The sequence below is a fragment of the Camellia sinensis genome, chromosome 13, assembly GCF_055761805.1.
Source record: "Camellia sinensis isolate YWXY chromosome 13, ASM5576180v1, whole genome shotgun sequence".
NCBI lineage: Eukaryota > Viridiplantae > Streptophyta > Magnoliopsida > Ericales > Theaceae > Camellia > Camellia sinensis.
Window position 1 is genome coordinate 128,473,017 of NC_138973.1, and position 72,089 is coordinate 128,545,105.

General features: G+C 37.8%; 2 protein-coding genes across 2 annotated transcripts; both read left to right on the forward strand.

Moving 5' to 3' along the window:
• The first annotated feature begins 7,827 nt into the window (after positions 1–7,827).
• Positions 7,828–9,402, forward strand: LOC145806433 (umecyanin-like). Its single transcript, XM_082903367.1, has 2 exons — positions 7,828–8,165; positions 8,932–9,402. Exons 1-2 carry the CDS (start codon positions 7,976–7,978, stop codon positions 9,261–9,263), a joined length of 522 nt encoding a protein of 173 aa, XP_082759493.1. The 5' UTR covers positions 7,828–7,975; the 3' UTR covers positions 9,264–9,402.
• Positions 9,403–35,471: 26,069 nt separating this feature from the next.
• Positions 35,472–37,643, forward strand: LOC114300192 (uclacyanin 1). The gene is made up of 2 exons (XM_028245077.2): positions 35,472–36,058; positions 36,867–37,643. The coding sequence occupies exons 1-2, from the start codon at positions 35,866–35,868 to the stop codon at positions 37,385–37,387; spliced, it is 714 nt and encodes a 237-aa protein (XP_028100878.2). The 5' UTR covers positions 35,472–35,865; the 3' UTR covers positions 37,388–37,643.
• The last annotated feature ends 34,446 nt before the right edge of the window (positions 37,644–72,089 follow it).

Sequence of the window (72,089 nt, forward strand, 5' to 3'; positions counted from 1 at the left end):
GTGGCTGTTTTCGTATCGAAATGCCTTACTTGCCAGCAAGTGAAAGCCGAGCATCAGAGGCCAGCGGGTTTGTTGCAACCCTTGCCTATTGCCGAGTGGAAGTGGGAGCATGTCACTATGGACTTCGTTGTAGGTCTTCCGAGGACTCAACGGGGTAGTGATGCTATTTGGGTGGTTGTAGACCGGTTGACTAAGTCGGCGCACTTTATTCCTATGCGCGTGAGAGATTCGGTAGATCATCTTGCCGACTTGTATATTCGGGACGTAGTGAGATTGGACGGGGTCCCAGTGACGATTGTCTCAGATAGAGATCCTCGTTTTACTGCTAGGTTGTGGCAGAGTTTGCAGAGTGCACTGGGCACTAAGTTAACCTTTAGTACGGCTTATCATCCTCAGACTGACGGGCAGTCCGAGCGTACTATTCAGATCCTCGAGGATATGCTTCGGGGTTGTATCCTGGATTTCAGTGGGACGTGGGAGAGGCACTTGCCATTGGTAGAGTTTGCCTACAACAACAGTTTTCAGTCTAGCGTCGGTATGGCACCGTTTGAGGCCTTGTATGGCCGACCGTGTAGGTCTCCAGTGTGTTGGGCCGAGGTGGGTGATGCACCTTTGTTGGGTCCGGAGTTGGTTAGGGAGACGACGGAGAAAGTTGAGCTTATCCGTAGGAGGCTTGTTACAGCCCAGAGTCGACAAAAGAGTTATGCCGACCGTAGGAGGAGGCCTTTGGCGTTTGAGGTAGGTGATCATGTCTTTCTGAAGATATCACCTAGGCGAGGCCTGATGAGGTTTGGGAAGAGTGGGAAGTTATCCCCTCGGTTTATAGGTCCTTTTGAGATCCTTGAGAGGATAGGAGAGGTTGCTTATCGGTTAGCCTTACCGCCGCAGTTGTCCGGAGTGCATGATGTGTTTCATGTGAGTATGCTTCGGAAGTATGAGCCAGATCCATCACATGTGTTGGATTGGACTGATTTAGAGGTAGATGAGGATGCCTCGTATGAGGAGAGACCGGTTCGGGTCTTGGATAGGCGGGATCAGGTCCTGCGTGGCAAGACCATTCCTTTGGTGAGAGTCTTGTGGAAACATCACGGAGTGGAGGAAGCCACTTGGGAACGTGAATTGGAAGTCCGAGAGAAATATCCGGACTTGTTTGTTGTTATGTAATCTTATATTTAAATTTTACATTTTGTTGAACTTAAGAGCTTGGATATATGTCTTAAGTTGTGAAACATTGAAAATGTTTTGGTTATTGGAAGTATGTTTTGGAACTTGCCTCTTATGGAAGTTGAAAGTGACATTATATGCGTTAAATATATTGTTGAAATTAGAAGGATAGTGCATAATGTTGATGCATGTTGAAAATACATATGTTGTTTACATATTGTGATATGTCTCTTGTTAAAGGGATGGGATGACCGGTAATGGGTCGAATTGTTGAAGGTTAAAATGTAACATTGTTTAAAATGGAGGAAAACTTGTTTTTGAAAACTTGTGTTTAATTTCGGGGACGAAATTCTTTAAGGGGGGGAGGTTATAGCGATCCCAGGTTTACCCTTGTTGTATAGTGATCCGGACATGTGTCCGTGGATGTTGGTAGTTGTTTATTATCTTGTTTACATCCTTTCTTACTTTGTATTTGAGTTATAGGATGTGTTGAGCGGGTTTGTTACAGGTTGGTTGAGTTTAGAAACCAAAACTAGTTGCCCAGATTTTTGGCCTGTACGCTCGAGCGGAGGTGTTGGCGCTCGAGCGTAGATTACATCCATCCAGTATCTTGTTGTGCAGTGTTGTGAGCTCGAGCGTAGGGTTGGGAGCTCGAGCGGAGGCCTGGTTCTGCAAAAGTGCTGGGCGAGTGCATTCTGCGCTCGAGCGGGAGGTTGGCCGCTCGAGCGGAAGTCTGTGAGTGGCCGCTCGAGCGGGGTGTTTTACGCTCGAGCGGAAGACTGGGTTTAAATCCCGAAATTGTGACTTTTCAAATCACTTTTTCACTTTCTCTTCTCTCTCTTACTTTTCCAAAATCACCATTGTTGAGCCTCTCACTCTAGACTCTACCTTCTCTCTAGGTTTTGATCTAGTAGGAGTGATTTACTCACCTTTGGCCTTTACAAAAAGGTTGTTGATCGTCGAGGGCTTCTTTTTAATCTGAAAATCTCGGGTTTTGGAGCACGTTGGGTTTTGTCGTCTTCTCCTTTGGGACTCCGAAATTGAGGTAGGGATAACCTACTCCTCTCTATGGGTTTTGTCTTTAAATTTTGGTATTTTGAGATGTTGGGCTTGGTTTGGTAAATTTGTGAAAGTTTGGGGCTTTTGTGTAATTTTACAAAAGTTGGGGTTTTATTCATAATAAACCTAGATGCATGTTTGGCATAGAAAAATAGAATGATTGTTGAATCATTGATGAAAATGGGACCTAAGGGTTGAAATGGTAATTATGGAAAATGGCCTAATTACATTGTTTAATTAATTGGGATAATTAATTGGTGAGAAATGAGGAAATGAAATGTTGATTGAATATCCATTTGTGCATTTATTTTCTGTTTTAGAAATAACTGCTTTGGGCTATCGGTGGAGGATAGTCGAGATTGTTGTAGACAATGTATGTTGATTAGGCAAACTGAAACTAATCAATGGAATGTGTTATGGAACTTGACAGTTGCTAGAATACATTAATTGTTTGTATTGTGTGATTGTATATAGAACCAATGTGTTTATATACGTTATGTGTAGAGGAGGAGATAGGGGATGTACTCCGCGGTTTAGGGGAAGATAGGGGATGGACCTCTAAACCGGATAGGTATTTGGAGGAGATAGGGGATGTACTCCGTAGACAGAGCTCATATGCTTGTCTAGAGAAGTGAAGATAGAGCTCATATGCTTATCTTTGTGAAGTGAAGTGTGGATACAGCTTGTATGCTTATCTGTGGATATTGTTGATATACATATCTGTTGTAGAGTGTGGATACAGCTTGTATGCTTATCTGTGGATATTGTTGATATACATATCTGTTGAGAATGTGGATATAGCTTTTATACTTATCTGAATGTGAGATATAGTTTTTATACATATCTGTGGAAATGATGATAGAGCTAGCATGCTTATCTGTTGAAAAAGGGAAAATGAAAAGTAATTGGGACTTGTAAGTCGTTGACATAAATATGTAATTTATGTGATTGAATCAGTGTTGACCAACTATCAATTGCTAATGTTTTAGTCATTGTCCATGGTTGGTTTAGTGTATTTCAACTGGGCTGTGGCTCACCCTATATGGGAATATCATTTTCAGGTGCAGGAAGCATGCCACCTCCAAGGACATAGCTGGGAGGCTAGTGGCGGACATAGTTTTGTCGTTTTACTGTTGATGTATTACATGTAATTTCAAGCCAATGGCTTAATGTGTAAACGAGTTAGAACTCTTTGTTGTAACCAAGTGTTAACTTGGAAAGCTGTAAGCCCGTAGGGCATTTTGTTATGAGGTTAACATGTAATACTTATGTCTTGGAATTCTAATGAATGAAAGGAATGCAGTTAGTTTAAATGTAAATGCATGTCTTACCTGATGGGTTTATTGCTATTATTTTGGGGGCGTTACACTTTTCTTGGGTATGCGTTGCATAGTACAGCTTATAGATTTTTTGATATGGAAAATAATATTATTTTTGAATCAGGTGATGCTATTTTTCATGAAAATAAATTTCCTTTCAAATCTAGAAATAGTGGGGGTCAAATAATATCTGAAAATATTTTATCTATGCCTAGCTCTTCTAAGTTTTTCAAGAAAAAGAAAATTTTCAAATTCAACCAAGAAGAAGTAAACGAGCTAGAGTTGAAAAAGATTTTGGCCCTGACTATTATCTTTACAATGTGGAAGAAATTCCTCATACGGTACAAGAAGCTTTATTATCACCTGATGCTATTTTCTGGAGAGAGGCTGTAAATGATGAGATGGACTCACTACTTTCAAATAAAACATGGAAGTTAGTGGATTTACCTCCAGGTTGTAAAACTATTGGGTGTAAATGGGTCCTTCGTAAAAAACTTAAACCGGATGGAACTATAGATAAATATAAAGCGAGGCTTGTCGCTAAAGGTTTTAAGCAACAAGTTGATACTTTTTCTCCGGTTACTAGAGTAACATCCATTAGACTGTTGATTGCAGTGGCTGCAATTCATGATTTAAAAATTCATCAAATGGATGTAAAAACAGCATTTTTAAATGGAGATCTAGATGAGGAGATTTACATGGACCAACCTGAAGGCTTTGTGGAGCCTGGGCAAGAAAGCAAAGTGTGTAAGCTAACTAAATCCCTTTATGGTTTAAAACAAGCTCCTAAACAGTGGCATGAGAAATTTGATTCCTGCATGCTTGAGAATGGCTATAAGACTAATGAATGTGATAAGTGCATATATTATAAAACTTGTGAGAATGCACATGTGATTATTAGTCTATATGTGGATGATCTACTTATCTTTGGCTCTAATTTGCATATTATAAATGAGACTAAAAATATGCTTAATAGCCACTTTGATATGAAAGATCTTGGTGAAGCTAATTTTATTTTGGGAACTAAAGTTACCAAGACTGAGGATGGCATTTTTCTTGATCAGTCGCATTATGTTGAGAAAATGTTAAAGAAATATAATTTTCTAGACTGTAAACATGTTGCTACTCCTTTTGATGCAAGCATACACTTATCTGTTGTAACAAATGAAAAAGAAGTGATTAATCAAAAGGAATATGCTAGTATGATTGGTAGTTTGAGATATGCTACTGACTGTACTAGACCTGACATTGCATACGCTGTTGGAGTACTTAGCAGGTTTACTAGCAAACCAAGTCGAGATCATTGGCTAGCCATGGGAAGAATTATGAGATATTTATTTGGAACAAAAAATTATGGTTTGTTTTATAACAAGTATCCTGCGGTACTTGAGGGATATAGTGATGCCGATTGGAACACTTTGTCAGGTGATTCTCTCTCTACCTCGGGTTTTATTTTTACCTTGGGTGGTGGTGCTATATGTTGGAAGTCTAAAAAACAGACGATAATTGCTAATTCTACAATGGAAGCTGAGCTTATAGCGTTAGCTTCAGCATGTGAGGAAGCGAATTGGTTGAGAGATTTGTTACATGAAATTCCTTTTTGGGAAAAACCAATTCCTCCTGTGTTAATTCGTTGTGATAGCACTGCTGCTATTGGTAGAGTGAACAATCATTTTTATAATGGTAAATCCAGACCTATTAGAAGGAAACACAGTAATGTGAGATCCTTTTTTGAGTAATGGCATCATAACTGTGAATTATGTAAGATCTTGTGATAATATTGCGGATCCATTAACCAAGGCCTTGGCGAGAGATAGGGTCTGGAATACATCGAGGGGGATGTGTTTGAAGCCTATAAAATCAAAAACCATGTATGAGGATACCCAACCTAGGGACCAGAGATCCTGTAACTAGGTTCAATGGGAAGAACGAATCATATGGTGGTTGTAAAAATGCACTCTTTAATATTTTGTTATCCATCCCTATGATGTAAGTGCATTTGTCCTGTAATGTTGGAGGGTTGAGTTTTTATACTCTTAATGAAATTCTGTAGCTCTTGTTGAGTGGGGTGTGTAAATTACAGGAACATCCTTGACAGATTTCACCTATGTGAGCATGAAAGTGGGGCCGCTTTCTATGAGAACAAGGCTTATTCTCAAATATGCTCATGAAACTGGGATTAGCACAAGGCCGTAATGTGCTGGCTATTAAAGCTCATGTCAACACCTGGACTATTATGTGTGAGCAGTAATACTTTATTTCCCCTAAGCAGTCATAGTTCAAGTCTGAGACCACTACTGACTCTGGAGTAGAGGTTGCTGTTTCACTAATGAAGGTTCAATGCAGAGCACACCTTCATGATGCATACTAGTCTATCTTTGTTTGGTAATCTCTTTTATCCTTGTTGATATTAAAATGAGTGGGGGATTGTTGGACCATTTTAATATCTTATATTTATTTATTGGTTTATCTTTTTCATAATGGGGTTTTATTTCTTTGGTAACCTCTTGGTCATAAATGGAGGTTAAATAGAATTCATGAACCTGGTTAATGGTCATTATTTTGGTGTAACCATTTTCTTGTTTAATGGTCATTATTTTGGTGTAACCATTTTCTTGTTTAATGGTCATTATTTTTGGTGTAACTGTAAGGTCCTTATAGCCTATATATATAGTCTACTCTTTTCTATCTATAGATATAAGCTATTTTCTATACAAGAGAGATTACTAGCAAAGAAGGGTGTTTTATTAGTGGAGCTTTGGGTTCACCATCTTGTGCAGAGTTGGCCTGAACCATACGACAAGTGGTCGGGTTGTTGTATCCTAGAGGGGACAAGTCATAGTATTGTGACTGCTGCATCGGTATTTGGATTCTTCCTACCGCAGTGGGCTTGATCTCCTTAAAATTGTTGGAGAAAATACCAGAAACTAAACAATATTATTGATAAATGATGCAAAGAAAACGAGATATCCGTGCCTCAGCCTGATCTATTTGTATCTCATTTTCTTTGCATCATTTATCAATAATATTGTTTAGTTTCTGGTATTTTCTCCAACAATTAGTCATTTATCTCATTTACACATTACTAGATCAAAACAGTGAGTCTGTAAAATAAATTTCTATATCATTTAAAAAAAATTAAAGAATAATTACTGTGATTAAAAACATGGAAGAATTATTGTTCAATGGAACGGACAAGAATAATTTACACAAACATAAAGAAGTACAACTCAAAATTACCCTCTCACAATATTTGAGTTGCACTCCTCCACACCTTCTGATATTTTATTAATTTTTTGAATAAGTTACAAATACACTCATGAGATTTGTTTAAAATATAATTTGTCTTTTGTGATTTGAAAAATTACAAATACTTCTCTATCAGAATTTTTTATTTAACAGAATTAATTAAAAAAGTAAAATTTCTAACTATTTATCTATACAATAATAAAATTATCTGAATTATTGATTAAAATAAAATTTTAACATTCTTAAAAATTATTAATTAATTTGATAATTCATTAATAAAAGAACATATTTGTTATGAAATTAGAAATCTTAAAAGCATAATGTAATTTTTAAAATTACAAAAAGTAACTTATAATTTAAATAAACCTCAAGAAATGTGTTTGTAATTTACGGTTTTTTTTTTTTTTTTTTAATCTTGCACCCTAAATTGTAATTCCCCTAAAAACATTGCATGATGATCTGACCTAGTCAATGAAGCAATAGTTCTCTCTCTCTCTGACTTAGTCAACTGAAGCAATAGTTCTCTCTCCGTGTTGATTTTTCCATGTCCATCCACCAATAATGATAGAGATATTTATAAAATATAATTGGTAAAATTTTAAAATGATTTTAACCATTCATGTAACTGTTAAATATAATTTTTTAAAAAAATTTAAACACAAAAATAATTAATATATCAATGAAAATTATGAAAATCCTTCTTTGCGGGGTCCAAACATTTTCTGTCCACCCAACAACATTAAACAACCAGAGAAACTCTCAACTTTCTAGGTGGCATCCACCCATTGGAGAACCCCTCAACTACTTCCAAAGTCATTGGTCTTGCCGTGCCAAGTTGCCTTGCCTCTATTATCTATATGTATATTCAATGGGAAATGTTAGAGATTATGAAAATTTTGTCATGAAAATGGTCATGAAAATTTTGTGACTCTTAGATTACCTTGATTAGTGTGTGGTGTTTTATTGTAAATGTAATCCAAATATCATAAATTTTTCATGACTATTTTCACGAAAGACTTTTCATGATACCTAACATTGCTGATATGGGAATACACCCACAAGGTCTAGATAAAACTCTCAGCTTCCTTCTTTACAAACAAAAAAGACACAGGGACTGAGAGAGTAGTAGGGGTGACCATATTCAGAGAACACAAAAAACACTAACACTAGATAGAGAGAGAGAGATGGCCACCGCAAAGTTGAGTTTTACAAAACTTGTAGTGTTGGCTTTAGCAGCAGCAGTACTGGTAGAGTTCTCGGCTGCTGCAGCATACATCGTCGGAGACACCATGGGTTGGGTCAACCCTTCCAGCGACGCCACCGTTTATTCCAAATGGGCTTCCCAACATACCTTTGCCACCGGTGACATTTTAGGTAAACTTGGCTTTTATTCTCTCAATTATATAATTTGTTTTCAGAAAAAAGATTCGAAAAAATAGTTTCTTGGGCGTTTTGTCAAATAAATTTTATGTGTTTTTAGAAAAACAGGATTAATGTTTTAAGAAATAGGTTTGAATCCAATTACAAATAAGATAAAACACACCTATAATCAATTTGAATCAATTAATTTTGAATTTTGTCTTCCTTTTTTTTTTTAATTTAAATTAAATTGGTTCAATTACAATTGAGCATCTAAGTTGCTAACCGAAAAACTATAAAATTCACCATGTGTTGTTGTACTTTGGTTTCTAAAATTTCAATTTTACAAATTTCATCTCTCAACACTATAACACTATAAGATTATGTTTCATTTCCCTCATCAGTGTTTAGCAATCCAATTAACAAAATTGAAAACATGAAGAATCTTTTGAATCATATATTTGACTAAGATTTTTGAAAGGAAAGGAAAAATAAATAAAATTAAGGCTAATTTTTGTCACTTATCACTTTCGCTTTTCCTTTTCTGTTCACTGCACAAATATTCACTCAAATTTTTAATGCAAACACAGCCAAATGACCAAACTAACATAACGACAAAATTAAAAACAAAGGATCACACTGACATGAAACTGTGAATTTGATCGTTCTATTAATGTTTTAGACACTCCAATTTAACTCAAATTAAAAAAATTAATGTTTGATCCTCAATATTTATTGAACTTTTGATCAGGTTTTTTTTTTTTTTTAATTTTTTGGGCAGTGTTCAACTATGCAACTCAACAACATAATGTGGCTACAGTTACAAAGAATGCATATGATGCATGCAATTCGACCTCTCCCATCTCTATTGCAACCAATGGTCCAACAAACATCACTCTCAACACCACTGGCGAACACTACTTCTTCTGCACCATCGGTACCCACTGTGCCCAGGGACAGAAGCTAGCCATCAATGTCACTTCTTCCACCACCGCCCCACCTTCTCCTTCGTCAGTCTCTCCCCCCCCACCACCACCGTCCTCTGCCCCACCAAAGGCGGTTGCTGCTTTCGCTGTGGTCTTGATGTCCATTGCCATTGGTGTGATGTGTTAATGATTTTTTTGGTTGACACACGAAGAATTTATATGGCACGGCCATTCTTTTTAGTGTACTATTAATTATTGTATTGGTTGAATGATTTGTGTTATTATTCAGATTGAATAAAGATGGTTGTTTGATTTTCAGATGAAAATTTGATGGATTTATATCATCTATGTTTAGAGTAGTGTAATTTCATTATTTTCTGTAACCCATATTGTCTTTCTCAAATAAAAAGTTATAATTTAGGTGTATCCAAGCAAAAACACTAAAATGATCATTCATTGATATACTTTTCTTTATTTTTCAGTAAATTAAAAATAAATTATTATAATGAAAAAATCGTTCCATTCTATCTTATTTGAGTGAATCAAATACAAACATTTTTATCTCAAATGTCCTTTTATGTAAATGACACGAAAAGCGGATTGGAAAGGCCTAGTCGGCCCTATTTTTGGGTGCATCTCCGTCTATCTCAATGATTAGAACCTTTTATTTTGTTGAATTTGTCAAATATATTATTCATAGTGAAAATCTTGTTAATTTGCATCGGTAGTTACTTGATCGTATCACCTTTTTTTTTTTTTTTTAGACATAATTTAATCAAATAGTTAGTAATATCTGATGAACATCAATTTTTTTATGAATAATATACTTAGGGTCCTGTTGAAGTGTGCACCCCCTAAAGGGTTGCACACCATATACACCTTCATTATTGGCCATTGGATTACACAAATACATCCTAACCATTGAATTCTTTAATTTTGAAAAATTGGACCACCGGAGAGCAATCGATTGAGCATCTCTCTTCTTCTTCCACTGGGTATTCTCTCTCTCTACTTTCACTCTTCCGTTTCTCTCCCTCCCTCTCCCTCTGCTACTCCCTCCTTCAAGTGATCTCTTTCCCTGCTCCTCTCTCTCTTCTCTCTCTACTGCGCTCATTCGTCTGTCTTCCTCTAGTTCGACTGACTGCAGATTCTAAGTGGCTGTTCGGTTTAAAACTCTAATCGAACCCAGTGAGCCTCTGTTTGGTTTGTAAGAAAACGAAGGAATTTTTTTTTGAAGAGCAATCAACAAGATATGCCTCCCTCTGATTATTTCTGAAACCCTAAACCCTCTTTTAAAACTCTCTTCTTCCCCATTTTTTACTCTCTGTGTATATTTCTGAAATCCTCCCTCTTCTAAAACTATATTCTCTGATTTGTACCCTATTTTCTGTCTCTAGTGCTATCTAAATTTCTATTCCAGTCTCTCTTGGCTCACACTGATTCGAAATTTGCAGTGAAGCAAGGCTTGGTAATGATTTCGTTCTATTTTGCTGTTTATATATCTCTGTTGACATTCTTAATGAAATAATCCATTTTTATATTAATTAATATAGTATTTTGTAACCATATTGTTGGTTCCATGACTTGTTCTTGAGTTGTTGCAAAATATTTCATAAGAAATTTTGGCATTAAAATTATAGGTCTAATTTTGTTATCTGAATTGCTAAGATACATCATCAGACACAGGTGCAGACTCAGGTGCAGCAGCATTCACACACCCAGCAATGATAACTGATTCATCATCACAGCTGTAATGTTTGTTAAACAGTTAAAGTGGTTGTTAGCTGCATTGGTTAGTTAGTTAGCTAAGTTAGTTACTGAATTTGTTAAATCAGTTACTGAGTTAGTTAGATATTGTTCTCTATAAATATCTTGAGCAGTGTATATGAATTTGACTTTTGAATGGAATATAGAATAAATATCTTCTATTCTTTTCATGGTATCAGAGCTTTCCTAAACTCTTCTGAGTATTCTTCAAGAATCATTCATGGCTGATCCTGTTTCTTTACCTTCAAGTCTTCAGTCTCTTCTGTCCAATTTTGGTTCTCTCATCACTGTTAAACTTGATTCCACAAATTTTTTGATTTGGAGAAATCAACTCCATAATATTCTTCGAGCTACAGGTCTTCTTGGCTATGTCACAGGTGCAATCCCTTGTCCTCCATCTGAAATTCCTGATGCATCTGGCAAATTTGTTTCCAATCCTGCATATCTTCAATGGGAAGCTATTGATGCAAATCTGCTCACATGTTTAACTGCCACTTTATCTTCATCAGTCTATGCCTCTGTTCTTCATCTCCACAGTAGTTCTCAAGTTTGGCAAACCTTAGAGAAGAAATTTACATCTGTCTCTCGATCTCATATTCATCAACTGAAGAACCAGCTTCATACCATTCGAAAACAATCTTCTTCAATTGACTGCTATCTTTCACAGATCAAAGCCGTTTCAGATCAGTTAGCTTTGTCTGGTGCAAAGGTTGAGGATGAAGATCTCATTCTTCTTACCTTAAATGGCTTACCAGACGAATATGATGCCTTCAAAACGTCCATTCGTACCAGATCCAATGCTGTCTCTATGGAAGAATTGTGTTCCTTACTTGGCTCAGAAGAAATTCACATTGAAAGCAAGATCAAGCATGCTTCCAAACCTGATTTGCATGTTGCTTATTCAGCACCTAAAGGTTCTACTTCTGTTTTTGCTTCTGGTTCTGATTTTGAAGGACAACGTTCCATTCTTGGATCATATCCTCATCCTCCTTTTACTGGTAGATCTCAATACAGAGGAGGTCGAAGTGGTAGGTTTTTTTGTGGCAATAGATCTCATAATCGATTTTCTAACAATCGTTCCAGAGCATCAGCCTATTCTGGTTCTGCTTCCTCTATCTGCCAGATCTGTGGTAAATCTGGTCATCTTGCATTGGACTGTTGGTATCGGCTTGATCCACAATATCAACCTTCTGCATCTCCCAAGGCCTATGTTGCTGCAGTACCTGCTTCCTCTTCAGATTCTCCTGTTCCACCTTGGTACATTGATTCAGGAGCAACAACTCATCTTACACATGATTTGACCAATCTTCAACAGTATCAAACCTATCAAGGCTCAGATCAGGTTACAGTAGGCAATGGCTCAGTTTTACCTATTCAACATATTGGAAGTGGTATTCTTCCTACACCTCAATTTGCCTTTCATCTGTCCAATCTTTTGCATGTTCCTTCTATATCATCCAATCTGTTATCTGTTCATCAATTAACCAAGGATCATAACTGTTGTGTTATTTTTGATTCTGATTCTTTTGTCATTCAGGACAAACACACAAAACAGATTCTGCATAAAGGATCAAACATCAATGGCCTTTATCAGTTGTCTCCATCCTCTACTTTCTGTCCTAAGCAACCACAGGTTTTTCAGTCATCCACTACTACAGTCTCTCCAATCTCTGATTTGCTGTGGCATCAAAGATTGGGTCACCCTTCTATTTCCAAACTTCAACATCTGGCATCTCATCTTCCAAATAAAAAGAGTTTTAATAAAGTCCTAGATTGCACTGACTGCTATGTGTCAAAAAGTCATAGACTTCCTTTCAAATTGTCTTGCTCTTCTAGTGATAGTCCTTTTTCTCTTGTTCATGCTGATGTATGGGGGCCTTTTACTGTTCATAATGCTCCTTTTCGATTTTATGTTTTGTTTGTTGATGATTGTAGTAGATTCACTTGGATCTATCCCTTACATTTTAAAAGTGAAGTCTATGAAAAATTGCTTGAGTTTAAAGCCTATGTTGAAAATCAATTTCATACTTCTCTTAAAATTTTAAGAACTGATGGAGGGACTGAATTTGTAAACAAAAAGGTTGCTTCTCTTTTCTCTTCACATGGTATTCTTCATCAAACCAGTTGTCCTTATACACAAGCACAGAATGGTGTTGCTGAGAGAAAGCATCGCCATATTACTGAAACTGCTATCACTCTACTTCATCAATCTTCTCTACCTTTGACATTTTGGTTTGATGCTATTGCTACAGCAATATTTCTCATCAATAGGAAGCCTAGTTCTGTTCTGTCTCAAAAATCTCCATTTCAGATTTTGTTTAACACTCTTCCAGATTTTTCTTTCTTCAAAGTCTTTGGTTGCCAGTGTTTTCCTTGGTTAAAGCCTTATACTACTCACAAGCTTCAACCTAAGTCCTTATCTTGTGTCTTTTTAGGTTATCATCCCACTATCAAAGGCTATAGGTGTTTAGATCCTATTACTGGCAAAATCTTTGTTTCTAGGCATGTCATCTTCAATGAAACCTGCTTTCCTTTTGCTTCTTCTTCTCTTCCCTCTTCATCTTCAACTAGCTCTTTGTCTCAGATTCATAATGTCTTCTGGCCTTCTTCTTCTTCTCTTTCTTCTGAATCTTTTACTGCCCCTTCTGCATCTCCATCTCCTTCTTCTCCTCATGCTACATTTACCTCTCCTTCTCCTCATGCTAGTCCTATTAATTCTCCTTCTCCAGCAGCCTCATCACCTCTGAGTTCTTCTTCTCCTTCTCATGCTATTCCTATTCATTCTATTTCCATTGATCTTCCTCTACCTTCTGGTTTGCCTTCTACTCTAGTTCCTTCCTTGGTTTCCTCTAATGTTCATCCCATGCTCACTCGATCCAAAACAAAACCTCCTCTGTGTCTCACAACCATCTCACCTTCTTATCTTTACACTGAACCTCCTACTGTTCAAGCTGCTTTAGGTTCTCCTGTGTGGCTTACTGCTATGCAGGAAGAATTTCAAGCCTTGCAGCAACAAGGTACTTGGGATCTTGTGTCTCTACCTCCTCATAAAATAGCAATTGGTTGTAAATGGGTGTATAGAATCAAAAGAAATTCTGATGGTTCTGTGGCCAGATATAAAGCTAGATTGGTGGCAAAGGGATATCTTCAACAAGAGGGTGTTGATTTCCATGAAACTTTTAGCCCTGTGGCTAAACAGCCCACAATTCGTATTTTTCTTTGTTTGGCTCTTCATTTTAATTGGCCTATTCATCAATTAGACATATCTAATGCCTTTCTTCATGGAACATTAGATGAGGAAGTGTATATGTTACAACCTCCAGGTTTTATTCAGTCTTCTAATCACGTGTGCAAACTCAAGAAAGCCTTGTATGGACTTAAACAAGCTCCTCGAGCTTGGTATTCTACTTTCTCTAAATTCCTTATTTCTCAAGGCTTTGTTAATAGTCATTCAGATTCCTCTCTTTTTGTTCAACACACTTCCAGCAGTTTGCTTATTCTTGTTGTCTATGTTGATGACATTCTGGTCACTGGTAGTGATCCTGCTCTTCTTGCACAATTTATTCAGCATATGCATACAGTGTTCTCCATGAAGGAATTGGGGACTGTGTCCTATTTCTTGGGCATCTCCGTTAATACCTTATCTCAAGGGTACTTCTTATCTCAAACTAAGTATGCCACTGAGCTACTTCACAAAGCTGGTTTAACTGATTGTAAACCTTGTTCCACTCCTTTAGCTGTGAAGGCTTCTTATTCTCCTTCTTCTTCTTCAGATGAGCTTCCATTTTCTAATCCTTCTTTGTATAGGAGTATTGTTGGTGGTCTCCAGTACCTTACTATTACCAGACCTGATTTAGCCTTAGCTGTTAACCAAGCATGTCAGCATATGCATCTGCCCACAAATGCTGATTTTCAAGCTGTTAAACGTTTGTTGAGATATGTAAAAGGTACTCTTCATCATGGGCTACACTTTACTGCTGGTCCCTTATCTTTTCATGCTTTTTCTGATTCAAATTGGGCCGGTGATAGTGTTGATCGAAAGTCCACTTCAGGTTACTGTGTCTATTTGGGTTCTAATCTAATTTCATGGAGTGCTAAGAAACAACCTATTGTTTCTCGATCATCTACTGAGGCAGAGTACAGAGCATTAGCTAATGCCACTGCTGAATTAACCTGGCTGCAGCAATTGTTAAAAGATATGCATATTTTTCCCTCTTCTGTTCCTGAGCTCTGGTGTGACAACATTTCTGCAATGGCATTGGCTTCTAATCCTGTTTTCCATTCACGCTCTAAACATATAGAAATTGACTGCCATTTTATTCGGGATAAAGTTGTTGCCAAAGTGATTGCTTTGAAATATGTTCCTACAACTGATCAAGTGGCTGACAATTTCACCAAAATCATCTCTTGGTCTGCTAAAAAGCAGCCTACTGTGTCCCGCTCCAGCACCGAAGCCGAGTATCATTCTCTTGCTCATGCTACGGCTGAACTTAGTTGGTTACAAATGCTTCTTCATGATCTTTCTCTCCCTATTGTAACCACTCCCATTCTTTGGTGTGACAACTTATCTGCCATTGCCTTAGCCTCCAATCCTGTGTTTCACACAAGGTCCAAACATATCGAAGTCGATTGTCACTTTATTCGTGACAAAATTGCTTCCAAGAAGCTTCTTCTTTACTACATACCCTCTGCTGAGCAAATTGCAGATATCTTCACCAAACCACTGTCTGTTGCTCGGTTTCAATACCTTCAGTCCAAGCTGCTGGTCACTTCTCCTCCCATCCGCTTGCAGGGGGATGATAAGACTCTCTCTGCAACAGTCTCTCTGCAGCAGTCCCATAAGACTCTCTCTGCACCAGATAGCTCTGCAGCAAGCTCTTCTGCATCTCCCAAGGCCTATGCTGCTGCAGTACCTGCTTCCTCTTCAGATTCTCCTGTTCCACCTTGGTACATTGATTCAGGAGCAACAACTCATCTTACACATGATTTGACCAATCTTCAACAGTATCAAACCTATCAAGGCTCAGATCAGGTTACAGTAGGCAATGGCTCAGTTTTACCTATTCAACATATTGGAAGTGGTATTCTTCCTACACCTCAATTTGCCTTTCATCTGTCCAATCTTTTGCATGTTCCTTCTATATCATCCAATCTGTTATCTGTTCATCAATTAACCAAGGATCATAACTGTTGTGTTATTTTTGATTCTGATTCTTTTGTCATTCAGGACAAACACACAAAACAGATTCTGCATAAAGGATCAAACATCAATGGCCTTTATCAGTTGTCTCCATCCTCTACTTTCTGTCCTAAGCAACCACAGGTTTTTCAGTCATCCACTACTACAGTCTCTCCAATCTCTGATTTGCTGTGGCATCAAAGATTGGGTCACCCTTCTATTTCCAAACTTCAACATCTGGCATCTCATCTTCCAAATAAAAAGAGTTTTAATAAAGTCCTAGATTGCACTGACTGCTATGTGTCAAAAAGTCATAGACTTCCTTTCAAATTGTCTTGCTCTTCTAGTGATAGTCCTTTTTCTCTTGTTCATGCTGATGTATGGGGGCCTTTTACTGTTCATAATGCTCCTTTTCGATTTTATGTTTTGTTTGTTGATGATTGTAGTAGATTCACTTGGGTCTATCCCTTACATTTTAAAAGTGAAGTCTATGAAAAATTGCTTGAGTTTAAAGCCTATGTTGAAAATCAATTTCATACTTCTCTTAAAATTTTAAGAACTGATGGAGGGACTGAATTTGTAAACAAAAAGGTTGCTTCTCTTTTCTCTTCACATGGTATTCTTCATCAAACCAGTTGTCCTTATACACAAGCACAGAATGGTGTTGCTGAGAGAAAGCATCGCCATATTACTGAAACTGCTATCACTCTACTTCATTAATCTTCTCTACCTTTGACATTTTGGTTTGATGCTATTGCTACAGCAGTATTTCTCATCAATAGGATGCCTAGTTCTGTTCTGTCTCAAAAATCTCCATTTCAGATTTTGTTTAACACTCTTCCAGATTTTTCTTTCTTCAAAGTCTTTGGTTGCCAGTGTTTTCCTTGGTTAAAGCCTTATACTACTCGCAAGCTTCAACCTAAGTCCTTATCTTGTGTCTTTTTAGGTTATCATCAATAGGATGCCTAGTTCTGTTCTGTCTCAAAAAGCCTTATTGCTACAGCAGTATTTCTCTCTCTCTCTCTCTCTCTCATGTTTTGATTGCATTTTTTTAATTTGAAAAATGATTTACAAACATAATTGTTATACAGAATGTCACAAAAGCAATGTCAAAACAATATGCTTGAGAAATCATATCGTTCAATTTTAGGTATGAATTTTATATTCACATAGCATTAATCATTTAATTTTCCAACAGTGCCCTTTTTAAAACCTTATCAATGAAAATAGCTCTGCAATTCGTAATGTTAATAGTGTTTTGTTTATTTCTTGGTCTAAAACCAAAAATGACCCAAAAATTCAAAGACAATTTTTTTTTTTTTATAATGAAAATACAAAGACATTTGGGTTCATATAATATGGTCATTCCCCATTTGAAGCTTGCTTTCTATTGTAGGAATTGGAAGAGGTTATGGTCTCTTTTTTTAGCCCTAGTTAAAACTTAAAATCTATTTTGCAAAACATGGGGACTTTAACGTAATTGCGGATCCAGTGGCAATGATTGTGGAATATATATTTAAAAAAGAATAAATTATCTGTTTATATTCAATCTATAGAAATTTTGCAGCTCAAAGTAATCTTGGATTGGATTTATATGCAGTTTTTCAATATATGATGAAAGTAAATGTATTACTTCAAGAGCTAAATGATTATATTTGTGTGTTATAGTGTATTTGGTTTAGATTATATTTGCTCAAACCAAACCAAGCCTTAAGTTCCATCAGATTATATTTACTCAATGATTTTTAATTCATTTTGTCATTTTTTTTCTCTTGTTTATTTATTTTCTTTTGTGTATCAAATGCTAGTTTACTTATGAATTGCACACTATGTACACACATACATACATATATGCATATGTTCTAGACTATGTGTTTAATGAGTTGAATTATATGTTGTTGTTGTTTTTTTGTTTTTTTTTAATTAGTTTTTTAAGCAAGCAACAAAAGCCTTTATATGTTGTTGGCATGCTAATGTATGCCCCTGCAATGAAACTCAAGTTTTGGCTTGGTCGATACCTTTTGACAACCTTACTAATAGAAAAAAGGGCAAGATGCTCTTGGAATCTATCTTAGTAATAATAATAACCAAGGGCCTTTTATATGCCATGTCATTGTAAAGCTACAACTTAGAGTAGGCCTTACCTTCTATGAAATACAATTTCATGCACTTTTCACCCCTTTAATTTGACCTAAGTTTCACCTTGTTTTTAGTTTCAATTGTGACAATCAAAAGTTTACATAGTTTTGGTCTAGTTTCAACGTCAATCCTCTATCGAATATCTCCCATCAACTTTGACGGGGTGTAAGCATATGACTGGATAACACTTTCACCCCCAAGTTTCACTTTAGTGTTTAAGGAGTTGATTTATATTGTAAAGTAGCTCAAATTGTCAGAAGTCATGTTATTGGGTTTACTTGTCTATATTATGCTTTGTTCTCTTTTAAATTGTATTATTCTGGTCATGATTTCTTGAACTAGTAAATTGTTTGGTTGAGTTGTTATTTAATTGTAGCCTCGACTTGAAATTTTTGTTGAGCTGGTTTGTTTGAATAGGAAACAAAACAAAACAAACTGAAAACTAAAATGCTTTGCTTAAGAAAATTACTCCTTTTAATGTTATCTTGTAAACTTTTTTTAGAGCTTTATTTGGTATGGATCAGACAATTATTTGCTATGTTTGATGAGGCAGTTTGTAATGGTGGTTTGTAGGTTTGGTTCTATGTATCCATTGTTGAACTTTTTGAAGGCATACATAATGTTGTAATTATTGAACTTATCGTTACTTGGTATTTTATTTTATTTTATTTTTTGGTTTCTTTGAGATTCATACGTTTGTGGAATTGTAGGTAGTGGCTGATCAAGTCTGTCTCAGTCTCTTCCTTACTAGTGATGGTAGTTGGGTTACTGCTGCAAGGGCGTTGAGGTATTTTTCTCTAATTATTTTATAGTTCGTACCTCTTGATGACTTATTCATTCCTGGCACCTTAATGTTATACATTTCTACGCTATGCTACTTTTTTGGGTTTAAACTTCTTTCACAAAGTGTTCAAATGACCACTGAAATTTGAATTTCATTCAATATATGTGTTCTATCCTCCCAAAACTACTCTATTATTAGCCTAACAACTTTGCCTTTGTCGCGGAACTTGTTATTGTTTGTTTGGGCATTCTCTCAAGTATCATCACCAATCTCATCTAGGTAAATCACAGGTTTTGAATTCGATGCATCTGTCTATGTTTGGTATAAATTGACTGGTTCTGTTTAAGTGTGCAACCCTCTTAAGGTTGTACACCATATGCACCCTAAGTATTAACCCTTGGATTAGAAAAAAATGATCAGGACCATTGAATTGTTTAATTGGGGAAAATGGAAACCATGGCAACCGATTAACCCTTTCGTCTCTCTCTCTCTCTCTTCCCTCAGCAACTCTCTTTTTCTTCTCTCGCTTTTCTTCTATTCCTCTCTGTTGCTCTCATCATTTATGTAAGATTCACTGTGTAACCCTTGATTTCCAGCAACAATTACCAGCCTCTGTTGGGTTTCATTGTTGAATCTCTGCACTACCATTGATTTCCATCGACAAGATAATAAGGCATTCTCTCCAACCAGATATCAGGCATGGAGCTCTGTCTCTCTGTCTGTCTATCTCTCTCTCTCTATATATATTCGCCCTCTTCACTTCAGCGATTTTCCCTAAACCCTAAGCCCTCATCCTAACTGGTTTATTGAACACACAATTTTAATAGCATAGTTTTAATACTATCTATTACATGGTTTATTGAATTGTTCATGTTTTAAAACATTAGATGAAATGAATCAAAGATCTTGAGCAACCAACTTCCAGTTAAGTGTTTGCTGTAAATTATGCTTCCTTATTATTTCTAGCTTCGATTCACATTTTCACTGTTAAGTGTTAAGAACTTAAACTTGTGAAGTCTTGCAAATCATGGGCTTGATAGTTTTGATTTTTTTTTTTTTATTTATGTCAATTGTAAATAGTTTTAGGAACATCCTTCTATCTATGGTCTAATTCGACAAATTTATTGAACAATTTTGGAGGAGCTTACAACGATATTCAAACTAGAAGCCTCAACTACACTCAATCTTTCCATGGAGCAAACTAATTTAAACAATGAATTAAATCCCGATATGGCATACAGAAATTTAGGAAACTAATGTGTCTCTATTCCAATTATTTATTTTCCCTTGTAAGTATAAATTACCATTTTTTATTTTGTTACTCTCTCTCTCTCTCTCTATATATATATATATAAAGTAGCTCTCGACATGTTTGTGTTTGTGTTTGTGTACATGTGTCTTTTGCTTCTCTCATTTGTTGAGAACTGATTATGTAAGTTTATTTTCTTATTAAAGTAGACACATGTTTGTGCTTTATTTTGCTTGCTTTTGCCATGATCTTAACTTTTTCATAATGCAAAAATCATCCATATTGTGATAAGTTTGGAAGAAACAATAGAGGAATCTAGAAGTGAAACCGAAAAACAAGAGCAAACATGTGCCCCTATGCTAAATGTATTAGGGCACTAATTTTATATTTTAAAAAGAAAACTTCAAGTTAACATGGGAATTGGCGTTATTATTGCATTGTTTATGACGTGCATGATATGTGGGCTTAATTTGTGATTTGAGAGAGCTAACACTAGCTTCCAACTTTGTAAATTATTGATCTGAAGTTTTCTCATTTTCTATAGCTTGTATAGTGACATCTGTTTATGTTTCTCATTTTTCCATCTGTTACTATGTTTTTGTATGATATAGTGGTTTTGGTCCATGGTGCATTTAGGTTTTTGCTAACTATAATATTCCCCTTTTGCAGTCATAGGATTAGATGAAAACTATCTGTAAATTTGATATCAGTATTATACAACATTGCGATTTTGTATAAAAGTTGAATTAGTTCTAAACAATCAATTAAAATAATTTTGTGTTCAAAATGATAGCATATATATTCAAATAGGTTGTGAGTGATATTTTTGATTATGTTGCGAAAAATGTGATTCCAAACCGAATACAACTTCGTTTTACTAGTTTAGTCTGATTTAATTGTAAAATTTTTATGATTTGATTTCAAATTTCATGAATCCGTAGGTAGTTTGTTCGTTTGGTCATTTGTTTAGTCTTAAATAAACCAAATCGAACCATGTACACCTCTAATAGGACAACTTAAAATGTGACTCTACTTACCATTTGTCGTGAGTCTATTTACTAATAAATATAATAAATCTTATAAATTTAATATAGTTACACCGATCTCCCATTTAGTAAAGTTAAAACAAATGTAATTAATGCATATTGCATGTAAAGACAAGAATAAAAAAGGATAAAATAATATTTCAATATTAAAGAAATAATATCAATTTTTTTTATTCATACAAGTAACAAAATATTATTAATAAATGAATTAAATATTATATAAATTAAATTTTGAAAGAAATCTAATATAATTATGTCAAATTTTATGAAAGTCAATCTATTTTTTAAATCCTAAAAAAGATTAGTGTAACTTTTTTTTTCTTTTTTTCTTTTCTTCTGTATTTTAAAACAATTTGATGTAAAACTCATTGCATAAAAGGTGACCACCTGTTCTAAAAAAAAGTCAACACCTGCAAAACCGATGATTTTCGGGGACCAAACAGGGTTTGGAGTGGTATTTCACCTTTATTTATGGTACAAGAAAACCATTTTTCTGTAGTTGGATCTCAAAGAAAGAGACACATATTATCTGATGTATTATAGAAGGAGAGAGACATATTTGAAGCCTACACTGTAATTACATGCATGTCAGGTTAAACAATCTACTAGTCCTAAAGTTGCAGTGTTTCAGAGGTATTTTCTCTTGCCCACTGTTCTTCATGTTTCTGTTTGGTTGTAGAGAAAACATGGGTTTTGAATTTTTGAGTGCTTTAAGACACATATCAGTAACCAAATGATCAACATTTCCATTTTGGACAGTTGCTGTTTTGAGTCAGTGTGTTTGTATCTACATGTTTGTTGTATATCCATTTTCTGAAACCAAAAACAACAGAAAATATTTCAATAGAGTTTTACTCTCTTGTATTCTCCTCTGTTTTCTAACTTTTCTTGGAAACCAAAAGAAGGGAGGGTCAAGTGGATGCCAATGCCTGTTTGTTTGTTTTAGTTCCAAGTAGAGTTCAATTTATGTCAATGGAGTTGCTGCTTGAACATGGTGGTGACTAGTCTTTGATAAGTTGCCCCTGCATTCTTCAACCCAAAAGGCATAACCTTGTAGCAATAGGTTCCTCTTGGGGTGAGAAATGCAATTTTGTCTTGGTCCTTCGGATGCATGGCAATTTGATGGTAGCCTCTGTAGGCATCGAGGAAGCTCATACGCTGATGACGTGCTGTAGCATCTACCAGTTGCTCTATCCTGGGAAGAGGAAAACAATCATTGCGGCAGGCTTTGTTTAGGTCCATGAAATCAACGCAGACTCGCCATGTCCCATTTTTCTTCTTCACAACCATGGTATTAGAGAGCCAGGTGGGGTAGGTCACTTCCTTGATTGCCCCGGCGTCAAGCAACCAGTCAACCTCTTCAACAACTGCGGCAGTGTGCTCTGTGGCTGATCGCCAGCTTTTCTGAGTGATTGGCTTGCATTTAGGGTCAACATTTTAACGGTGTTGCGAAACAAATGGATCTACACCCGACATCTCATATGGAGTCCACGCAAATACATCAAAGTTGCCGAGTAGGAAGGAAATTAGCTGTTGTGTGTCGGCTTGATTGAGAGAGGCGCCGACCATGAAGAACCTGTCTGGGTTGCCATTGATTTTAACTCGATCTAGGTCTTCCGTGGCCTTTTCATTTGGGAGCTGCCCAACATCGTCGAGGCTCTCTCGGTCTGTTACCTTAATAGATTTCACTTGCAACTCCTTTAGCATCTTTTGAGCAAGGAGATAACATGCTTGTGTCGATTTCTGAGAGCCACGGATTTGCTCAATGCCGCGTTCTGTCGGGAAGCGTAACAGCTGATGATATGTGCTTGGCACGCCCTGCATAACATGCAACCAAGATCGCCTCATGATGAGATTATACGGCGATGGCAGCTTGATGACCAAGAACTCCACATCCACTGTTCGGGAGCCCACTTGAACGGGTAGTGTGATTTTCCCCAATGGGTATTCTGGATTGGCGTTGAAGACGAATAGTGGATAAGGAGCCGGAGAGAGATCCTATTCGGGGAAGCCGAGTTTGGTGAATGTCTTGTAATATATAACCTCTGATGTGCTCCCTAGATCAATGAGTACGCGCTCAACGGTAAATCGGTTTACGCGTAACTCAATTACCAAGGGATTGATGAGGGGAAGTGTCACTCTGGCCAAATCTGAATCATCAAAAGCAATGCGCGCAGCTTCATGGGGCCATTTTTTCGGAGTGAGTTAAATTTGGGGGTCGAGATTCGACTGAATCGTATGCACCGCAGATGACATTGGCAGGCTGTATATCATGTGGATTACGCCGAGTGGAGGGGAATCCTGTCTCAAGGCTTTTGCTTTGGTTGGGTTTCCTTTTCAAACGTGCTGTTGTAGCCTACCATCTTGTACCAATTCCTCCAGGTGATCCTTCAATGCACAACAACTCATAGTATCATGGTCGTGGTCCTTGTGATACTCGCACCGTCTATCCCATCTTCTCATATTGGGAGGTCCCACCATTTTTTATGGCCATTTGAAGAACGAAAGATGTTGGATTTTGGACATGACCGTGCTGATCGGCTCTGACAACTCAGTATATTTCTTGTCGGCGTGCCTTGTGCGCCTGCTATTGACTTGCAGCTGTTCATTTGCTCGGTGGGAGCATTGGTCACTTAATTGGCGAGAATCTCGTCTCTTATCTCGTTTTGCCCGATACCGTGGTTCAGGGCTTCAGGGTGCTACAGAATTTAACGGCTGAGCAATTTTAGCAGGAGCCGTCTTGTTGGTCACATTTCCGGCTTTAACCCGCAAAGCATCATCTTCCACTTTACAGTATTCTTCAACTTTCTTCATCAACGACCAGACTGTTTTGGGGGGCCGTCTGGTCAAAGAGCTGTGGAGGGCACTGTCGGGATGCAGCCCCATCTTAAAGGCGGTGATGGCCATAGAGTCATTGCAAGCGTCGTCTACCAGATTAAAACATTTCCACTAGTGCGCCAAGTACGGTCTTAGTGTTTCTCCTGGCTGGATCTACATTGCCCAGAGAGAGTTGGCTTGTTTCGGCTGAACCTCGCTGGTAATGAATCTAGCCCTGAAGGATTTTTGTAATTGATAGAAGTTTTTGATCGAAGCCGGCTCCAGTTTATAATACCACCTGACAGTCAATGGTCCCAAACTGCTGGGAAATATTCGGCACATGAGGGCCTCGTCGTCTGCATGCAATGTCATGGCTTGGTTGTAGTGACGGATGTGATCGGTGGGGTTTGATTTTCCATCATAGAGAGTGAACGATGGAGCTTTAAATTTTTTGGGCAGAACCGCCCTTACAATCCGTCGCACAAAAGGATCGTGCTAGTCTTCTTCATCTGAATTGTTTCTTCTGCGCTTATACCTTATACGTGGAATCTCTTCAGAGGAGCGGGAGGTCTCGGATTGTCCCTTCTTCTTGGGCTCTGGGGATAATGAGTCAGAGTCGCTATCAGTGTCTTATTGTTGGGCTCGAGGTCGTCAACCACCTGCCCTCAGAGGTCGTTCTGGATCACGGCGTACAGTTTTTTTGGATTTCGCCACTTCCAAGGCCAAATCCTGACAGAGACGTTCGTTCTCAGCGATCATGTTCTCCAACCTCTGTTCATTTTGTTTTGCTTGTTCCATGATTGCCTGCATTGTCTCATGCTCTGAAGTCAAGGGTGAGGCGAAGTTAAAAGCACGTCTTGCGGCGATAGTCTCCGGTCCAAGCATGTTTGTTGGGGTGAGGTCGTCTCTCTGTGTGGTTTCATTAGTGATTATCGGAGGGTCTTCCATTACGCCCGCCATGGATGTATTTGATTATTCCCACAGACAACGCCAATTGTGGAGAAGTAGTTTGAAAATACTCTTCTGATCCTGGGGGATGCTCGTGATCCTCAGGTAATCACCTGAAAATGAATAAACACTCCGGTTGGGGGTGCCGGAATTAGCACTCCGACGGGCAAGTCAATCTCTACACGTTGGATTACTTGTATTTTAAGTTAAGCGTAATGGTTCTCACATACCTCTTTTTGGCTGATGTTCTTCTATTTATACCCTTTCTTTCTTGGGCCTCGGGATTGGGCCCACTTTCAATTCGGCATTCGGCCTCTTTTGTAGCAAATTACTTTGTACTTGGCCTTGCTCAACCGGCTATATGGCCGAATAGGGTAGGATTTGAACGTGTGAGACGGGGCCGAATGCTATGTATTTATTTCGGCCTCCTTACGACTCCCAATATTCGGCCCCCACATATATATACATATATATATATTATAACCAATACCAAACCAAATTAAATATTCCTTTAATAAACTAATTTGGGTCCCATACTCTACTAAGTAAGTATATTCGACAATTCTCTCCTACCGACTTGGGTGGAGACATCAATTATACCCGCCAAAGTACGACACTTCAAATTTTTGTCTCTAAACAAAGTCTTAGTCAATATATTCAAAATATTATCATCTGTGTGAATCTTTTCAAGTTGTAATAATTTTGAATCTAACATATCACGAATCCAATGGTATCTCACATCAATGTGTTTCAATATCGAATAAAAAGTAAAATTTTTATTTAAGTGAATAGCACTTTGACTATCACAATAAAGTACATACCTCTATTGCTTCAAACCTAACTATTGTAGAAATTTCTTCAACCATAACTTTTATTTGCAAGCTTCCATAATGACGATAAATTTAGCTACAGTAGTTGAGAGAGCAACGCATTTTTGCACTTTAGATTGCTGTGCCACAGCTCCCCTTGCAAATGTCATCAAATACCCCAAAGTAAATTTCTTATAATTAACATCACCGACCATGTCAGAATTCGTGAACCCATTAAGTATCAGCTTACCATTCCCAAAATACAAACACACATTAGAAATCCCATAAAGGTGCCTTAGAATCCATTTCACCGCTGCCCAATGTTCTTTACCTAGATTAGAGAGAAAATGACTTACAACACTAACGACATAAGCAATATCTGGCCTTGTACAAACCATGGCGTACATCAAAGAACCAACCGTTAAGGGATAAGGAATTTTCAGCATCTCTTCTTTGTCTTTCTCACTTGTCGGACATTGATTCGAATTAAGCTTGAAGTGACCTGCAAGTGGACAACCAACTGACTTTGATTTATCTATGTTGAACCTCTCAAGAACATTCTCAATGTAGGTTTCTTGAGACAACCAAATCAGTCACTTCTTTTGATCACGAACAATTTTCATACTAAGAATTTGCTTTGCCAGTCCCAAATCTTTCATAGCAAATGACTTGCTCAACTCCAATTTCAACTTGTTAATCATGGTAACATCTTGATCCATAATTAATATGTCATCAACATAAAGCAAAAGAATAATAAATTTTCCATCCGAAATTTTTTTACAAACACACAATGATCCAAGTGGTTTTAGAAAACCCATTATCCATCATGAAACAGTCAAATTTTTGATACCATTATCGCAGTGCTTACTTGAGGCCATACAAACTTTTCTTCAATTTGCAAACTAAAGGCTCTTTTCCCGTTTTCACAAAACCTTCCGATTGCTCCATGTAAATTTCTTCTTCAAAGTCACCATGAAAAAATGTGGTCTTCATATCAAGTTTCTCAACTTCAAAATTCATGTTGGCGGCCATACCAAGTGTAACTCGAATAGAAGATATCTTCACAACCGACGAGAAAATCTCATCAAAATCAACACCTTTCTTTTGTCCAAAGCCTTTAACAACATGACATGCCTTGTACCTTAGATTCTTGCAATCATTGCTTAATTTTAAAACCCACTCATTTTTCAGAATTTTCCTCTCCTTAGGACACTTCACCAAATCATTAGTATGGTTTTCAAGTAAGGAATTCACTTCCTCCTCCATAGCCTTTTTCCAACCACTTTTCTTTGCTTCCTCAATTGCTTCTTGGTAGCTCTCAGGCTCCCTTTGATTGGATATCAATACAAATTCAGTGGGAGGATACTTTTTCGAAGGTTACCGGTCCCTTGTAAATTTCCTCAACTAAAGTTGTGGTGGTTGTTCATGAATTAGATGCTCTTTCTCAATTTCGGGCATAACTTCATTTGGAGTAGCATCGCCATCCACATCTTCAAGAGGTGGTTGTACATCTCCCCTATTTTCATCATCTACTGAAAATGAAAAAGATGGATCTATATCAATGATATCACTAGTTTTTGGTTCCAGTTGATCACCTTTGCCAAAGTCTTCAATTGTTTGGTCTTCAAGGAACACAACATCACAACTTCGAATAACTTTCTTGTTAACCAGTTCCCACAATCTACAACCAAATTCATCATGCCCCATAACTAAGAAAAATGCATTGTCTTGACTTACTATCAAGCTTGGACCTTTCATGCTTTGAAATGTGAATAAATGCTCAGTAACCAAACACTCTTAAGTGCTCATACGACACATCTTTGCCGGTCCAAACTCTTTCGAAAACACCAACATTCAAAGGATAGAAAGGAGACAAATTAATCAAATCAACCGTTGTCCTCATTGCCTTACCCTAAAAGGATCTTGGCAATTTAGCATGTGAAAGCAGACATCTTCTTCCTTCCACAACGGTGTGGTTCATCCTCTCGACATCACTATTTTGTTGAGGAGTCTTCTTAATTGTCTTTTGATGCTGAACACCTTTGTTGCGACAATACTCATCAAATGACCCAATGTATTCACCACCATTGTCCGTTTGGCTACAATTTAAATTCAGCCACGTTTCTTTTTTAATCATTGCCTGAAATTGATTAAACACATCTAGAACTTGCTCTTTAATTTTTAATGCAGAAGCCCAAACTTTCCTTGAATAATCATCAATGAAAGTAACAAAATAAAGTGCATCACTATGTGTTCTAACTTTCAAAGGACCACAAACATCTGAATGAAGCAACTTCGAAACATTTTATTTTCTAGAAGCAACATTTTTATGAAAAGAAACTCTATATTGTTTACCTGCCAAACAATGAACACAAGTCCTAAGATGTGTACTTTTAAAACTGGGTAAAAGCTCTTTCTTGAACAAAACTCGTAGTCATTTTTCATTCATGTGCCCAAGCCGCTTGTGTCACAATTCAGTAGAAGCATCATCCTCAAGTGCATTGACAACACATTTGCAAATTTTTCCTTGCATCGAACAAAGTATGCAAGTTTTCTTGCATTTGGCCATTACCAAAGAACCCTTTGTGAGCTTCTATTTTCCATGGCCAAATTTGTTGTTGTAGCCTTCATCTTCTAGTTTCCTAGTAGAGATCAAATTGAGGCGAATTTCAGGAACATGCCTTACATCTTTAAGCAACAACTTGCGACCCAAATTTGTTTCCAAGCAAACATTGCCCATGCCAACAATTTTGGACAAACCTTCACTTTCCATTCGAACACAACCATAATTCCTTTAGTGTATGAAGTGAAGAAATCAACTCGAGAAGTCACATGAAATGAAGCACTTGAATTAATCACTCAATTGCTCTACTGGCCTACAAAATTGACACAATCATATTCACAAACAACCATTAGATCACTATTAGTAATAACCGCCATTGTGTCTTCTTACTTCTTATCCATAGTTTTGTCTTACATTTTCTTCTTATTCTTGAGTTTTCGACATTCCCGCTTCATGTGCCTTTTCTCATGACAATAATGGCACTCCATGTCTTTCTCTGAAAAAGAATCATCTCTTAATTTGTCATGGCTTTGATCACGACCATAAGGAGTCTTACTGCTCCACCTTGTTTTGCTTCGGCCTCTTATGGCAAATGCCTCCGAATGAGAAGAACCCACTAATTTTTTTCTTGTTTCTTCATTCAACAAGCTACTAGTGACTTGGCTCATTGTGACAATTCCATCGGGTGCCAAATTACTAACCGTCACAACCAAAGTCTCTCAACTTTCAGGTAAGGAACTAAGTAGCATCAAAGCTTGCAACTGTGATAACCCTGCTCCGTATTACGCTAATTAATCTTAATTATGATTGTGATAATATGTTTAATATGAATTTGTGTGGCATTTATATGAATATATGTGGTTTTAAATTTTTATCTGTTCACCATAGTAATATATGTTCAACTTACTGTTGTAAATTGAAAATTGAAGGCCTTATCGGCCACAGGAACCAAAATTGACTACGCCATTGTGATTGGCGTAATTTTTAAAGCCTAAGGTGAAATTTAATTGAAAATTGATTCGGATAAGATTAATTAGATTAAATTAATTTAATGGTGCTCAATTAATTAGTATTAAGTAATTGTAATTATGGGGGCTCTTTAAAAGGGGGACCAATGTGCACTTATACTCATTTGTTGAGCTCAAAATCAGATTTTATACCTTAGAGAGAGAGAGGGTCGACTAAAGAGAGAGAGGGTGAAGGAAATGGAAGATTTGAGCAAGAAACTTGAGTAATTTGAAGACCAACTCAAGATTTGACCATAAATTGAGAAGATTGAGCTTCTAGGTGAGTAATTGGTTATGAATTCATGAGTTTAATATTGTAATTTTGTGAATTCAAAGTTGAATGGTGTCAAGAATAAGAATTGTGTTGTATTTGATGAGTTTGAAGTCATGGAATGCATGCATGTGTATAATTGCCATGAATTTGTATAGTTGAGCATGAAAAGTATGATCCATGTAGAATTTTGGTTAAAGTTCATGCTTGTGATCACCATTTGCACCATTTTAGTTGAAAATGGAAGTTATATCTCACATGCATGTACAAATCATGAGAGTATGAGTTTTGAATGCATGAATTTGTTATGTAGAAGGGAGTTTGGTGTAATTTGGAGCATGCATGTATTTGGTTCATGGGATGTGAGCATCTTAATGTTGTAATTTGGTGTTTGTATCATGTTAGTATATGTATATGAGAAATATGGGCTGTAAAATGCAAGAAAAACCAACTTGAGTGCATGTTTGAAGCTCAAGAACAGTTCTGGAAAACCCAGAGTTCATGAAGTCCGCTCGAGCAGGGGAACCACTACTCGAGCAGGAAATACGAACTCCCAGAAGTTTTGCAGACATAGGTGTCTGATCGAGCGGGGAAGTTCACGCTCGAGCGGGGAGCTATGTAGAGTGACTTCCAGCTCGAGCGGCCGACTTCACGCTCGAGCGTAAAAATGAGGCAACCAGCACTTTTGCAGACCTAATGGGTCAGCTCGAGCTGGAAACTCCACGCTCGAGCGGGGACCCCTGTTTCAGAAAATTTGTAAAGGCGTTCTGTGTTTCATTTTCTATTCTCTTTCACTTCTAAGCACTCTTAGGCATGCATTGAGCATTATGAATGAATTAAAAGAATAAGAAAGAAGGCTAAGAGGGATGTATGAATTAAGAACGGATTGGATTGTTTGTGACCCATATGTATTATGTAATGTGTAGGGTCGAGCTCAAGGGTGAATCCATCGGCAGAACACTGTGAGTAATATCTTAATAAAGATATATGAAGTATGTTATTTGTCCAATTGCTTACTTCTATGTAAGTCTTACAAGTTTGTTACATTGAATTGGGGACAAATATTTGTTATGCCATACGATTGGGCCAAAAGCCGTTGGATACAATCGACTAGGCTGAAGGCCGTCTAACACACGTGAATGAATGGGCCAGAGGCCGTATGACATGAATGAATGGGCTAAAGGCCGTCTGACACAAATGAATGGGCCAAAGGCCGTCTGACATGAATGAATGGGCCAAAGGCCGTCGGATATGAATGAATTGGACCCGAGGCCGTATGATGTGTTTGGAACCGCAGTCACTTGACTTATAAATGTACTTATATACTAGATAGAAATATGAATTGGGCCCAAGGCCGTTTGATGTATGTTGTTCTAAATACTGTTCGTGTACCTTCTTTATTTGATATTATTCACTAGGCTTTCGGTCACGCTCATTCATGTGTCTGTAGGTGAGCCAAGGGAGGTCCAAACCCAGCCTCAGTGAAGTTTGTGTGATTCAGTCCAGGTTTTGAAGAGTCAGCCAATACGTCTCACGTACGAGACTTGTTGTCACCTTTTTGCCATATTGTTATATTTTGTCATGTTGGCGAGAACTTTGGATTGCGGATGTAAATAAGTTTTGGTTAGGTTGACTAAGACTTGAATGATCCTGTTATGTAAAGTATATATGTTGACTTCCTTTTTGATGTGAGTTATTAACGAATACTTTTGTGTAATGTTATGACGTGCCATGTAAGCACAACTCTATGGACAAAGGTTTGAAATTGCTTCCATTTGGCCCCTTAACTCTGTTAAAATATATCTGATTTGGTTTGAGGCCGGAGGTAATCTTATGATTACTGGCCGGTTATGTCCTTAACCCATGGGGGCGGGTACGGGCCATGACAACAACTCATCATCAAAAACAATTTTCATAGAAGTAAGTTGATCAACAATACTCTTCATTTCATTTAAATGTTCTGGAATGGAGTTGCCCTCTTTATATTTTAAATTAACTAACTTTCGAAACAAAAAAAACTTTATTTGTGAAAGATTTTCTATCATAAAGACCTAATTTCCCCCCTCCATAAATCATGTGCTGAAGTTTCGATAGCAACGTGATGAAACACATTATCATCAATCCATTGCCGGATAACACCAACGACTTTTCGATTAAGCCTTTTCCATTTCTCATCTTTCATACCCTCGGGTTTGTCACTATCACCCTCAATGGGTGTATACAAATCTTTATAAAATAGTAGGTCCTCTATTTTCGTTTTTCAAGTGACCTAATTGCTTCCACTGAAACTAGTCATACGACCCACATTTCCCTCCATTGATTTATACAAATAAATGCGCCCAAATAAATAGTAAGCTTTGATACCAGCTGTTAGGGAAAATAGATGATTTGCCACAAGTAAATCAATCGAAGAAAATAAAACTAATGTGGAAAAATTAAATCAATTTCACAAGAATTTTTATGTGGTTCCCTCAATGTGAGGTATGTCCACGGGACCAAAATCCAATTCCACTATCAACCAAGAGTTTTCAAATGATTACAAACGAGACACAAATGATCTCATAAGCCACCCTTAGGTGAATTCCAAATAATCACAAATAAATAAGAGGAAAGACCTCACCAAATAGATGAACAAATTATCTTCGAAACATAGTTAAAGAAGATACCAAATATGAACCAAAGTCGACACCTTTGAAGCACACAACACCTTAACCAACCAACCCACAAATTGATTAAGCAACAACTATATAACAAAGCAATGCCCTCAGTGCCTTGAACTCATTGAATTTTTCATCAATATTGGCAACCCGCAGCATACACAATAAACAATGCCAAAAAGATGTTGTTGACTCTTGGGCTTTTTTCTCAAAACTCTAGGTGTCACCAAACATATTTTAAAATACTCATTGTGCTTCCAAAAGGTTAGATATAATATATATAAACGAAATATATTATAACCAACACTAAATCAAATTAAATATTCCTTTAATAAACTAATTTGGGTCTCATACTACACTAAAGATATACCCAACAATAAATTTAAAAAAATTATTTAAAAACTAATTTATGGTTCAAATTTAATTTAGGTGTAGAACTCACCAAACCAAACAACAAGTGAATTTACATCACATATTGTCATTTGTTGTACATTTTATGTTAAAAGTTCTGGGTTCGTAGATTTATACCCTAGTTAGGGGTGTAATTTGAACTCAATATGAAACTTTTTAGGATTTTTTTCTGTGAATTTTTTTTTTAAGATTGAGAAATTTTTTTTTTTTAATTTTGTACGAATTCTACAAAATTTTTGAAGTTCAGGTTGTGCTTAAGTAGAGGTACTTGATAATCCAAACCTAAATTACATACATAAATATATAAAAGTATTATATATTGAGGTCATAAGCTTTTGAATAATGTTAAAATTATCCGAACCATTAGAACATCTCTACTATATATCATATACATAAGTAATACAATACAAAATAACATTCTTTTATTTTTTCGAATCACTTTGTTGATTTTTATCTTTATTCTTTATGTCTCTCCTTTTCATATAAATTATTTGTATTGATATTATTAATGATTTTACTAAAAATAAAATAAAATAATATGGTCTAAATTTAACAAATTAGTTAGCTTAATTGAAAAAATAAAATAAAATAACACTAGCCTAAATTCTATTTATTATGCTTGAATAGAGGATCGATAGAAAAGTTTGAGTAATAAATTAAATTTAAGCGAACTTAAATAACTCACACAACAATTTAAGTTGGGCTTGGTCTCAACATTTTTATTTTTGGTAGTTCGGAAATGAAGCTTGGTCTCAACTCAACCCAACGTACGCCCTTAACCTCAACAACTATCGACATACGTTATGTCTGGCTCCATGTTAAGCTTAGCTCTTTATATTTGGAAGGACCACAACCCAAGATGAGATTACAAGTAGGCATTAATCAAACAAATCTTGTATTTCTTCTACGGAAGTCATACTTCTTCAAAAGTCTCAGTTGCACCATCTTTCGGGTAGTATATTTCTTCACCTGGCATGAAATGTCATGAGTTTAGAATGTCCAGTAAACTCACACACATCACATCTCTTTTTTCCATTCTAAATACATAAGTAAAATAATGACATGATCATAATATATAGCGGAAACAATAATCAAGCAGAGCTTATAATAAATTTCTGTTCTCAAGAATAACTGTCAATTAAGTTAACTGTAGGCAACTCCCTGCGAAATGGTGTTCCTATCCAACCATTAACACTAGCCACGGGCAATTCTGATTCCCCCTTAGCTAAGCCAAATACCAATGCGTCACTTATTGCATAACCACCAGTGCATTGCTTACCATATAGTTGCCAACGATGCCCTCCTGAAATTTCTTTAAAATATAAATTACCCTCTGTGGTTTGAAAAATTACAAATACCTCCCTCTTAGAATTTTTTATTTAACTGAATTAATTAAAAAAGTAAAATTTCTAATTTTTTATTTATATAATAATAAAAGTATCTTAATCATTAACTAAAATAAAATTTTAACATTATTAAAAATTGTTAATTAACTTGATGATTTATTAACAAAAGACCTATTTATTATAAAATTGAAAACTTTAGAGCCATGATATAATTTCTTAAATCATATGGATAGTTTGTGCGTGTTTGTAATTTACCCAAATTGTAATTCGCGTAAAACCATTGCGCGATGCGTCAGGATCCTCTAAAGTAAAAGTACTAGAGTGATCTCCTAAAGTAATTTATTCAACGGTTGAAATCAAACCTCACCAAAACGACGTCATTTTGGTGAGTAATTTAACAAAAAAAAAAAAAAAGATAGCTTTAATTCAAAACATCTCTTGCACATATGAAGCATGAGGGGGAGAGAGAGAGAGAGAAGGGTAGAGAGGAGCAGGACATCGCCGCCCCGCCCCAGACGTGCCGCTGCCGTTGCCGCTGCCACGCCGCTGCCCTGCGAGGGAGGGGGTGACTCATTTTATCTTCATTCTTCAGATTGTAAACAAAACAAAGAACTATTTTTGGCATAGTTTTTTCTTTCCGTAAACTTGTTTCAATTAATCAAGAGAGTAAGAGATTATTTTAATTATTATTTTCAATACTCAAAAATGACTTCAGAGGAGGGACAAGTGATTAGCTGTCACACCCTCGACCAATGGAACAACCAGCTCTAGATGGCCAATGACTCCAAGAAATTGGTATTCTAACCATTTTTGATTTGTTTTTGCACCTTTTTTTTTTTTTCTCTCTCTATTTCAATCCATGTACAATTTATTTTTTATTCTTTTAATCCCATTGATTGATGTCTGCTTTTTAGTTAGTGGGTTGGATTTTGATTGGATTTTTAGCACTTCTTTTTGTTCTTGTTTTTATTGTTTTCAAGAAATATTTTTTTTATTAGGGTTTTTCATGGGAGGAGTTATTATTTTTTGAAAATATAATTGACCATGAGTGTGAGTATTTCTCTGTACATGATCACGGTGGAGTTCCCAAACCCACCAGATAAGTTTTGCTTTCTCTTCCATGGAGTCAATCTTGGACTCTTGGGGTTTTTTCTTCTGTCAGCGGCACGGCAGCGGCGGCGATGGCTACGGTGGCGCATTGGGGATGGGAAGGGGCAAGCGGGGCGGCGATGTCTTCTCCCCCTCTCAGCCCTCTTCTCTCTCTCTCTCATGCTTCATATTTGCAGGAGATGTGTTGAATTAATTTTTTTTTTTTTTTTTTTTTTTTTTTTTTTTTTTGTATGTGTCAAATTAGTCACCAAAACGATATCGATTTGATGAGGTTTGATTTCAGCCGTTGGATGAATTACTCACTCTAGGACTTTTATTTAGAGGATCCTGACGCTTGCACGATGATCTGATCTGGTCAACTGAAGCAATAGTTCTGTCTCTCTCTCTCTCTGTTGATTTTTCCATGTCCATCCAACAACATTAAACAACCAGAGAAGCACTCAACTTTCTACGTGGCATTCATCCATTGGAGAACCCCTCAACCACTTCCAAAGTCATTGGTCTTGCCGTGCCAAGTTGCCTTGCCTCTATTATCTATATATATATTCAACACACCCACAAGGTCTTTAGATAAAACTCTCAGCTTCCTTCTTTACAAACACAAAACACACAGGGACGGAGAGAGTAGTAGGGGTGACCATATTCAGAGAGCACAAAAACCACTAACACTAGATAGAGAGAGAGAGATGGCCACCGCAAAGTTGAGTTTTACAAAACTTGTAGTGTTGGCTTTAGCAGCAGCAGTACTGGTAGAGTTCTCGGCCGCTGCAAATTACACCGTCGGAGACAACACGGGTTGGGTCAACAACCCTTCCGGCGGCGCCACCTTTTATTCCAATTGGGCTTCCCAACATACCTTTGCCACCGGTGATATTTTAGGTAAACTTGGCTTTTATTCTCTTAATTATATTATTTGTTTTCAGAAAAAAGATTCGAAAAAATAGTTTCTTGGACTTTTTGCCAAATAAATTTTATGTGTTTTTAGAAAAGCAGAATTAATGTTTTAAGAAATAGGTTTGAATCCAATTACAAATAATATAAAACACACCTATAGTTAATTTGAATCAATTAATTTTGAATTTTGTGAATTTCTTAATTTTTTGTTGTAGTTTAAATTAAATTGGTTCAATTACAAATTACCATCTAAGTTGTTAACCGAAAAACTATAAAATTCACCATGCGTTGTTGTACTTTGGTTTCTAAAATTTCAATTTTATAAATTTCATTTCTCAACATTATAAGTGAAGTATCAATAATCCTATTAACGGGGTAGGGGGAGATTATTAATCCTAAGATTATGTTTCGTTTCCCTCATCAGTGTTTAGGGATCAAATTTACAAAATTGAAAACATGAAAAATCTTTTGAATCATATATATATGACTAAGATTTTTGAAATTAAGGCTAATTTTTTTCACTTTTCACTTTTCATTTTCCTTTTCTGTTCACTGCACAAATATTCACTCAAATTTTTGATGCAAACACAGCCAATTGACCAAACTAACATAATGACAAAATTAAAAACAAAGGATCACACTGACATGAAACTGTGAATTTGATCGTTCTATTAATGTTTTAGACACTCCATTTGAAATTACCAATTTAACACAAATTAAAAAATTAATGTTTTGATTCTCAATATTTATTGAACTTTTGATCAAGTTTTTATTTTAAAAATTTTTTGGGCAGTGTTCAACTATGCTACTGGACAACATAATGTGGCTAGAGTTTCAAAGAATGCTTATGATACATGCAATCCCGCCTCTCCCATGTCTATTGATACCAATGGTCCAACAAACATCAATCTCAACACCACTGGCGAATACTACTTCTTCTGCACCGTCGGCACCCACTGTACCCAGGGCCAGAAGCTAGCCATCAATGTCACTTCTCCCACCACCGCCCCCTCTGGTGCCCCTTCATCTCCTCCAACAACTTCTCCTTCTCCCGCATCTCCGCCACCATCCCCCACCGCATCTCCGCCATCCCCCACCGCATCTCCGCCATCACCCACTGCATCTCCGCCGCCATCCACCACTGCACCTCCGCCATCATCCACTGCATCTCCGCCACCACCCTCCGCTCCTTCGCCTGGATCACCTGGCACGTCAGCCTCTCCGCCCCCACCACCAGCGTCCTCCGCCCCACCAACGGCGGTTGCTGCTTTTGCCGTGGTCTTGATGTCCATTGCCATTGGTGTGATGTGTTAATGATTTTTTTGGTTGACACACGACGAATTTATATGGCACGGCCATTCTTTTTAGTGTACTATTAATTATCGTATTGGTTGAATGATTTGTGTTAGTATTCAGATTGAATAAAGATGGTTGTTTGATTTTCAGATGAAAATTTGATGGATTTATATTATTTATGTATGTTTAGATTAGTGTAATTTCATTATTTTCTGTAACCCATATTGTCTTTCTCAAATAAAAAGTTACAATTTTAGTTGTATCCAAGCAAAAACACTAAAATGGTCATTCATTAATATACTTTTCTTTATTTTTCCGCAAATTAAAAATAAATTATTATAATGAAAAAATCTTTCTATTCTATCTTATTTTAGTGAATCAAATACAAACAATACCTTTTTATCTAATATGTCCTATTATGTAAATGATACCAAAAGTGAATTGGAGAGGCCTAGTCTGCCCTATTTTGGATGCATCTCAGTCTATCTCAATAATTAGAACCTTTTATTTTGTTAAATTTGTCAAATATATTATTCATAGCGAAAATCATGTAGATCTGCATTGGTAGTTACTTGATCGTATTATATTTATTTTTTTTAAACATATAATTTGATCAAATAGTTAGTAATATCCGATGAATATCAATTTTTATATGAATAATATACTTAACGCATTCCAATATGAATAGTTTGAATCGTCGAGATAAGCTAGAGATAGGCACACAAGGAACCAAACTTAAAACAGAACTGGAGAAGAAATAATTTTCAGATGGCCAAATTTCAATAAGATGACATAAAAGTCTCTGTAAGAGCTTAAAACCGTAATTAAGAGGATTTTGACCTGTTGCATTGCAGTCAAGCTTGTCCAGCCAATATGTTTGAAAAAAAACCTTTACCTAACTCCTTGATGGTAGACTTTGAATTAAAAACTTGTGATTTTGAGAAATAAAGTTAAAGAAATAACTCTATTTTGGGATGATATACCTCCACCATAATTTCTATGCCTCTATTTTCCATGGACTTTCTACCGATGATAGCCTCACCATTTCACTGTCATGCTAAAAAAAAACCAATGAAAAAGACTTTTAGCCGTGCGCATGGCATCCATCGAACAAATGACCCTAGTTAGCAGCAATCCTAAAAATGTGAGGGAAGGTAGATGATTTTTTACAAATAAATTAATTGAAGAAAAAATTAAATCAATAGCGACATAATAATTTTTATATGATTTCTTTAACGTGAATTACGTTCACGGCATCAAAATCTAATTCTACTATCACTCAAAAATTTTCAAACGATTACAAATGAGACACCAATGGTCTCACAAATTACCTTTGAGTGAATTTCAAATACTCACAAATAAATAAGAGGAAAGACTTCATCAAATAAATAAATAAATAAATTACCTTCGAAACAGAGTTAAAAGAAGACGCCAAATCTAAACCAAAGTTGGCACCTTCGAAGCACACAACATTTTAACCAATCAACCCACAAATTGATTAAAAAAAAAAAAAAAAACAGAGCTCTTAGTGCCTTGAATCCACTGACTTTTTCATCAATATTGGCAGCCACAACATACAAAATTAACAATGCCGAAAAGATGTCGTTGACTCTTGGACATTTTCCTCAAAACTCTAACTGGCACCAAAAAGATTTTAAAATAGCTATTGAGCCTCCAAAATGTCAGATAATATATATATATATATATTATAATCAAATTAAATATTCCCTTAATAAATCAATTTGGGTCCTATACTCTACTAAGGAGATATATCCAATAATTCTCTCCTACCGATTTGGGTGGAGACATTAACCATACCCGCCAAAATTCAACACTTCAAATATTTGTCCCTAAATAAAGTCTTAGTCAATATATTCAAAATATTATCATCCGTGCGAAGCTTTTCAAGATGTAACAATTTCGAATTTAATATATCACGAATCCAATGGTATCTCACATCAATGTGTTTCGATCTCGAATAAAAAGTAAAATTCATATTTAAGTGAATAACACTTTGACTATCACAATAAAAAACATACTTCTCTTACTTCAGTTCCAACTATTGTAGAAATTTCTCCAACCATAACTTTTCTTTGCAAGCTTCCATAATGGCGATAAATTCAGCTTCGGTAGTTGAGAGAGCAACATATTTTTGCAATTTAGATTGCCATGCCATAATTCCCCTTGCAAATGTCATCAAATATCCCGAAGTAAATTTCCTATAAATAACATCACCGACTATATCAGCTTACCATTCCCAAAACACAAACACATATTCGAAATCCCTTGAAGGTACCTTAAAATCCATTTCACCGCTGCCCAATGTTCTTTACCTAGATTAGAGAGAAAATGACTCATAACACCAACGGCATAAGCAATATCCGGCCTTGTACAAACCATGGCATACATCAAAGAACCAACCGCTGAAGGATAAGGAATTTTCAACATCTCTTCCTTGTCTTTCCCACTTGTGGGACACTGATTCGAACTAAGTATGAAGTGACCTGCAAGTGGACAACCAACCGACTTTGTTTAATCTATGTTGAACCTCTTAAGAACACACAATGATCTGAAGTGGTTTTAGAAAACCCATTATCCATTATGAAAGAGTCAAATTTTTGATACCATTATCGCAATGCTTACTCGAGGCTATAGAAACTTTTCTTCAATTTTCAAACTAAATGCTCTTTTCCCTTTTTTCACAAAACCTTCCGGTTGGTCCATGTAAATTTCTTCTTCAAAGTCGCCATGAAAAATGTGATCTTCACATCAAGTTGCTCAAACTTCAAAATTCATACTTGCGGCCATGCAAAGTGTAACTCGAATAGAAGACATCTTCACAATCGACGAGAAAATCTCATTAAAATCAACCCCTTTCTTTGTCCAAGGCGTTTAACAACAAGACATGCCTTGTATTTTAGATTCTCGCAATCATTTTTCAATTTTAAAACCCACTCATTTTTCAGAATTTCCCTCTCCTTAGGCAACTTCACCAAATCATTAGTATGGTTTTCAAGCAAGGAATTCATTTCCTCTTCCATAGCCTTTTTCCAACCACTTTTCTTTGCTTCCTCAATTGCTTCTTAGTAGCTCTCAGGTTCCTCTTGATCGGATAGCAACACAAATTTAGTGGAAGGATACTTTTTCGAAGGTTGTCGATCCCTTGTAGATTTTCTCAACTAAAGTTGGGGTGGTGGTTCTTGAATTAGATGCTCTTTCTCAATTTCGGGCTCAATTTCATTTGGAGTAGTATCATCATCCACATCTTCAAGAGGTGGCTGCATATCTGCCCTATTTTCATCATCTACTAAAAATGAAAGAGATGGATCTATATCAATGAGATCACTAGTTTTTTGTTCCAGTTGATCACCTTTGCCAAAGTCTTCAATTGTTTGGTCTTCAAGGAACACAACATTAAGACTTCGAATAACTTTCTTGTCGACTAGATCCCACAATCTATAGCCAAATTCATCATGCCCATAGCTAAGAAAAATGCATTGTCTTGACATGTTATCAAGCTTGGACTTTTCATGCTTTGGAATTTGAACAAATGCTTAGTAACCAAACACTTTTAAGTGCTCATAAGACACATCTTTGTCAATCTAAACTCTTTCGGGAACACCATCATTCAAAGGATAGGAAGGAGACAAATTAATCAAATCAACCGCTATCCTCATTGCCTCACCCCAAAAGGATCTTGGCAATTTAGCATGTGAAAGTAGACACCTTCTTCTTTCTACAATGGTGCTATTCATCCTCTCGGCAGCACCATTTTGTTGAGGAGTTTTCTTAATTGTCTTTCGATGTTGAATACCTTGGCTGCGACAATACTCATCAAATGACCTAATGTATTCACCACCATTGTCCGTCTGGATACAATTTAATTTCAGCCCCGTTTCTTTTTCAATCATGGCTTGAAAATGCTTAAACACATCTAGAACTTAATCTTTAATTTTTAATGCAGAAGCCCAAACTTTCCTTCAATAATCATCAATGAAAGTAAGAAAATAAAGTGCACCACTATATGTTCTAACTTTCAAAGGGCCCAAACATCTGAATGAAGCAACTCCAAAACATTTTATTTTCTAGAAGCAAAATTTTTATGAAAAGAAACTCTATGTTGTTTACCCGCCAAGCAATGAAAAGAAACTCTATGTTGTTTACCCTTTGAAACCGGGTAAAAGCTATTTCGTGAATAAAACTTACAGTCATTTTTCACTCATGTGCCCAAGCCGCTTGTGCCACAATTCGGTAGAAGCATCATCCTCAAGTGCATTGACAACACATTTGTAAATTTTTCCTTGCATTGAGTAAAGTGTGCAAGTCTTCTTGCATTTGGCCATCACCAAAGAACCCTTTGTGAGCTTCCGTTTTCCATGATCAAATTTGTTGTTGTAGCCTTCATCATCTAGTTTCCCAGTAGATATCAAACTGAGGCGAATGTCGGGAACATGCCTCACAACTTTAAGCAATAACTTACAGCCAAAATTTGTTTCCAAGCAAACATCGCCCATGCCAACAATTTTGGACAAACCTTCACTTTCCATTCTAACATAACCATAATCTCCTTTAGTGACTTGGCTCATTGTGACAACTCTATCGGGTGTCGAATTACTAACCATCACAACCAAAGTCTCTCAACTTTCGGGCTAGGAACTAAGTAGTATCAAAGCCTGCAACTCATCATCAAAAACAATTTTCATAGAAGCAAGTTGATTAACAATACTCTTCATTTCATTTAAATGTTCTGGAATGGGGCTGCTCTCTTTATATTTTAAATTAACTAACTTTCGAAACAAAAAAACTTTATTTGTGGTAGATTTTCTATCATAAAGACCTTCTAATTTTTTTCTTCCATAAATCATGTGGTGAAGTTTCGGCAGCAACATGATGAAACACATTATCATCAATCCATTGACGAATAACACCAACGGTTTTTCGATTATGCCTTTTCCATTCATCATCTTTCATACTCATGGGTTTGCCATTATCACCCTCAATGGGTCTATGCAAATCTTTATAAAATAGTAGGTCCTCCATTTTAGTTTTTCAAGTGACCCAATTGCTTCCATTGAAGCTTATCATACAACCCACATTTTCCTCCATTGATTTATACAAATAAATGAACCCAAATAAATTTTAAGCTTTGATACCAGTTGTTAGGAAAAATAGATGATTTGCCATAAGTAAATCAATCGAAGAAAATAAAACTAATGCAGAAAAATTAAATCAACAACACAAGAATTTTTACGTGATTCCCTCAATGTGAGGTATGTCCACGGGGACCGAAATCTAATTCCACTGTTAACCAAGAGTTTTCAAATGATTACAAATTAGACACATATGGTCTCATAAACCACCCTTAGGTGAATTTCGAATAATCACAAATAAACAAGATGAAAGACCTCACCAAATAGATGAACAAATTATCTTCGAAACATAGTTAAAGAAGACACTAAATCTGAACCAAAGTTGGCACCTTCGAAGCACACAACACTTTAACCAACCCACCCACAAATTGATTAAGCAACAAGTATATAACAAAGCAGAGCCCTCAGTGCCTTGAACTCATCGAATTTTCATCAATATTAGCAGCCGCAACATACACAATAAACAATGCCAAAAAGATGTTGTTGACTCTTGGGCTTTTTTCTCAAAACCTAGGTGTTACCAAACATATTTTAAAATACCCATTGGGCCTCTAAAAGGTTAGATGTAATATATATAAAAGAAATATATTATAACCAACACTAAACCAAATTAAATATTCCTTTAATAAACCAATTTGGGTCCCATACTCCACTAAAGAGGTATACCCAACAATACATTTAAAAAACTAATTTATGGTTCAAATTTAATTTAGGTGTAGAACTCACCAAACTAAACAACAATTGAATTTATATCACATATTGTCTTTTGTTGTACATTTTATGTTAAAAGTTCTGGGTTTGTAGATTTATACCCTAGTTAGGGGTGTAATTTGAACTCAATATGAAACTTTTTAGGATTTTTTTTATGTTTTTTTGGGATTGAGCAAAATATTTTTTAATTTGGTATGAATTTCTACAAAAATTTTGAAGTTTAGGTTGTGCTTTAGTAGAGGTACTCGATAATCCAAACATGAATTACATACATAAATATATAAAAGTATTATATATTGAAGTCATAAGCTTTTGAATAATGTTAAAATTATCTGAACCATTAGAACATCTTTACTATATATCATATACACATGTAATACAACACAAAATAATATTCTTTTATTTTTTTTGAATCACTTTGTTGATTTTTATCTTTCTTCTTTATATCTCTCCTTTCATATAAATTATTTGTATTGATATTATTAATGATTGTACTAAAAAAATAAAATAATATGGTCTAAATTTAACAAATTAGTTAGCTTAATTGAAAAAATAAAATAAAATAACGATAGCCTAAATTACATTTATTATGCTTGAGTCAAGTGTCGATAGAAAATTTTGAGTAATAAATTAAATTTTAAGTGGACTTAAATAACTCAAACAATAATTTAAGTTAGGCTTGCTCTCAACTTTTTTTTTTTTTGGTAGATCGAAAATGAAGCTTGGTCTCAACTCAACCCAACGTACGCCCTTAACCTCAACAACTATTGAGATACGTTATGCCTGGCTCTATGTTAAGCTTAGCTCTTTATATTTGGAAGGACCACGACCCAAGATAAGATTACAAGTAGGTGTTAACCAAACAAATCTTGTATTTCCTCTACGGAAGTCATACTTCTTCAAAAGTCTCAGTTGCACCATCTTTCGGGTAGTACTCTTCTTTACCTAGCATGAAACGTCATGAGTTTGGAATGTCCAGTAAACTCACACACATCCTGTCCCTTTTTTCCATTCCAAATACACAAGTAAAATAATGGCACGATCATAATATCAGCGGTAGATTGCTTTTCATGCTCCTTTCAGAAGACGAATAGCCCTACAGTTCGGACTCCCGTGGTTCTGAATCAGATTTCACAAGTGCAATGTGAAATAGTGAAAACTCAAAAGAGTCCAAATCAGGAATTCTCTTTGGAAAATCGATGTTTGAATCAAATGCCAAAAATGAACTGTTTTGCCAGATTATAGAGTCGCCTCCTAAATATTTTTGGAAATTTAGGAAATTCAAGACTCGTGCCAAAGGCCACTTATCCGTCATCACCAAAGTGTCTCGACTCGGGAACTTAGGTATGAGAGGGGAAGGTCATGAATTGAGCACCCCAGTCGCCCGATCAAAGATCGGCCTCTACTAATCATGATGTAATTTTTTATTTACGTTATATGCTCTTGTTTTGATTATTAGCCATTTTTACTATATGATGCACACACAAATATAGACTAATTTGCAAGAATTGAAACATTTGATTTTATGTTTTATTTGAAATTCTTTTGTGAATTTGCCACTTGGAAAAGTGGGCTTAAAATTGACATTAATCAAACTATCCCAATTCAAGCAATAACTTTCATCCACAGGCATTCAAACAATTATATCATTTAAGCAATTAGCCTCATGGAAGTATGCTTTGACATGCTAACACAAACATTCGATGCAAGATGTTAAAACACAAAATTACTTACCTAGTACTCTGAGCCAAAACAAAGTAAAATAATTAGAAAAATATGCATGCTCCTAATTAATGCAATATGACTAAATGCAACGCATACATTATGAGTATGGCATATGATTTCATTCAAGACATGCGATAAAGCACGTATTCAAGCAATGGATTTGAACATTTGATATTGGGTTAGCATGATAAGCCGAGCTTGGGATGCGTGCAAGGCGATGTATGCAAAGCATAAGAATGCTAATCTTGAAAAATGATGTTCCTATACTAACCATCATAAGTAAGTAAGTAAAAGGGAGAAAAACGTGGGGTTGGAAGACATACAACTTACTACACATTTGCTCTCGTGCAAGAGGATACGAATCAAAGTCTGAAAGTCCAAATTAAACTAATTATTACAAACCAAATGAATGAATAAGCAAAGAATTAACTAGCTAACTACTTTATTACAACAAGGATAATCATGAGAAGAAAACTAACTATCTAAGTTAATTAGCTATAACAAGTAAACAATAATCATAATTACAACACTAATAATTAACAAGACTAATTGTAACAACAATAATAATTACAACGCTAATAATTGGAGCATTAATCTACAACATTGAGGTAGGCAAGGATGCACAAGGGTTGCATGCATAGTATCCAAGAACAGCTCTGTCTGCTTAGGCTTGCTCTGTTTCACCTTCGGCCACTGCTCTCTGTTTTCTGCAAAATACATTGTTGGCCAAACATTGATGGCCGACCATGCCTTAATGAGGCCCAGTCGGGCCCCAAAAGGGCCGGTCGTGCCTTGATTTTATGCAAAATCCTGTTTTGTGCTCTGAAGTGAAAACAGTGCAGACAGATTTATTCTAGACTCAGTTTGTCCCTCTCACACTTCTATGTCACGGGAAAGCCTCAAGAGAAGGTTGGAATCGTTCCCAAAACCATCAATGAGCAAATTGATTGCTTGATAATTTTGGATACAATTTGGACAAAATCCAATAAATAAAATGAACAACAACCGCCCCTCCCTCCTATCATGGAGTGAACTCAAAGAGGGAGGTAGAGACGCTTCAAGGTTCATCAAAACATCATGAATTGGTGTAAGATAACCCTTGACACAATAGATTCGGCATAACATTCGGCCGAACCCAAGCAAATATAACTCATTTTCTTTATGTGGGTTAGTTCATTTTAAACCAAATTTATTAGTCTTTGCCATCCTTTAATCCATTAAGTCCAAGATGATTGTTACGCCCACTAAGGATTACGTCCACTAAGTGAGAAATATGTCAAACGGGAGGTGATTCTCAACATGAAAAAGAGACTACACCGTTGACAATGAACCTCTGCAGAGATTAAGCCATTAAGCATCAATCGTTAGCTCACGCTTTGAATAACTGTCACCCGATTGAAACAACTCTCAAATGAAAGAAATGAATAGCAAGTTGATTTATTAAAATGAAGTTCTTAAACATGGAAGTTAGTTAAAGAAAAGGTAAGAATAATATTCAACAAGCTATGTATGCAAACTTATGAGACAACAATCAAGCTAATCAAAGCATGAACTATTTAAACAACCTAGAACAGCCCTAAAACAGCCTTTAATGGATGAAAAACAGTGGCTCAAAATGCATGAAAAGAGCCTAAAAAGCGAATCAACAAAGAGAGAAAACTAGGCTAGTAAGCAAGAACAAGGAGGGGTCGCTAACCCCTCTACTTTTGAAGCCTCAAAGTATGATTTTTAGCCCTTTTTAAACTCTAAAATTCAATTTAGAGAGCAAAGAAAAAGAGTGTAAAAGAAAGGGTTTGAGTTATAGGTAAAGGTATAAGAAAGAGTGTAAACTCTCTCTACCCTTTTGGTAGCTCTCCAAACCCAAACTTAGATAGTTGAAGGGAGATCATAATAATACAAAACTATAAGAACTAGATAGTAAATGATAGAAATGAAAGCAAGAGAGTAACTAGCAAGCTTATACCTCTTGACAAAGCTAGCTCTTTGTTTGTGAATCAAACTAAGTCCAAACACACTCTCAAGCATGAATTATGGTGTTCAAGGCTCAACCAAGGTTCCTAGGCCAAGGTGTGAAGGTGTATATGGTGTATGGATATGGGGTCAAGGTGATAAGCTTGCTAAAAGTGTTGCTTGCACAAGAAGAAGGAGATGAAGGAGCTCTCAATAAGGTGTAGAGGTTTTCTAGAAATTCTTCAACCCTTAAAATAGAGATACAACTTCGTTTTTATAGAATTTGAGCAAGAGGGGTCATAAATATCTTCAAAAGTGGATAGCTGGCGGGCTCCCAACCAGAATAGTGTTTCTCGCTACAAAGGCACGGCCAACCTTCAATAGCCACTGTCGGCCCTCAATAAGGCACAGTCGGGCCTCAATGTGTTCCCCTGTTTTCCTGTTTCAGACTCAGCATAGGGTGGCACAATGTGTAAAAATGGATTTCTGGAGTATAATCAGTGGGAATATGAAAGGTTTGGTATTGTTTCAGAGCTTAAACATGGCCCTTTCGTTGAGACCTCGAACCACGCACAACACCACTTTCATCATCAAGTGCACCAGGCAAAGCGCTCGAGCCTTGCGGGCGATCAAAAATGGGGTGTCTACAACAGCGGAAACAATAATCAAGTAGAGCTTATAATAAATTTCAATTCTCAAGAATAATAGTCAATTAAGTTAGCTATTGGCAACTCCCTACGAAATGTTGTTCCTATCCAACCATTGACACTGGCCCCGAGCAATTCTAACTCCCCATTGGCTAAAACAGATACCAATGCGTTACTTATTGCATAACCACTAGTGTATCGCTTACCACATAGTTATCAATGATGCCCGCGCACCTAGGCTACATACCCGAGTGGTGACATCATGGTCTATCCTAAGGGAATAGACTTCTAGGGATACACTTCCTATGTGAGACCCTCACTGCAACCCTTATACCTCCCAATTCCTTTAAGCAGCCAGAATACCTCCCTGCCACGTTAGGGCTCAAAAACAAACTTGCGCAATACTTAACCCCACATCCCATCATTTTTTCCATTTCTAAACAACTTGTTCATTTATCTCATAAAAATACTACAAGTGATTGCAACGCATTACCACCCAATTAGGTTTTCCTTTTATTAATTACATTATGATTTTCGATTAGAACAAAGCAAGGTCATAAAAAGATACCAATCAAAGCTAAACATCTAGTAACTTAAGCGCAATAAATAAATCCACAAAATAAGTGTCTATGACATGATGAAGATAGAACATCCAAGAGACATAGCATAGAAGAGTTAAACCACAACAAAGAGCATACTAACATATAGTTTTAGAGTTTCTAGATTTGAACCAGTTTAAAAAAAGACGTGGCAAAAAAAATTTTTGTGGTCCTAAAGACCTAGCCTCTTGAGGGTTTCTAGAGAAATGAGTCTAGTTTAAAACCCAATTTACGAAAGTGTGATAGCCCTTCTAGACTTTAGATATTAACAAAATACTCCATTTGTCGACTATTACGAAAATCAGGTTTCTCTCAAATCATTCACTCATTTTCAATAAAACCAATTTTATTTGAAAGCTAATACTTAAAGGAAGATTTTGACTCAAAAATGGGTTTAAGAGGATTTTCCTGCATTTTTTTAGATTTTTTGAAAGATGGATGTATTTATCAGTTGTTTGTGCTCTAAACTTTAAAATAAAAGGGATTAGAGGGAAAAGGGCTACCATGAGCATTACTATGCTTCTCATGCATTAAAAATGTATAGACTTAGATTTTCAGATTTGAAGGAGTGTGTGGCACCCCCAAAATATCGTTATATGCATTACCTGAAATTCAAGCATTCATCCAGGTTACATTAGAAGCAAGTCAAGATTAGGAGTATATACATGCATGGATCAGTGTTATATTATTACAAAACAAGCACACATGCATAATACATTCATTGATAACAACCCTGAATCTACAGCATGTGAGCGTTAAACAGTGATATCCAAACTATTACAAGTTAGTGCCTTAGTGGCTACAAGTTCCCAAGTTGTTACTTTGTTACAACAAAACTAGGACCTAAGCCCAATACATAAAAGCCCAAGGCTAAGCACAAAACCAGATACAAAAGATGAGTGTTCGGCACTAACTTCCTCTGAAGCTATCCTCTTGCTGGAGGCAAACCATTAGCACCTGAAATGTTTGTCCACATAGGGTGAGCTAACGCCCAGTAGTGACAGATTTAACAAGCTGTATGATGCTGAATCAAATAGTTAATGCACATGACATGCTGTTACTAAAACCATGTGTTTTCTCCATTCCCAAAACCAGGCATTGCCATAGTATGAATCGTATGTTATAAGATTACATCATTTCTTTAAAACATGAAATAGGGAGGTAAATACACATAGTGGAAATCTCTAGGTACGTGTTTGTAAGTACGCTATACAAGCACTACCAAAGCCATTTTACTGGTATTATCTGAAAGGATCGACACCTAACCGTGCGAGTTTCTAGACTTTCACCAAGGACATAAAGGCCAACTTAAAATAGAAACCCGCACCCCTTAACCAGATTTACCTTGGTATTCACCCATTTTTCTCAAAGCAATCTTTTTACAATACATGATTATAAAGTATTAGAATACATGCAATGCGTGAGTTAAATGGTTGTAATCAACCTAGTCCGATTTCTACAACAAACAATGCTATCATCCACCGATAGTCAAAACAATTATCTATAAGCAATAATATATCCAGAAAGGACAATTCACATAAAAGAGCCCAACTTGTCATTCTTGATATAACATCAAATATTATATTTCCACCACTTCTATTTGAATCAAAACCTCCATAACCAATAGTTCCATAACTTAACTACCATTTTTGCAATTCCTTCCAACTCAAGTTTTTGGGAAAAAAATGAAAAGAGAATTGTTTTTAAAATCCACTTGCTTCAACTTTCAACGACACATCACATGATTCAACCAAAGGGAGTTTTGTTTGGAAATAACATCCAAACAACCTTGTTTTTAAGCCATTAAACATTTTGTAAATAGAAATCAAAACTTTCCAAATGACAACTTGTTCAACTAACACATAACCAAGGTAAATATCAAGCAAGAAGTTAAACAAATCCCTACCTCAAAGCTTAAGGAGTAACTGAAGAACAACCAAAAGTTAAAAATGGTGAAGAGTAAAAAATTTTAGATTAAAACGTAGCCCCAACTTTGCTCTACATAAAAGCCTTAGGCACTAGGGGTAGGAGATGTGTGTAAATAGATCAAAGCCATGGATTTAGACCTTAAAAAAACAAAAATGGCATCCAGAGCAGTTTTGGAGAAGAAATGTATCAAAAATAGATATATTTGGGTAGAGGACCATCGCGGGCGTGAACTCCAGCTCGCGGGCGTGACCTTCCCAGCTAGCACCATCGCAGCTGTGACATTCCTCACCGTATGAGCGACCATGCTGGTCATGGCCCCCTTCGCGACCCATGCACTTCTGCCCCATACATTAGACTTGAACCTGAGTTTTGGTTGTGACCTAGTCACGGCTTGTTGCGGGTGAGACCTATATAGTTGCAGGCATGACATGTTTGGTAGCTAACAATGTTGCCTAGCTGCTGTGTACAAAGCAGGGCTTCTCAATCCCACTAAACCCAAAAAGAAACAGAAACCAACACAAAAAAAGACATAACTCATTAGCCACAGTACCAAAAGGGGTTTTAACCTGGTCTGTTATAACTTCCCCTCCTTAGAGAATTTCGACCCCGAAATTAGATTCAATCAAAGAAGCCAAATGTTCTAGTTCTATAACCACTACACAAATTCACAACTATAAAATATAACATTCCAATTCAACATACATAGAAATATTAGTATGATTTACAAAAAGGATATACAACCCTCATATACTACCATGGAACGTCAAAACAATTAGAGATACTCAATCACTAGAAAACAAGTCTGGATATTTATCATGAACTTCCGTCTCTCGCTCCCAAGTGGATTTCTCAACCCTGTGGTGTCGCCATAATACCTTAACCAAACGAATAGTCTTGCCTCGCAAAACTTGATCTCGGGAGTCCAAAACCTGAAATGGTCTCTCCTCATACAAGGCATCCTTATCTACCTCTAAATCAATCCAATCCAACATATGTGAAGGATCCAGCTCAAACTTTTGAAGCATAAAAATGTGAAATACACCACGGACACCGAAAAGTTGAGGCGGCAAAGCTAAACAATACGCTACCTCACCGATTCGTTCCAAAATCTCGAAAGGCCCAATGAACCTTGAAGATAATTTCCCACTCTTACCAAATCTCACCAACCTTCATCTAGCCAAGATTTTAAGAAATACATGATCCTCCACTTTGAACAACAAAGATCTCCTCCTATGGTCAGCATAACTCTTCTAATGACTCTGAGTCGAGACCAACCTTTTACGGATAAGTGCCACTTTCTCCATCGTCTCTATAACCAACTCTGGCCCCAACATAGATGCATCACCCACCTCGGCCTAACACACAAGTGATCTATGGGGTCGACCTCACAGAGCTTCAAAAGGTGTCATTCCTATGCTCGCTTAGAAGCTATTGCTATAGGAAAACTCTGTTAAAGGTAAGTGTCTCTCTCAAAACCCTTTAAAGTAAAAAACACAATCCCTAAGCATGTCCTCTAGAATCTAGATAGTGCGTTCAGACTGCTCGTCAGTTTGTGGATGATAAGCGGTGTTAAAAGTCAACTTAGTATCCAAGGCACTCAGAAGGCTTTGCCACAACCAAACAGCGAAGCGTGGCTCCCTATCCGAGATGATAGTCACTGATACCCCATGAAGTCGAACTATATCTCTAATATACAACTCGGCGAGATAGTCTACTGAATTAGTCATGCACATAGGAATGAAATGTGTAGACTTAGTTAACAGATCGACAACCATCCATACAAAATCACTACCCCGTTGAGTTCTTGGAAGACCCACAACAAAATCCACGGTGACACGTTCTCATTTCCACTCGGCTATAGGTAAAGGTTGTAACAATCCCGCTGGTCTCTGGTGTTCGGCTTTCACTTACTAATAGGTAAGGTACCATGAAACAAACAATGCCATATCTCTCTTTATCCCCCTCCACCAAAATTGGTGACAAAAATGTCGGGATACATCTTCCTACCTCCCGGATGTACCGTAAGACGTGAATGATGAAACTCTCGGAGTACCTCCTCCCTACAAGACTTCGGTACCATCAAGCGATCTAAATATCTTACATTTGAATCCAAATAGACATTTGGACCCTTCTCTACCTTTCCATTGGAGATCTTATCACGTATAATCTCCACCTCACAATCATGTTGTTATGCCGCAATAACCCAACCAATCAAAGTAGGTTGTGCACCTATGGTAAACAAGGCAGCCAACTCAATAGATTCACCTAGACGCAAGTCAAACTCACCAATAACACCCAACATCTCCCATTCCCGGATGGAAATACTTGCTACAGAACTCATGGACTTCCTACTCAAAGTGTTTACCACTGCATTGGCTTTTCTCAGATGATAATGCAACTCAAAGTCATAATCTTTCATAAAAGTCCATCCATCTTCTCTACCTCAAGTTCAGATCCTTCGCAAAAACAAATATTTCAGGCTTTTATAGTCAGAAAACACTTCAAACCTCTCTCCAAACAAATAATATCTCCATATTTTTTAAGGCAAAGATCACCGCCGTTAACTCTAGGTCATGGGTAGGATAATTTTGTTCATGAGTTTTCAATTACCGTGAACCATAAGCCCCAACTTTCCCCTCTTGTGTTAACACACAACCTAAACCTTCACGAGACGCATCACAGTACACCTAGTAACCCAAACCCGTCTTTGGAATAATCAGGATTGGAGCAGTGGTAAGTCTAGTCTTAAGTTCTTGGAACGTCTTCTCATAAGCCTCATTCCATACAAACTTAATCCCCTTCCTCATCAACCTAGTTAAAGGTGAAGCCAACCTAGAAAAGTCTTTCACAAAGCATCGATAATACCTGGCCAAACCCAAGAAACTCTAGATCTCAAAGGCATTCTTAGATTGTTCCCAGTTCTGTATTGCGTCTACCTTAGATGATTCCACCATTACTCTTTCCCCGGACACAATATGGCCTAGGAACTTAACTTCTTTAAGCCAAAACTCACACTTGCTGAATTTAGCATACAACCGGTGCGCTCTAAGCAACTCAAGTACCACCCACAAGTGCCAATCGTGTTCCTCCTCAAAAGGTAAATAAATCAAGTTGTCGTCGACAAAGACAACCACTAACCGATCCAAGAATTCCTAAAAGACTCAATTCATCAAGTCCATAAATGAAGCCGGTTCATTGGTTAACACAAAAGGCATCACTAGAAACTCATAATGGCCATAATGAGTACGAAAGGCTATCTTCAGGATGTCCTCCTTCCTCACCCTCAACTTATGATACACTGATCTCAAGTCGATCTTAGAAAAACAATAAGACCCCTTTCACTGGTCAAATAAGTCATCTATCTTTGGCAATGGGTATTTGTTCATGACAGTAACCCTACTTAATTTACGGTAGTCAATGCACAACCGTAGAGTGCCATCATTCTTCTTTGCAAAGAAAGTCAGTGCTCCCCAAGGTGAGGTACTTGGACAAATAAAGCCCTTATCCAACAAATCTTGAAGTTGTACCTTTAACTCGTACAACTCAGAAAGTGCAAATCTATACGGTGTCATGGAAATTGGAGCCATGCTTAGCGCTAAGTCAATAGAGAACTCAATCTCTCTATGTGGTGGTAACTTGGTGAGATCTTCCAAAGAATTGTCGGGATATTCTCGAATTGCCCGTGGTAAGTCACCCTGAGCAACAATACCATTATCAGCCAAAGTGACAGCAAAGAGGAAACCTAAGTCTCCTCGACCCTTAAGGTCATACAACGAAGGATTACAACCATCCTCCTGATCACACAAGAAGTAAAAATAATCCTCGGATGGAGTACACACTAATACCCTTCTACGGTGACAATCGATTGAGGCCCAAAAATAAGTTAACCAATCCATACCTAATATCACATTGAAAACATGTATATCTAAAACAATGAAATCAAAGGAGATTCAACGATCTGCGACCTCAATCACACAAGAGCGGCATACTCAGCCCAATGCTGCCCTACCTCTAATAGGTGTCTTAATAAACAAAGGAGACTCCAACTGATCAAACTATAAACCAAAGGCAGATGCAAAAGAAGATGATATAAATGAATGTGATTCACCCCTATTAATGAACACATTGGCAACAAAACTGAAAAACAAGAGATTACCTCTCACAACTGGAGGTATTGACAAAGGTTTCGATGTGGTAACAACATACACACACCCAGGAGGCCTCTGGTCTACCTACTCACCCTTCGGAGAATAGGCCTGGTGTATGAACTAAGCTGAAGTGGCTCCCTAAGTGGCCCTTGAGGCCTAAATTGACTAAGCTGGCTGATGGCTTTGAGTCTACCTCTAACCAGATGCACCATGTGTACCACCCAATTGTGGACAAAACCTCCGCACGTGCCCATACCATCCACATTGAAAATAGATAGGTGGTTGCCCCTACCCTGAGACTAACCCTGTATCACCATCTCTAAATGAGTTGCTGACTCAACTAGCCAACTATAGTCCCGAATCATGGAACCAACTACCTTAAACAAAAGCTCGGTCCCTAACTTTTTCTTGAACTCTATGCAACGACACTCCTCCGTTGTTACGAGCTTAGGCACAAACCTATAAAGACTAGTAAAGGCTACCTCGAACATGACCACAGTGCTCAATTGCTTGAGTTTTAGGAACTGCTTTATCAACTACTCCCTAGCAGTGGGAGACAAAAATTTGTCCTGGAAGGCTGCAACAAATACCTCCCAAGTAACCCCAATATGGCCTTTGGTGAACTTCCACCATTGACTATAAGCATTATGTTTTCACTCTGTACACTTGATGATGAAATGTTACGCTGTGCAATTGTTCAAATCTTCAGCAAAATGATTCGGTTTCAAGCTTTAAAACATAAACCTTGCACCCCCTTTGGACCAAAACCCTATGTTTTCTAGCCTGACCACTCAGAGAAGAGCTGGCCAAACAAATGGCCAGCAGACCATTTTTAGAGGACCGGTAGTACACCCTTATGGCCGACCGACCATGTTTGCCGACAACAAATATTTTCTAGCAACGAACTGTCTCTTTGTTGATATTTCTGATGTGAGAACCTATTTTTCTATAAATACAAGACCCCCCCCCCCTTATGGTTTGAGGTTAGAAAAAATTGCCAAGAGCCTATAGCTTACTCAACACACCTCTCTCCTCTCTTGCAATATACATATACTATACATACACCTTATAAGCTAAAACTTGAAGCTTTTGCTGAGGTTCATGAAGATAATTTTAGATCCTAGAGAGTGTTAAGAGTGTAGTTTGTGAACTAAGAAGAACATCCTCTCTTTTAAGGGGTAATCTTTGAACTCTTTCACCATCTTTTCTCTCTTTTTCTTATATTTACTTGCTATTTTCAAAGTATTTTGAGGCCTGAAATATGTGATTTAAAGTCCCAAAAAAAAAAAAAAAAAAAGAGATGAGGGGTTAGCCACCCTTCCTTAGGCTTGTTGGTTAGTTGAAACCCCTTGGTTTTATTCCACTTTTGCCCACTTTTTTTACCTTTGAAACTTGATTTTCAGCACTATTTTTGTGCTATTTGAGTGCTTTTTAATGTGTTAAATTATGTTTTGAATATCATACTTGTGTTGTGGTAAGTCCTCATGAGTTTGGTGTATAGGCCATAACCACCAATTCATTTGATTTGATAGTTTTCCTTTCCATATCTATCATGTATATATCCATGTCATTGTAAACATCCACTTTTCATTCACACTCTGCAACCTTCCTCCTTTCTTTGTTTCTTTTGATTGAGGCTCGTATCAACCAAAAGATTTTCACTTATGGCATAAGAAAGGGGTTCCATAAGAAAGGGGTTCCATATGCTAAATGGTTTAATCTCTTCGGAGGTTCATTATCAAGGCATCGCGTCTTTCTTATACTAAGCACAATCTCTTGTTTGATACCTCCGTTTATCACGGGTGCATTAATTCTAAGGGACTAAATTTGTATTTAGAACCTTGGGAATCATAAAGGAAAGATTCATTATAGCTCATTATTGGGTTTGGATGTGGTGTCATTATCGCTCTTTTCGGGTTTGACTCTGAATTCATTATCACTCGTAAATGGGTTTGATTCTTCCTTTATAGTTTCCCTCGAAGAAAAAGGCTCGAAAAGCTCATTTCTCGGGTCAAGTCATGCTTGCTAATCTTTATTGCTTTGAACTTAGTGGACGTAACCATCACCTTTGGATAAAAAGGAAGAAAATGGAAAGGTAAAGTAAAAAGGCTAATATTATTAGAGTAAAGAGGTAAAAAGATAATAAAATTGGTTAGATTAATTCGGATGTTATATTGAACTTGTTGCTTCTAGAATTATCGCATACTATTTTAGTGATGTTTGATGATTCATTAGGCAAGTCTACCCCCTCCCTTGAGGTAACTCCATGACAGGGAGGAGGTATTGTTTGGTCTTTTGTTGCGTTTATTAAACTTTTGTCCTACCGCTTCTAAGATCATCAAGCAACAAATTTGCGATGATTGATGATTGATGATTTGAGAATCGAATCCACTCCTCTTTTGATCATCTTCATGATAGGGAAGGGAAGAGAGGATAAACATTTTCTGGTAACATTCTGTTTTGTTCTGTTCCAGCTTTGTTGCAGCAGGATATTCCTTAGAAACAGTGGCTGGCCGGCCATTGCTATGTACGACCAACCATCTGATTAGGCCAGCCGGCCACCCATTTTATACAGTAGTGGCATTTTTACAACAGAATAGAGCAGATCTTGCGGCGAAAAAATAACAATTTTCTCACTGTAAATAGAGCAGGTTCGGGCAACAAATAGAGAGGTTTTCGCAGGGTGTTCTTAGTTCCGCACATGCAGTTCCTCATCTCCTGTTCAAGTCCCTTTTAGATTAGTAGGTTTCATTCATATATGTAATTAATTAGTTGCTTTGCTTTCATTCAGACTTGTAATAATTAGTTAAATGATTCATTTATTCATTTGTGTTTGTAATAATCATTTGGACCCTCTTGTGTGATGGTGAATTTTTAATATTTGTATGTCTTCCAACCCTTATTTCTTTGTCCCTTTTATTTATATGCTTACCATGGTTGCATATAGTGTCATGTTTTCGTTTCATATCATTGTCATGCTTTGTATCCATTTTTTGCATACATGAGGTTCGGTTCATCATTCTTGAATATTATTGTCATTTACTATTTTCTTGAATGCGTGTACTACCGCATGCTTTGAGTTAATCCATATGACATGTTAAATAGCTCAACCCAGTAGTTGCATTCTTGTATGTGTTGCATTAGTCATGTGCATTGTTAGGGTCATGCATTTTTTCTAATCATTTTCTTTTTCTTTGGCTTACCTTGGAGTACTAGGTGAGTGTTTTTGGATTGAGCATATTCATGTGTGTGATTGTTGACATGCTTAGCATCTTACCATGAGGCTACATGCTTACTTGAAACGAACTGTTTGAATGCCTGTAGATGAAGGTTATTTTACTTGCATTGGGGATGATTTTGATCAAATATATGTACGAGCTCATTTCTTTCCTTTTGAGTTGTGTGCACTCAAAACCCTTTTAAAAACAAATTGCATAAAATCAAGGCATTTCCAAAGCAAGCGAAACAGTATACTTGTATGCCTCACATAGTAATTTAGCATATTAATAATCAAAACAAGAGCATATAATGTTAATACAAATCACATCATGATTAGTAGAGGCCGATCTTTGATTGGGTGAGGGGGGTGCTCAATTCATGTCGTTCCCCTCTCATACCTAAGTTCCCGAACCGAGATAACTTTGGTTACGACAGACAAGTGGCCTTTGGCACAAGTTATGGATTTCCTAAATTTCTCAAAATATTTAGGTGGCGACTCTAAAATCTAGCAATGCAGTCCATTTTTGGCATCTGTGATTATTAATGGGTTATCTAAGATTTGTCAGATTTGGACTTTGATTTGTTTTATATTTCACATTGCACTTGTGAAACCAGATTCAGAACCACGAGAGTTCGAACTATAGGGCTATCGTATCCAAGGAGACTAAACCCCTCTGAGGAGCACAAAAAACCAGCTTCAGTTTCTAGCGACTCTGTTGAGGATATTTATTGAACTTGACTTGAACTTCGTGATGTGATATTTTATCTACATATATATGTTCTTTGCATTACATTTGCATGGTGCTCTTAAGTCACTATGTTTACCATTTGAGATCCTGGGCAATTTGCCGGAGGCTTGCCAAAAGGCTGGTTGGATGTAAGCAATGTCATGTTGGGAACACAACCCTTGGATTTGGGTTACCGTTGTACCGTTTGATCCTCCTTTCAGTTTTCAGTGTTAGGTGTGAGAGGTATATTAGGTAACCTTGCTGAGGTACCCTTTCGACTAATTGGTCTAGTGCATATATAGTAAAGCTTTAGTGATATTCCAAACATAGGACAGGATACTCCCCCATATTCAAGATTTTGTGAAACCACTTGCTTGAAGTAGTGACTCTAGATCATGCCAAAGCTAGGACAGGGTAACCTTACCCCCTCATAGGGGTGTTTTGGCTCTCTTTACCTGCTATGTGCTATATGATCTGTACAGGGGTTCTTGAATACATATTACTGGTTTGGTATCAGTTTTTGTGGGGGTAGAATTTTGTTTTATCCGTAGGGAGTATAGTCATACAACTGTGATCATATCTGTTGCAAATTTGGGCCGAAGTGCTGTCTATTTTTTTTTATTATTGCTTTTTATTTATTAATTTATTTAGTTCTTTTGCTAGATAATCTTGAAATCATAGCTCCAGAGAGATCTGATATCCCCCAAGTTTTGTGTACTGGCGTCGATAGGCTTTGCAAAATATGGGATCTCATTGACGGTTAGTCAGTGCTAGTCTCTCTCTTGCCAGTTGTTCGAAGGAGAAAAATTAGGTAGTCATCATCAGTACAGAGCACTTATCGATCACCCGTGCATTCTTACCTTCTCAGTTCATCAATATCTAACTCGCCTAGATCTATAATGGCACAAACTGTGGAAGAAGTTACGACTATGATGACAATATCCTAACAGGCCATGGATACACTAAACTAGAGGATAGCTGTGCAAGATCAGACCATCACAGAAATACGACGCCCATTTGCGGTATCAGCATCTACCACATATCCAGTCTCAGTTGCCCAGCCAAATCTTGATCCACCTATGCTAGCTGAAAACCTTCAAGTTCTAGATCCCTAAGAGGTGTTAGCTCAAGCTCAAGCTTTTAGGTCTCGGGCATAGCCTCACGGAAGCCTTCCTTATTTCGACATCAATGACATCGATCTTACCATGATCAAAATTGCTAGGCTGGAGAAGATGCTTAAGAAATATCAAGGCTTCAATTCCATCCCGGACATTAAAGACGGTTATACTGAGGCTTCTGTGAGATTGCTAGAGAAGTTCAAAATACCGCACATTGACAGATTTGATGGAAGCGGAGATCCTATCATCCACATCCGTCTCTTCTCGGATATCTTGAAACTAATGGGCTAGACGCAGGCTCAGAAATTGTCATTATTTGGAAGGACCTTATCAAAGTTGGCAGCCATCTGGTATGCCAAACTGGAAGACTCGACCAAGTCGAACTGGGAAGAACTATCTGAGGGATTTGTCAATTAGTATTCCTACAATACTCAGATGGAGGTAACGATCAGCGAATTGGAGGCAACCTCTCAAAATCCCAAGGAACCCTTTATCGACTTCATTGCTAGATGGAGGACAAAGGCAGCTTGAATGACAAACATGCCTTTAGAGAGGGAACAAGTTTGGTTGGTAGTTCAAAACCTTGAACCGGACATGTTACAGAGGATGATAGTCGCGTCACTATCTACTTTCGCTGCTTTGCATGAATTGGGAGTTCAAATTGAAAGCGTGTTTAAGAAAGGAATTATCTAGAGAACAAGTGAACCGGTAAAGAGGCCGTTTACTAGGGGTACTAATGCTAGCAATACCACTATTCCTAGGCCTGTTAAGATTAGTACCGTTACCACCACAACGAAGATAGCCGATCCATTCGCTGGTGCAACCTCACAACCCACTGGCCCTACCTGAAACCAATATAGAACCTTCACCCCTCTTCATATGAGTCTAACTCATGCTCTCAAACCACTAACAGAAAAAGGGCATCTTAAGCCCCTTGACCATCGACCTCTCCCTGATCTATTCCCAGCCAAACACGAACCCGCCCAATACTGTGTCTTCTACAAACAGCATGGTAACCCTATGACTGTTACTTCCGCCTTCATCATGAGATCCAAGATCTCATCGACAATAAGATCATAGGTCCACCCTCAAAGCCAAATGTGGCCACCAACCCACTCCTTGTTCACAACCAAGTCCCCACACCAAAAAATATCAACCTTATCCAAACATTACCACCCACTTTCAACCCCAGCATATATATCATCCCATCCCATTTTCCAAAACCTGAGGTGGTTATTCCTGAAGGCATGGACTTGTGCATGATGGATATAACACCTGAAACCCAACCAAAGCTTGTGGTGGCGGTAGTTGTAGAAAAGGGAAATTCACTAAAAGAAGGGTTGTTTGATACCCAAATTGCAAAGAAAGGACCATCACCCATAGAAGAGTATGATCCCAATCAGTATAATGTGGCTTCTGACCAACCAAAGCCAATAATCATACTACTGGACTCATTCTGCATCAACGTTGTGGGAGAAAATGGGCCTAAACATAGTCTTGCTGACTGGCCTGAACAAAATCTCGATGACGTAGCAGAGATAGAGGAAGACTTAGAGAACCTCTATTTCTTTGAGAAAGAGGATGTGGATAGTGTTTTGATTGGATGGTGGGATCAGAGCCAGCCTAAATCTAGCCATGGGTGGTTAAGCAATGAAGAGGAATCTGGTACAAAAGAACAGAAACACCTCTCTCATCTCTTGCAATATACATACACTATACATTCACCTTAAAACTTAAAGCTTTTGCTGAGATTCTTGAAGATAATTTCAAATCCTAGAGAATGTTAAGAGTGTAGTTTGTGAACTAAGAAGAACATCCTCTCTTTCAAGGGGTAATCTTTGAACTCTTTCACCATCTTTTCTCTCTCTTTTTCTTGTATTTACTTGCTATTTTTACAGTATTTTGAGGCCTGAAATATGTGATTTAAAGTCACAAAAAAAGAGGAGGGGTTAGCCACCCTTCCTTAAGCTTGTGGGTTAGTTAAAACTGCTTGGTTTTATTCCACTTTTGCCCACTTTTTCCACCTCTGAAACTTGATTTTCAGCATTGTTTTTGTGCTATTTGAGTGCTTTTTAATGTGTTCAATTATGCTTTGAATATCATTCTTGTGTTGTTGTAAGCCCTCATGGGTTTGGTGTACAGGCCATAGCCACCAATTCATTTGAGTTGATAGTTTTCCTTTGCATATCTATCATGTATATATCCATGTCATTGTAATCATCCACTTTTCATTCACACTTTGTAACCTCCCTTCTTTCTTTGTTTCTTTTGATCGAGGGTTGTATGAACGAAAAGATTTTCGCTCATGGCATAAGAAAGGGGTTCCACGTGCTAAACGGTTTAATCCCTTCAGAGGTTCATTATCAGGTCATCATGTTTTTCTTATACTAAGCACAATCTCTTGTTCGATACCTCCCTTTATCACCGGTGCATTACTTCTAAGAGACTAAATTTCTATTTAGACCCCTAGAAATCATAAAGGAAAGATTTATTATAGCTCATTATCGGGTTTGGAATGCCCAGCGAGCCTCTCAAGGGTAAAAGTGTAGCTTTGTCCATGTTGAATGGTTTTGAGATCCTGAAGTCATCTGAATCTAGAAGAATGGTTGTTGTTTGCTGATGATGTAGGAGTCCATCGAATGGGGGGCTAAATTTGGCCCTAGTGTTGTGGATAAGAACTCGATTATCCTTTAGCAATATTTTCTTCTTTCATCCCTTCTGGGATTTGGCATGCTTGCCGATCTTTGTTAACTTGAGAAACATCCCAATTTCTGACTCTTCGAGCACATCTGACATTTTTGCCCCTAGTTCGAGGGGTGCTTCTGATCTAGCTTCGCAAGCTTTCTTTTGACGACGTCTGACCTTCTTGATCTGACTTTCCTTGCCCCTAGTTCAAGTGCTGCTTCGAATCTGGCCACACAGGCCTCACATTGTGGTTGACCTTTGCACATTCTGAATTAAGGTTCAAGGTTTGAAAGTGAGGGGCCGAGTCTTGGGGCTGAGAGCGATCCTAAGCTGCACAATCTCAAGAGCGATTCCACACAGGTCTTTGTAGAACCACACAAAATATTTTTTGAAATCTTTTAAGAAAGCGACTAATCGCTCGCGTCAAAGACAATGCAGAACCAATCTGGTTCAAGCCAGGATCCTTCTCAGTACTCACATTAACAAACATGATCTCAATCATTAAGGGCTTAGCATGCCTCTCTTTCTCTCAATTGATCAAATTTTTTTGCAAATCCCGAGGAATTCCTTCCTCTTTGTTTTCATTACAATGTTCAAAAAGTTTTGAAAAACGCAGGTCAATGTAATGATTTCAAAGCACAGAAAAGACACAGTTTTTAGTAAAATACTGCCATCTTATTCATAACTTCTGGCACAACTAGCACAAGGCAGAATCAAACACAAGAGTGTGAAAATCACTACTGTTCATTCAAATCTGTTGGCATTACTGGCTCCAAGGCAGAAACAGACGCAAAAGAAAACAAAAAGACAAACACAAAACAAGCAAGTGATGTTCGAGGTAACACCCTCGAAATCACCCGACTCTATCAAAACAAGACTAACTCGGTACAACAAGACAGACCCAACTGACTTAGCATAAGAAAGACTGACTCAAAGAAAACAACAGAACTGACTCAATACCCAAGTCAGAAAGTACAAAAACCAGCATTCACAAATGCTCAAAACAGTGCGTGCCATACGCCACATCTGGAGTAAACTGAGTGCCGCCCGCAGGTGGCTCATCCCTTGATCACATATTCGTATTATCCCCCAAGTTCACTGATCTAGTGGCGATAGACTTTGCTGAGCTGGTGCGGCGATGACCTTGTTGTCAAACAGATCTTGTACATCGTGGCGAAGACGAAAGCAACTGTCAGTGTCATGACCGGTTTGTTGATGGTAGGCACAGTACTTAGTTGAGTCATGCTTTGGAGGGATAGGATCGGGTAGAGGCTGCTGTTCCAACAGTTTCAAATGGCCTTTCCGGAGTAAGACCTCTAGAGCCTTTGACAAAGGCATATAAAGTGGGGTGAAAACCCTCTTGACTCGAGGTGGATATTTGGTTGCTTGTGATCTACTTCTGGACGCACCGGTGAATGGGGTAGTTGTTTTTGATGTGGTGGTGGTGACCATGCCCACTTCGGAAGATCTTGCTACCGCATCACCACTAGTGGCCACATTCGAACTGCGGAAAAACGCCCTCCTGGCCTACTCTTTCTCCTGGTCAAGAAGGCCCTGCTTCATAGCGTCCTCAATCTATACCCCAAGCTCGTGTAAGTCAGCGAAGGTAGGGAGGGGTAAGACTATCATCCTTTGCATCAACCTGGGTTCGAGGTTGTGCACAACCATCCTTATCGGATCTTTGTCGGAAGGCCTTGTAGTCATCATCGAGGCCTTTACCCTCCATCTTGTCACAAATTCTGAAAAACCCTTATTTGGCTCTTGGCGGGTGACTTCAAGATCACGAGTTGTGACCTCAATCTGTGTGTTATAAGAGTATTGAGTGATGAAGGCCTCGGCCATCTCTTCCCAGTTCTGTTTCACAGAGTTCTTCAATTTCGCATACCAGATTGCGGCTATCCCAGACATGGTTCGGCCGAATAGTGACAGCTTCTGGGCTATGGTCAAGCCCATTGGCCTCAAGATATCAGAAAATAGATGGAGGTGCACCATTGGGTCTCCAGAAACATCGAAGCGATCGATATGTGGCATCTTGAACCAGTCCGGTAATGTCATCGCTGAATCGGTGTATCCATCCTCTATGTCCGGGATGGATTTCACACCCTGAGACTTTTTAATAGCTTTTCAAGCTTGCTCACTTTCAACGCCGTGGGGTCCACCTCGAACTCAAAGGGTGAATCCGGTAGGTTGGTCTGTGCTTTGGATAGCTGGGGTAGGATTGGAGGCTGAGCCGGCCCTGTTAGAATGTCCGTATCTTCCTAAACATTAGCTGTCTCCCCGAGTATTGGCACTCTTGGTGGGGGAGGAACTGGGTGTGAAGTAGATGCTCCGGTTTGTTGCTGTAGCCTGGCGATTAACTCTACCTGTTGGGCCACTACTTTTACTTGGCGTGCAGCCACTTCTGCCTGGCGGGCAGCATCCTGCTGCATGACCCGCATACTTTCCTAGAGCTGACGCATCATCTCTTCCATACTAACTAAAAACTGATGATCTAACTGAACAAGTGTGTATCCCCTTTCTGAGGTGGAAATAGATATCTCAGCCCAACTGAGCACAGGTGAGGTGGATAATGACCGCTGAACTGGGGACTGTTGAACGGGTGATCTGTGCCTGGTTGGCCTTTTCTTGCCTTACCACTGGCGAAGGAAACACCGGTTGCTCTAAACTGAATCTCTGACCTGACAAAGTCTATCAACATAAGGCCAATGTACCCGAGGGATGTTGGAGCCTTCTAAAGCTATGGTTCCGAGACTACCTTGCAAAAGAAGAAAACAGACAACATCTCAGCCTGATTTCACCAAAACAGGTATGAGCATACCTGAATAACTGTATTCGACCACTGATCACTGTTCTCAAATTCTGCCTATAAATCGATACCCTCAGGTAAAACTGATTCCCCAAATGCTGAAGCCTGCAGGCCTGATACCCAGACTTGCAAACTGATACATGTATTCCTGTAGAGACGCACTCTAAAAGAACATAGCAAACAAGTGAGAGCCAAAAACACCCCTATGGAGGGGTAGGGTTTCCCTGTCCTATTTTGTCAGGAGCTAGGGTTTCACTACGCACGCAGCGGTTTCAAACAACCTACAATCGGGTAAGCAACCTGTCCTAGCTTGGAATGGTCACTACGGATTCCGATATGCACTAGGTCGAATGGTCGAAAGGGTGCCCCGGTAAAAAACGGAGTTTGTGTTCCCATGGTGGCAGAGCCCGTAACCAGTCAGCCTTATGGCACGCTTCTCAAAGTGAGCCTTCGGCAAACCGTTCAGAAATAGCAGATGGCAAACATGGTGTCCTAGGAGAACCAATGTAAATGCAATGCAAAGAAACACATAAGTGTAGTCAAAACAAGATATCATGAGTTCGAGTCAAGTTTTCTAATTCCCCAGCAGAGTTGCCAAAAACTGTAGACGTCCCCGAACGTCCCGGGAGGGAATCCCATTTTGTTCATTGGGGCTTACTACAGTTCAGACTCAATGTCACGGTCCTGTATCTAATCTCGCAGAGTGCAATGCAAGATCGATGAATCATCAAAGAGTCCAAATCCGGCAAATCGTTTTGAAAAACTGATTTTTAAAAAGAAGTGCCAAATATGGACTGCTTTGCCAGATACAGAATCGCCACCTAAATATTTTATTTTGGAGGAATTTAGGAAGCCCTGACTCGTGCCTAAGGCCACGTGTCTGTCATCACCAAAGTTGCCTCGGCTCGGGAACTTGGGTACGATTGGGGAAGGTCATGCAATGAGCACCCCCGCTCGCCCGATCAAAGATCGGCCACTACTAAACATGATATCTTGTTTTTTAAAACACATGCGTTCTTATTCCAATTTATTAGCCGAGAATTACTATGTGATGCACACAGCATACAAGTATAGACTAGATTGCCTAAGTTAGAACAAAGCATCGCATATCCGTTTGTTTTGAAAATGGATTGAAGTTTGCTACTCGCAAGTAGGCTAAAACACGGGTTTTGACGAATTGATCCAATTGAAGTAATCCAACCTTCACCCACAAGCATTCATGTAGTTATATCACATAACCACGTAGCCTCATGGTAAGCACGCTATCATGGCAACACTCACACTCATGTAAGATGCTAAAGCATAAAAAGCTTACCTAGCACTCCGAACCAAAACAAGAAACTAGTTAGGAATCATGCATGATCCTAGTTCATGTTAAGATGGCTAATACAACACATGCAAAATGAAACTAAAATAGGCTCGGCTATTCTAAGAATGGCATTTGAAATGCCGCAACTTGATACACGTATTCAAGTTGGAATTGAAATACTATGCAATTAGTATGATGCGCTGAGCCCGGTGTATGCAAGACAGATAAATGGATGTAAACATGCAAGCATAAGTATACTAATTGAAACGTGCCCTAAACTAACCATCATAAGCTGGTAAATAAAAGGGAGAAAGACGTGGGGTTGGAAGGCATGCATCACACACACACGCACACTTATTACAACATTGCCCTCCTCGGAGGGTCCGAATGAATAGTATAAAATAAACTAGCTAATCTAAGCTAATTAAACTAATTATTACACAACATTAATTAATTAACGAATTAACTAAGTAAGTAGCATGCAAACTAAACAAAATGGACTGCCTCAGCTCTATTCCGAATGATAGGGATGCATGCATGCTCAAGTCGCCTTGTCGGGAAATCCATCACGACGCCCCGATTTGCCTCTGTTTGCAACTGGTCCCAGAACACTATACAAAGCTCCAGAAGGCTGCTGACCCGTTTTTGCTACTGGTTTCCGATTTACTACAACAGAGAGCGAGAAAGGGACATGGCAAAGTATTTTCAATATATGTGTGCATGACCACTCTTCCCATCATTGCACAAGCTCCGGGAAGTGTAGTCCTCGATCCTTATGCCACCAATCACGCATCTCGACGCATGATGGCCGAGGAGTCAGATTGCACGACTCGATGTAAAATGAATGCACATATAAACACAACAAGGCCTAAACTCCATCATGGGTAATCCGGAGTGTCGGCAACAGAGAATCGAGGCATGTGTTGTCACTTGGAGTACGAAACGTCCCTCATTTCCCATGTTTGGACTAAATCCTATTCCAAACACAATGCAATATACATGGCATACACAATACGACTAGCATGCAACCCTAAACTCAATGCAACCTAGTCATGCTAGCATGCGAGGAATGATATGCAAACATGCAACTAGCATACACAATGCTATGAACTAAGAATGGCATACTCAATGCACATGAACTATATGGCATACGCAATGCACATACGAAGATGGACATGCACGAAGACATGAACAAGGCATACACAATGCGACGATCAAGCATGCGACAACATGGATATGGCATACATAATGCAAGATGGACTTAAACTAAAATGAATGGGCCTTAGCCACACTCAAATCAGTGGCCAAACATGATGAAATTATGCAACGAAAACACATGCAAATACGCACAAATGCAAGGGACCAAACCTAAGGCACCAAATGCAACTCTACCAAAGCATGGCAAGGGATGAAATATGGCATACAATCACACATTTTCCAGCTCTGAAATGACATGCAAGATGGTCTCGAATCATGTAAACACCTCACACAATGCATGCTAGATGGCCCGGATACCGAAACTAGTGAAGTGCATTACACTAGAGGTACACAAAGCAATGCACAAATGACCAAACTAGCCCTAAACAGTCCCTACGCAGGCCCAAAACAGTAGGAAAATGGACTAAAATGATGACTCGAAAGGCATAGAAATGAAGCTCATGTAATGGTCCAAAAATGAGGTATTCATGCATAACTCTCAAACATATTTAAAGCGTGAAAAACATGGGAATATGGCATACATATAAGCTCTGAAATATGATTCACAGTGATGCCAAAACATGGAAACACTTCAAAATACGCATGCAAAGGCTTCAAAACTCAAAGCTAGGCAAAGGTATTGAACTACAACCATGCATAGAAAACATCATTCGACCATGAGGCCCAAAAACAGAGCCAAGGCAGTCCAAAACATGCACAAAATCAGTTTAAGGCATGGCCAAAAAGTGCTAGAATCAAAGGCCAAAATAGCATGCAATGTAAGCTAGTAAAGAGGATTTGCACTACAAGCATGTGAGGCAATCAAGAGGCCACTAAACCAGAAAAATTCAGAGGTATGACATGCCAAATAAAGCCCAAAAATCCAGTGAAACATGGTTAATGCATGCAAGAATGAGATGCTCCTTTGATATGCTATGAAGAGGGTTATTCTACACATGCAAGATGGACATCCAATATGGAAAACAAGCTCTGGAAAGAGCCTATGCAGGTCCTAAAACTCATCAAAAATGGCCTGAAACATGGCTTGGAAGCATGCAAATAAGGGCTCCTTTGTAAGGCCAAAAATGCTAGAAAACAAAACAATGAGAGAGAGGGTCACCCCTCTCTGATTTTGGCACTCAAAACAGTATGCTAGCCACTGAAAATCCACTGGATTTCAGTGTCTAAAAGGCCAAACAAAGGCTGACGCAAATGCTCTAAGGCATGGCTCAAAACAAGGTAAAATGAAGCATGCAAGGGGGTAGATGATCCCCAACGGAAAAATGATCTTAAAAAAACATGTTAAGGATCTCAAAATATGACTTTTTTCAGTTTACACTAAAGCTCTAAAATTCTTGTAAGTATGGCTAAAAGATGGAGCAAAATAAAACTCAAAAGAGGGAATAGGATGTTACCCTTGTAGCTCAGCAACTCCAGCAGCTTATGGACCAAAAATGCAGCTCCTTAGGACCTCTCAAGTCCCTCCAAGAAGCTTAGGTTGGTGTTGGAGGTGTTAGGCTAAGAGGTAGTGTGCAAAGGGGCAAGAACTTAGCACTTTTGAACACAAAATATAGAGACAAGGGGGAGATGTATGTGTGTATGCTTTAGCCAAATTCAGAACCTTCACAAAGGAGGGGGAGTCCCTCCTTTATAGCCAAGAGGTTCCAAAGCTTCTCAAAGAAGCTAAAAAACAAGCTTGAAGATCCTCTATACACGTGTATGGAGGATCCATTATGTGCCTTTCAGCTGGCACAGCTGGTAACAACTCACAGAGACAAGACTGAGGGAGGCAGGCCAACCAGTTCAGGTGGTCGGCCGACCAGTTCAAAAGGTCCAAGATCAAGAAAAGTGGTCGGCAGCCCTAAATGGTGGTTCCCAATTGAATGCAAGCTAGTGGTGTGGTAGGAGACCAGCAATTGTGGCCCAAAAGTGAGGGAGACCAGTTACCTGTCAAAGAAATTGGCCGGCAGGGGAAAAGTGGTCTCCAAGGAGAAAAGGTGGTCTCCCACCCTTGTACCACCTTCCAAACAATGAAAATAGGGTCCATGCCAAAAATGAACCAAGACGGATGCAAAACGAGGGTTCGGGGGCCAAAACGCGCAGCCGGGTGCCCCGAAAACTGACTGTTAAGCATCGAAAGTGGCGTGCGACCACGAAGGTGGTCTCCCGGGCCACAGTGTCCCTCTAGAGAGAGGAAACAAGGTGTGCGCCAAAAGCCGGAGCCAACGGAGAAAGTTAAGCGTCCCAAACCGAAGCACACGGCTGATAGCTCCGAAAACTGAAAACTAGTCTCCAAACGGGAACAGTGGTCTACGACCACGAAAAGTAGCCTACGGCCACTGAGAGATGGTCTACGAGACCTCTCCCTCCCTTCGGGAAGAGAAAACAAAACTTGGTTCGCAAACCGAGGCAAAGCACAAAAAAGTCCCGAAGTCCGGAGGCAAGGCTCTCAGCCGAGACTCCGTAACCTCAGAACGAGCACAACATGCGCAATCACCGAGCACTCAATCGATGACGTCTGAGTCTTAAGGTCAGTCAAAAATGAGGTGTCTACACTCGATTACACGAAAATGGTTACTCGAACCCATACAGATATAGCCCTTGGCTTACAAATATAATCATAAGAAAACAAGAGCCTTGTGCTCTCAACATGCACATCCACATCCTTAGTTCGGCGGAATCACTACTTCTTTTCCTGCACTAAAATCCTGCAGGGTAAGCATAAAACCCAGTAGGAAATTCTTAACAAAGTATATACATTTTATACAAGCCTCATGAAATGAAATGTACATGCCATGTCATGTAAAGTATCATTTTCATCATTTGAAAACCAACATGCACAATGAAAACTTGAAATTTCAATAGATTCAATGATTTTAAACTAGGTTCACAAGGCAGTAAATACGACTTAGGTAATCCCTAGGTTAGTGTCTACAAGTAGGCATAACTAGCACTACCAAATCCCCACTTTACCGGTAGCTAATCGGAAGGCATGTGGTACCTTCCTCCGCACATGTTTTGCAGTCTTTCACCCTGAACACTCAGGCCAACTTAATCAATTTCATCTACACCTCCTATCTGGACTTACAAACGTATTTACCCCAAAACATTTCAATAAATCTTATTTCACAACATTCCCTTCTCCATGCAAAGTTTCAAATCCTAACTCAATGTTTGTAACAAGCAAAAGTATTGAAATGCCAATGCAACAATTATCAATGCCATGAAACACCCTTTCTATTTTCAATTATTCCATGGAATGTTCGCATAGTAATCACAGCACTCATTTCTCTTTTCAATGACATTCCTCATGATAGCCATATGTTCATTTAGATCCTTCAATGAATAATCAACAATTTCAAACTTCATGCATTCTCAATGATTTAATCATTTCATAACCACATCAACATTTTGAGCAATGACTTTCCAAAATCAACAATTCTCATATTCCATGAAATTGGTCATTTGTTAAATAAAATAATAGATTTTTCAATCATTCATTCATTTTAACATGGTAATAGGTAAACACCCATAACTTTTCAACATGTCTCACAAAATCTCAAGTTTCTAGGTTTTTTTCCCAAAACTAGGCTTTTCTTGATCCTACAAGAAGAAAATCTCTCCAAAGCATCCTTTTACACAATGTTGTCTAGATCTCAAGAATTTTAAGAAAAACAAGGTATAAATCCACTTTCAAAATCATCACTACGTTTGAACCAAAATCAAGTTCCTATACTTTCCAAAAGAGTTCCAAACCAACATAATCTTGCAAATATATATATATATATATATATAACTATAAGAAAATTCCTAACTCAAGTTTTGGAGAAGAAAAGAGATGAAAGCCCCAAACTCAACGGTGTCGAAACCCAATCCTCACCATACACAACAAAGCCTTCGCATAGCTCTCGAATATTAGTGAAGGATGTTGGGTCAAAACTCCAATGGATTGGAAGAAATCAAGAGTTTTTGGTGTTTGGTGGAAGTTTTTAGAGAGAAGGGAGAGGAAATGATATTTTTAGAGAGAACGAGATGTGTCAAAAGTGAGATTCACTCAGCCCAAGAAGAGAGAAAAGACAGAATTTTCGGACTCAGATCCCCTCCGCACTTGCGGCAACGGCTCTCACTCTCGCATGGGCGGTGTTTCTCTCCCGCACTACCCTCCACACCTGCATATAATGCAGTAGCCAAACCCAAAGTCCCCTCCCTCACAGCACGTGCGGCCTCCCTTCCCGCACGTGCGACCCCTCTTCTGCACGTGCGGCTCTTACCCCCGCACGTGCGGCCTTGCTTCTAGACAAAAAATTCAGCAACTCAACCCTAGACACCTCGAATCCAACCTCGTACCTCCCGAAGCAAGTGAAACTCGGAATCGAAGTAAATAGGAACAAAAATTTTGAGAGTAAGTTTTCGAAAACAACAAACCCAACGGTTAGCAAAACCTCGCATTAAAACCCTACACTATAACAAGAGTAAACCCAATCATAACTCAAAGAGAATGAGACGTAAAGCATACCCGATCATCACAACAAAAATATCACAAAATTAATTTTCGTCACTATATTTATGCAAGATAATAATTTGATATTATTTCTTTTAATTGTTTAAAGTGGTTTCCATTGGATCATTGCTATTTTTTTTTAAAGGCTGTCATTTGTTATAATATTTCTTCAATCCTATCTCTCAATTCAATTAGTCTCTATTTGAAATTTTTGTTTTTCTAATAATAAAGTTTAGAATCAATTTCTTATCAAATTTGTTTTCTTGGTACTTTTTTTATTAAAGGATCTAGAGGTGTA

What these genes read in the sequence shown, in the direction of transcription:
- LOC145806433 (XM_082903367.1), top strand. Translation starts at nt 7,976, where the DNA reads ATGGCCACCGCAAAGTTGAGTTTTACAAAACTTGTAGTGTTGGCTTTA. An exon ending in TGCCACCGGTGACATTTTAG is followed by an intron (nt 8,166 to 8,931) that starts GTAAACTTGGCT and finishes TTTTTTGGGCAG; the next exon opens with TGTTCAACTATGCAACTCAA.
- LOC114300192 (XM_028245077.2), top strand. Translation starts at nt 35,866, where the DNA reads ATGGCCACCGCAAAGTTGAGTTTTACAAAACTTGTAGTGTTGGCTTTA. An exon ending in TGCCACCGGTGATATTTTAG is followed by an intron (nt 36,059 to 36,866) that starts GTAAACTTGGCT and finishes TTTTTTGGGCAG; the next exon opens with TGTTCAACTATGCTACTGGA.